The sequence below is a fragment of the Ornithorhynchus anatinus genome, chromosome 2, assembly GCF_004115215.2.
Source record: "Ornithorhynchus anatinus isolate Pmale09 chromosome 2, mOrnAna1.pri.v4, whole genome shotgun sequence".
Classification (NCBI taxonomy): Eukaryota; Metazoa; Chordata; class Mammalia; order Monotremata; family Ornithorhynchidae; genus Ornithorhynchus; species Ornithorhynchus anatinus.
In genome coordinates, this window is record NC_041729.1 from 91,099,991 (window position 1) to 91,172,079 (window position 72,089).

The window sequence follows — 72,089 nt, forward strand, 5'->3', positions numbered from 1 at the left end:
GGTTAAAGGAGTGAAATGTGGGGATTGGGTTGTAATAGGAGATTAGCAAGGTAAAGTAGGAGAGGGAGAAATGATTGAGTTCCTTAAAGTTGATGCATAAGTCCATTGGAGGTTTTTGAGACATGGAGAAAGATGGATTGAAAGTTTTTCAGAAAAATGATCTGGGGACCAGTCAGTTTTGAACATTAAGGACACATCTGTAAACTCATTATGGGCAGGGAATGTGTTCTCTAATTCTCTTCTATTGTACTCTCCCAAGTGCTTAGTACAAAGCTCTGCATATAGTAAGCATTCAATAAATATCACTGATTGATTGATACGGACAAAGTCCAGAGAATGTATATACTCATCAGTGCACATCTATGCTTGCGTTCACTTTGACCCAGCTTGCCTGCTCCTTTGTCACATTTTGTGTCCCAGCGGGATCTCAGCTTCCAGTATTCACAGAATGGGCACAGCACTGTTAAAACCACTAACACCATATTTCATTTCTTTAGGTACATTCTGGATCTTGAAGTTATAGTTTTTGAAGAATTCTGGCCTAAACACACACTAAATGATATGCTTCAGTTTATCAGTGTCACAAATGCACTAGGTTTCTCACTGCCTCACTCCCGCTTTTTGGAGCCCCTAGGTTTGACATTTTGCTACCTGCAATAAGACAGGATTTTATTACTTCACCAAGTCTGCAAATCTGAGAAGCTGCATCAGCAAAAAAAAAATTCAGGGTGCTACTTCACAGAGAAGCAGAGTGATTTAGTGGACAGAGCACGGGCTTGGGAGTCAAAAGTCATGGGTTCTAATCCCTGCTCTGACACTTGTCAGCTGTGTGACTTTCAGCAAGTCACTTAACTTCTCTTTGCCTCAGCTCATCTGTAAAGTGGGGATTAAGACTGTGAGTCCCACATGGGACAACCTGATAACCTTTTATCTATCCCAGTGCTTAGAACAGTGCTTGGCACATAGTAAGCGCTTAACAAATACCATCATTATTCCAGTGCTTAGAACAGTGCTTGGCACATAGTAAGGACTTAACAAATACCATCATTATTCTAGCGCTTAGAACAGTGCTTGACACACAGTAAGTGCTTAACAAATAACATCATTATTGTTATTACTTCAAAACTAGGACGTTTTATCCTTCACATTTTCTATTTTGAACCTGAGAAGACAGACCTGGAAATTGAATATTCTGAGGGTCCACAAGTCCCCTGCGTTTCCACAAGGTGTCAAATATGCCATCCCATCTCCTATCACCTGCCAGTCCAGGCCATCCTGGACCACTCACATGCAAAGCAGAGTCTCTCCAGCACTTACATTTGATGCTGTAAGGCTATTTTAAGGCAATGCCTTTATGAATAGAACAGCAAATTGCTTTGCTCCTAGAGCCCTTTCTGAAGTGGTGCTGAGTTGCTGAATCCCAGGGCACAGTCCAAGTCCTTGCCAGAGCTTTAGACACTCAGCACTAACCTTACTACAGAGACAGTAAAAAATAAGGAGGCCTATCTATCCCGACAAGTTCAAGCAAATATGCATAGCCTCACGTCTTTCTGCAGCTCAGTACGAGTCCCACGTGGAACAGATTTGTCTTTTTCACCTCTGAAATATTCCCTGGCAAATCTTTCTTGAGTTTTCTATATCACCATTTAATAATCTCCAGGACTCCAGTGACATAAAGTAATTTTGTCATTGTGGGAAGTGGAAGATGCTGGCAAAGACTAACTCTTCCTTCCTGCCACTGTGACTGGAAAGATGAAGCAAAACTGCTCTCGTTCAGAGTTTTGCCTCATCCTCAATCATGCACTGCCTCAGCTGAGGATCAGCATGTCACATGTCTCCAGGAACCAAATTAGCAATGGTTGAACTTTCAACGTTATGGTTCATTAGTTCAGATGGCAAACCTCCAACAAAATGACAGGAAGCCATTTTAACAATCCAAAACCTTTATATTCAGCTTTCCCATAAGATGTTGTTAGGTTACTGGGGGCTCTCAGCCCTAAATCCAGGCAAAAACAAAACCCCACTGTTCTAAGCACTGGGGAGGATAAAAGGTGATTAGATTGTCCCACGTGGGGCTCACAGTCTTACTCCCCATTTTACAGATGGAGTAACTGAGGCACAGAGAAGCTAAGTGACTTGCCCAAAGTCACACAGGGGACAAGTGGCAGAGCTGGAATTTGAACCCATGACCTCTGACTCCCAAGCCCGTGCTCTTTCCACTGAGTCACTCCTTCCACCTCCCAAGGCTCCCGAGTTCCATGTGTCTCCCACCACCTGGTGTTCTTTCTCCATCCCCTACCACGGGCAGACACCAAGGCCTAAGATCTCAACAATACTTAATGGTTTCTTAACTTTGTATCATAGAAAACAATTAGGGTTGAAAGACCTTCCCATGGATCTGATGCTTTCCTTCAGAACCTTCTGTAGTTCTCCAGAGGCAACCTGGATCTCAGTTTCCTCTGACCCTTCCCTCTCTTCTCTTGGGATCACCCAAGTTCTAGTCATTCATTAATTCAATCATATTTATTGAGCACTTACTGTATGCAGAGCACTGTACTAAGCGCTTGGAAAGCCCTTTGGAGGCAGGGTCTCAGCATCCTTTCTCCTATCTTCTTGCCCACATCCTTCCTCTGTCCTGGAATGCCCTCCTTCCTCATATCCAACAGACAATTACTCTCCCCTGCCTTCATAGACTTACTGAAGGCACATCTCCTCCAAGAGGTTTTCCCTAAGACCTTCTTTCCTCTCCTCCCACTCCCTTCTTCATCTTCCTGACTAGATTTCTTTACTCAAGCCCCCATCCCATCCCAGACCCACGGCACTTGTGTCCATATTTGTAATTTATTGATAGTAATAGTATTATATTAGTAATAGTAATATATAACAGTGCCAGGCACTGTACTAAGCATGGGATGGATACAAGCAGATTGAGTTGGGCACAGTCTCTGTCCCATGTGGGGATCACAGTCTTAATCCCCATTTTATAGCTGAGGTAAGTGAGGCACAGAGAAGTGAAGTGACTTGCCTAAGGTCACATTGCAGGCATGCGGCAGAGCTGGACTTAGAACTCATTGCCTTCTGACTCCCAGGTCCGTGCTCTACTCTACCCACTAAGCAATATTAATTGTCTGTCTTCCCCTCTAGATTGTTAACTTGATATGGGCTGGGAATGTTTTTGTTACATTGTTATATTGTACTCTCCCAAGCACTTAGTACAGTGCTCTGCACACAGTAAGCACTCAATAAATACAATTGACCGACTGACCGAATAGAAACCTCACTCCTCTGGAGTTCTTAGGTCCCCTAACCCTCACCCAGGATCCTCTCCGATATCTCTCTGAGACCTGTGTCTGTCTAGAGTCCCAGCACTAGCTCTCCCTGTACCCTTGTTCTCCCAAGATCACAGTCTGCAAGCCCCTCACCTTCACTATTGCAGAAAGTCTTCTTCTCTAACTACCTGAACCTCCTGCTCCTTCACAACTAATCCTTCTTTCTGATTGGGTCAGCTAAGTATTTTCACTTCCCTCAGGGAGGAGCACCAAAGAGAGACTCTCCTGGCCCACTGTGCCCCCTCCTTGGTGCCAGAAATTTGGATTCACTAGGTGCTTTGGGTAAAACGATGTTGAGGAATTAAGTATTATTGTTCCAATTGCACATGTCCCTCTGAGTAGAACAACAAAATGGTGATGTCAGAAGGAACTGTTGTGCACATAACTCGGCACTGTTCAATACAGACATAATACAGCAAAAGTTTTAACGACTTTTTTCAGAAATTGAACACGCATTCAGTAGGAGAATTGAATGTTCTTTGCAAAACCTCAATAGGAATTCCAGTGGGTTAAGGTGAGCCCATTTTTTGTATGGCATTTGTTAAGCACTTACTACATGGCAGGCACTCTACTAAGCACTAAGGCAGATACAAAACAATCAGGCTGGGCACAGTCCCTGACTCACGTGGGCCTCACATTCTCACTCTGCATTTTATAAATGAGTTAACTGAGGCACAGAGAAGTTAAATGACCTGCCTAAAGTCACATGATGGACAAGTTCTGGAGCCAGAATTAGAACTCAGGTCCCCCTGACTTCCAAGCCTGTGCTCTACCCACTAAACCATGCTGCTTCTCCCTAGTTAACCCCAAACTCAGGCCTCCTCACTGGTGGCCAATAAGAAGACAGACAAGCACCAACTCTATGAGGCCTAAAGAGGTTTAGACATGTTCCCTGCCCAAAATGAGCTTACAGCCTAGAGGGAGAGACAGACATTAATAAAAATAAATAATTGGTAATGTGGCTACATTGAGCTTGTCTTGCTACATTACAGTTAACAGTTCCACTGTGGTCTGAAAGAGTTATGACCCCTCCCAAAGGTACAATTTTTCTCTGAAGGACTAACCTTAGGCCTGGGCAAATTTATTGACTAGACTGAGACTAGATCAATTAGTTGATAAAAATGGCTACACATAGCTTTTCACCTAGATCTGTGACTGCCAGAACTGTCAAACTAAAGGAAGCAGTTCACAGGTGCTAACTTGTCCTGGTGAAAAGCCTTCTGGGAGCCTGCTTTAGGGCTAGTTCAACTGAGCCAGATTAGCAGGCATATCTGGTTTGTTTGGACAGAGCTAGTGAGAAATCCTCTTAAAACAATTTCTACTTAAACATCCAGATTACCAGTGAATCGGTCTGAATACAACTGACTGAATTTCCTCTGATGAGGCATTTAGAAGTCAATACTCTCAACGGACCTAAAGATTTTATTCCATTTCTAGAACTCTTTGAGGTTTGAAATTCCTTAGTACTGGCCAGAATATGCTTATTGTTATTATGATGGCATTTATTAAGATTTACTGCTTCCAGTCACAAACAAAAATAAGACCCATCCTTTCAAATGCTGTTAGTTGTTTTAAAGTAGTCTATCATTTTTTATGAGATTTGTTAAGCATTTACTCTGTGTCAAACACTGTTCTAAGGGCTGGTGTAAGAGCAGGTTAATTCGGTTGGAAAAAGTCCCTGTCCTGCATGGGACTCACAGACTAAGTAAAAGGGAGAACAGGTATCCCCATTTTACAATTGAGAAAACTGAGGTACAGAGAAGTTAAGTGACTTGCTCAAGGTCACAACATATGTTCCCTCCCCTCAAGGAACTTGCCAACTATTGGAAGAGAGACAGACAGGTATATATACATATGTGTGTGTGTGTGTGTGTGTGTGTGTGTGTATACATATATTTTTACAAATAGTGAAAGCAGGTAGATAAGAACAAGATAGTGCAGATAACAGAACAAATAATCATAAAAAAATTAACAAATACTTTTTCTCCTAAATCCACAACCTCAGACACAAAGTGTAGTACTCATCTGTTGGAATTCATCTGTTAAAATGTTTCTTACATTTCCACACAAGCATGCATGCAAGCAGTTTCTTTAAATGGCATGCCCAAACAAGTTTCCTTTAGCATATCATTCCCCAGTAGCATTCTAGCCAAAATGTGTAATGTATGCACATGCTATGGCAGAACCGAATTTACATATATATATATTTGCTGAAAATGGATATAAACATATATGTGCTAAGCGTGACTGTTGAAATGAGTATCTAAAAGTACCCTCATAAATGGTACTGAGTGCTTACTAGGTGCAGAACACTGCAGAATACAAGAGTTGTCAGACATGTTACCTGCCCACAGTGAGCTTACAAGCTAGAGTGGGAGACAGACATTAATATATAACTAAATAATTCATACTATATATTTAAAGATATGTACATAAATGCTGTGGGATAGAGGGTGGGGCAAATATTAACTTCCCAAAGATCATAGAAACAAGTGTATAGACGACACGGAAGAGAGAGGGAGCCGGGGGGAAAGAGATCTTAATTGGGGAAGGCTTCTTGGGGAAGATGTGACCTTAATAATGTTTTGAATCAATGAATGGTGTTTATTGAGTGCTTACTATGTGCAGAGAACTGTACTGAGCACCTGGGGGAGCACAGTACAATAGAGTTAGCAGACAAGCTCATTGCCCAAAATGAGCTTACAGTCTAGAATCTGGGAAAGAGTTCCGGACTAGGGAGGGAATGTGGAAAAGGGGTTGAGGAGAGGTGGAGGAAATAGGGGCACAGTGAGTAAACTAGTGCTAGAAGAGTGAAGTGTGAGAGCTGGTTTGTAGTAGAAGATCAGCAAGATGAGATACCTTGGTGTCATCCTTGACTCTACTCTCTCATTCACTCCACACATCTGATCCGTCACCAAAGCCTGCCAGTCTCACCTCACAACATCACCAAGATCTGCCATTTCCTCACCATCCAAACCGCTACCGTGTTAGTGCAATCACTCATCCTACCCCCATTGGAATTCTGCAATTCCTCCTTTCTGACCTCCCAACCTCCTGTCTCTCTCCACTGCAGTCCATATTTCACTCTACTGCCTGGATTATCCTTCCACAGAAACGCTCTGGGCATGTCAACCCCCCTTCTCAAAAATCTCCAGTGGTTGCCTATCAACCTCCATATCAAACAAAAACTCCTCTCTACTGGCTTCAAAGCACTCCATCACTTTTCCCCTTCCTACTTCACCTCCCTTCTCTCCTCTACATCCAAGCCCACACACTCCACTCCTCTGGTTCTAACCTTCTCACTGTGCCTCGTTCTCGCCTGTCTCACCGTCGACCCCTGGCCCAAGTCCTACCTCTGGCCTGGAATGTCCTCTCTCCTCACATCCACCAAACTAGCACACTTCCCCCTTCAAAACCCTACTAAAGGCACACCTCCTCCAAGAGGTCTTCCCAGAATAACCCACCCTTTTCCTCAGCTCCCCCTCCCTTCTGTGTTAACTCAACTCACTCCCTTTGCTCAACCTGCCTTTCCCTGCCCCACAGCACTTTTGTGTCTATGTACATACCTATAATTCCATTTATTTATATTAATGCCTGTTTACTTGTTTTGATGTCTGTCTCTCCCTTCCTAGACTGTAAACCCGGTGTGGGCAGGGATTGTCTCTATTGCTGAATTCTACTTTCCAAGCGCTTAGTACAGTGCTCTGCACACAGTAAGCACTCAATAAGTATGATTGAATGAATGAATGAGGAGGAGAAGATGATTGAAACTCCTTGATGCAGAGACGGATGGACAGCCACTGCAGGTTTTGAAGAGTGGAGAGACATGGACTGATCCTTTTTTTGAGAAATGATCCATGCAGCAGAATGAAGTATAGACTGGAGTTGGGAGAGACAGGAGGCAGGGAGGTCAGTGAAGAGGCAGATGCAGTAGTCAAAGTAGGATAGAATAAGTGCTTGGATCAGCATAGTAGCAGTTTGGATGGAGAGGAAAGAATAGATTTTAGAGGTGTTATGAAGATAGAACTGACCAGATTTGGTGACAGATTGAATAAGTGGCTTAACTAAGAGAGATGAAATGAGGACAATGCCAAGGTTTCAGGCTCATAAAATAGGTAGGATAGCAGTATAGCCTACAGTGATAGGGTAAGGGTTTGGGTGGGAACAGGTGGGGGACAGGGTTTGAGTGGGAAGATCAGGGATTCTGTTTTGGACATGTAAAATTTGAAATGTCAGTGATACATCCAGGTAGAGATGTCCTGAAGGCAGGAGGAAATGGCAACTGCAGAGAAGGAGCGAGATCAAGAAGATATAGATTTGGGAATCACCTGCATAGAGATGGAAATTGGAGCCATGGAAGTGAATGAGTTCTCCAAAGGCATGGGTGTAGATGGAGAATAAAAGGGAACCCTGAATTGAGCCTTGAGGGACCTCCACTGTCAGAAGGTGGAAGGCAGAGGAGGAGCCTGCAAAAGAGACTGAGAAGAAGCAGTCAGAGAAGTAGGAGGAGAACCAAGAGAAGACAATGTCAGTGAAACTGAGTTTACATAAAGTTTCAAGGACAAGGGGATGGTCTACAGTGTCAAAGGAAGCTGAGAGGTATAGGAGGATAAGGATAGAGGTGGTCAGATTTGGTGAGAAGAAGGTCATTTGTTACTTTAGAGAGGAATGTTTCCGTGGAGTAAAGGGGGCAGAAGCCAGATTGGAGAGGTGCAAGGAGAGAATTGGAGGAGAGGACATAGAGACAGCATGTGCAAACAACTCTCTCAAGAAGTCTGGAGAAGAATAGTAGGAGGGAGATGGGGCACTAACTGGAGGCATCTGTGGAGTTAGTGGAAGGTTGTTTTTTTTTTAGGATGGGGATAAGAATGTTTGAAAGCAGGGAGAAAGAAGTCATTGGAAAGTGCACATTTGAAGATGGCAATCAAGGATGGAAGAAGAGAAGGGGCAGAGTGTTTTAACAAGGTAAGAAGGAATAGGGTCATAAACATAGGTGAAGGGGAAATATTTAGAAAGGAGGTGAGAGATCGCTTCTCGAGTCACTGCAGGGAATATAGGGAGAATCGAAGAGAGCAGAGAAGAAAGTGGGGAGCAGAGAAGATTTTAAGGAGATCACATCTGATGGTTTCAATTTTGTTGATGAAGTATGGGGCTAGGTCATCAGGGGAAAGAGATGGTAAGGATGGGGGGAAAGGATGTTTGAGGAAGGAGTTCAATGTCTGGAACAGCTGGGGGAACATTGGGTGTGGGAGTGAATTAGGAAGAAAAAGTATTGTTGTCAGGCAGTGGAAAGGACCAAATTGAAACAGATAAGAATGAACTTAAAGTGCACAAGGTCAGAAAGATATCTGGATTTCTGCCAGCAGCTTTTCACAGCTTCAACATAGAAGCGGCTGGAGCATACTGGAGAGGCGATCCGGGATCTTTGCCTAGCGGTACAAAATCAGCAGAGTACCAGCAAAGGAATTGAGTTTGGTGGAGAGGTGGTGCTAAGAGTATAAATTTGTGTGTCAGAAGAAAGTAATTTGGATATGAAGATCAAATGGGCAAGATGGAGGAGGAAGTCAAAAGAACAGAGGTCTCTGTGGTGCAGCAGGACAGATTTTCAGGGTGTAGGTGTAGTAAGCATCATTATCGCACCATCATCAGTCTTACTATATAGTTAGTACTTAGTAAGTGCAGTAAGTAACTGGCTGCTTGGAGCATCAAACACTCTATCAATCTGTAGGATTACAGATAGAAATGACGAGTATATAAATACAAAGACCCATGGACATCTTCCTTTCCTTGCCCTTCCCTGACCCCCAGCTGTGCACTTAGAGAAGCAACTTGGTGTAGTGTATACAGCACAGTCCCAGGAGTCAGAAGGTCATGGGTTCTAATCCTTACTCCACCACTTGTCTGCTGGGTGACCTTGGGAAAGTCACTTCACTTTTCTGTTCCTCCATTCCCTCATCTGTAGAATGGGGGTTGAGACTGTGAGCCCCATGTAGGACAAGGGAATGTGTCCAACCCAATTTGCTTGTATCCACCTCAGTGCTTAGTATAGTGCCTGGCACATAGTAAGCACTTAACAAATGCCATTATTATGAGAAGTAGCATGGCATAGTGGATAGAAGACAGGTCTGGGAGTCAGAGGTTCATAGTGTCTAATCCCAGTTCTGCCACTTCTATGCTGTGTGACCTGGGGCAAGTAACTTCATTTCTCTAGACTTCAGATACCTCATCTGTAAAATGGGGATTGAGACTGTGAGCACCACATAGGACAGAGACTGTGAACAACCAGATTTGCTTGTATCTACCCCTGCATTTAATACAGTGCCTGGCACATAGTAAGTGCTTAATACCATTATTATTATTACTTAGCAAATTAAGGTCAGTTAACCCCGGTAATAATTTTTTTCATTTGATATTAACTAGATAAGGCCGGAGAAATTTATGAAAACACGTGCTGTCTCCTCTGCTTCCTGGTGAAAATGGGCCAATAATATTTCCCATTTATTTGGAGTGATTAAACATTGCAGGAAAAGCTAACACAGTTGCAGGTGTTGCTTTTGCATGTCAAAGCACTTAGGAATGTAATATATGTGAAATATGGGTTCACAACCAAACCAGGGACTATATTATTTAGAAAACAATGAATAAATAATTGGATCCTGGAAAACGTTTGGGGAACCCTTTCTGACTGGGCTCCGGCGGGTTCTTTAAAATCAAATGAAGTTCCTCTTTGGACAGAAATGATTCAGAAGCTAATGTCCACAGGGTTTTTCCACTGGGATACTGTGGCTGTGTCACCCACGGCAAATGCACCAGGAATGAGTGACCTCTGGAAGCTCAGAATTCCGGTAATAAGAAGGAAATCCCTATGAAGAGGGGAGAGGCAGATATTGTTATCCCCATATTAGTAGCATACCTGAGGCTAGAACCCACATGTCTAAATTCCCAAACATGAGGAAGAAATTCCTGTTTGAAAAAATTGGTGATATACAGAAATGGATTAGTTACTTATAGTATTTATCATTAGCCAGTTACTCTTTGAATTGACGCCTTACTGTGGCAAGAGAGTTTGCATACGCTGATGAAGCTTAGAGCCATATAGGAGTCCCATAATGGAAAGGTCTAAGCTGAAGCATCAGACACAGTCAATTCACCTATGATGGGCAGCAGCGGCATGGAAAAGAATCAAAGGTGGATGATCAAGTGATCAAAACATTGATCAGAGACAACAGCAGAGCCTCAAGTTTTTCCTGAGAGGCAGAAGGCAGCGGTAAACCACTTCCGTATCTTTACCAAGAAAACTCTATGGATGCACATACCCAAACACCTTTATGACAGAAGATGGGACGTTCTGGAGAGTGTGTGTCCATGGAGTCGCTATGGGTGGGAAACGACTCATTGGCACTTGAAGAAGTTGGTACTTACTGCATTTATCAAGCACTTACTATGTGGTAAGCAAGATGATGGTATTCATGGCATTTTGTTAATCGCTGGTTTAGGCACAAATATCCAGCGCTTAGTGATCCAAGCACTAAGCTCTTTGGGACTAGGGAACATGTCTACCAACTCTTACATTGTAGTCTCCCAAGCGCTTAGTACAGCATTCTGCACTCAGTAAGTGCTCTGTAAATATGATTAATTGATTATCCTATCTGCCTCCTTGCTTACCTCCCTGCCCCCTGTCTCTCTGCACTCCAGTCTAAACTTTACTCTGCCGTTTGGATTATCTGTCTAAAAATAATGTTCACCCCATGTTTCCCCACTACTCAAGAACCTCCAGTGGTTGCCCATCCACTTCTGCATCAAACAGAAACCCCTTATCATAGGCTTTAAAACACTCAGCTTGCCCTACCCTACTTTACTTCACTGATTTCCTGCTAAAGTCAAGCCCACACACTTCGCTCCTCTAGCACCAGTTTGCTCACTGTGCCCTGATCTCATCTATCTTGACACCAACCCCTTCCCACATCCTCCCCCTGGCCTGATATTCCCCTCAACCTCAGCCCCACAGCACTCATGCACATATCTGTAACATTAATTTATATTAATGTCTTTCTCCCCCTCTAGACTGTAAGCTCGCTGTGGGCAGGGGACGTGTCTGCTAACTCTACTGGCCTCTCCCAAGTGCTTAGTACAGGCTCTGCACACAGTAAGCATTCAATAAATACCATTCATTGATTAATTGATACAACACATCAGGCAGTCCATTTTACATGAAGCCCCCAGTCTAGATACCCTGGTTCTTCATTCTGTAATTCTGTTCCAAAGATGGGCACTGCAGAAAAACACCTCATAAATTGAGGAGGGGAGAGGGCAGGGTATTCAAACTGTGTTTAGAGACACCTCAGCCTTTTATCACTGGGTCTACTTGGAGAACTAATGTTAATTTGTCTGTGAGGAGCTTGGATTTCTCTCTCTGTTTTTTCAGAATTAGCCAATGAGAAGAAGAAGAATGGAGCCCAAATCCTCAGGCTCCAACCAAAGTGAACAGTCTTTCTTGGCTTGTTTCAGTGAGATAGGGTGGAAGCCCTACCCTTTACCCTCCAAACAGAGCTGCACTCTTTGGAATCCAGGATTTCAATCAGTAACCTCTTCCACAGGGAGGCAGACCTTCAGGGTCAGCAGCTGAAGGACACCTTATCAGCAATTTTATGGGCCTGACCAGAGCCCTTTGAGCTATTGTTCCTAGCAGAATGAGCACTCTGAAGGGGAAACGTTTCCGACCCAGTCTCCCCTTATATAAGACCGTCCCAGTGGTGGCTTCCAAAACAAAGTCCTGTTCTCCATATCATGGGACTGATGGTCTGGTAAACCAAGTGGAGTAAGTGATTCTTAAGAAAGGAACAGTTCAATCATGGAGATGAACTAGCTCCTTCAAGGGGTTAAGGAAATCAATCAATCAATGATATTTATTGAGTGCTTACTATATGCAGACCACTGTACTAAGCGCTTGAGAGAGTATCATAAAACAGAGTTGGTAACCCTTTCCCTATTCACTCTACATAAGAGCTGTGGGGCTGAGGGTGGGGCAAATAGCAACACCCAAAGGCCACAGACCTAAATGTGTACACAACAAAGAAAGAAGAGGGGACCTGGGAAAAATAGGGCTTAATAGGGGAAGGTCTCTTGGAACAGATATGACCTCAATAAGGCTTTGAAGGTAGGGAAAGTGGAAGTCTGGTTTATAAAGAGGGGGAGGGAGTTCCAGGCTGGAGAGAGGAGATGGGATAGGGCTTGGCTGCAAAATAGATGAGATTGGGGTACAGTGAACAAATTGAAGCTAAAGGACAAAGTGTACAGGCTGGGCTGTAGTAAGCCATCAGGGAGTTAAGGTAGGAGGGGATGAGATGAACACTTTAAAGTGGATGGGAAGGAGGGTTTTTTTGGTGCAGAGGGTAACATTTAAAATCCCAGAAAGGGAAACTTACTCCAGGGTCTCTGATGCCCTGGAATGGTTGAGTCACTGCATATGGGGAGGGCTTAATTTCCAGCTCACAGTGTGCTCATCCTGAGTCACCACAGGATTATTTTCATCATCCTAGGCCTATGGCCCCTACCCATGAGAGCAAATCAAAGGGAGAGAAAAACAGAAAAGATGTTTATCTGCCTCAACATTTTTTTTAATCTCTGGGAAGAACTAGCTATAGGACTAGTTAATGCATCCTAAACTCTCTGAAGGAGGAACACTAGCTATACCACTGCAAAGTAATCTAAAAATGGCAAAGACCTTATGAGAAGGACTTCTGGCCACCCATCTCAGGCTGACCATAGAGCTCCCCTGGAACCAGAGAAGCAACGTGACTTGGTGAAAAGAGCACAGGCCTGGGAGTCAGAAGATCTGTGTTCTAATTCCAGCCCTACCACTTGTTAGCTATGTGACCTTGGCAAGTCACTTAAATTTCATCATCTGTAAAAATGAGGATTAAAAGTGTGAACCCCAGGTGGGACATCGACTGTGTCCAACTTTATTATCTTGCATCTATCCCAGTGCTTAGTACAGTCCTTCCACATAGTAAGCACTTAACAAATACCATTTCAGAAAAATCAAAACACCATTTTTTACTACCAGTATCCCTTGTATTTATTACGTCTTAGTCTTTGTGGCTTAAGGGAGGAGGATGAGCAGGAGACACAGTTCTCACTTCCACATGGTTGTCAGTGTCTCAGGATCAATTGGGTTAAATAGGGTTGCTTGGAGAAGCTGGAGCAACCCAGCCAGATTTGGGGGCTGGGCATAGTCATGAATTTGAGGAAGGAAGCATCATGGTCTAGAGGAACGAGCACAGACTTGGGAGGCAGAGGCCCTGGGTTCTAATCTTAGCCCTGCTACTTGCCTGCTGTGTGACTTGGGAAAGTACTTTACTTCTGTATGCCTCATTTCCCTCATCTGACAATTATGGATTCAGTAGCTATGCTCCTTCCTACTTAGACTGGGAGGCCCATGTATCTTGTATCTTGTTCATGTATCTTGTATCTTGTTAAGCACAGTGCTTAAACAGTGCTTGACACATAGTAAGTGTTTTACAAATATAGAGAAGCAGCGTGGCTTAATGGAAAGAGCACAGGCTTGGGAGTCAGAGGTCTTGGGTTTTAATCCCCGCTCTGCCATTTGTCAGCTGTGTAATTTTGGGCAAATCACTTAACTACTCTGTGCCTCAGTTGCCTCATCTGTAAAATGGGGATTAAGACTATAAGCCCCACGTGGGACAACGTGATTACCTTGTATCTGCTCCAGCGCTTAGAACAGTGCTTGGCTCATAGTAAGCGCTCAACAAATACCATTATTATTATTTAATACCACAATTATCATTATTATTCTCAAAAGAGGACAGAGGAGGGAGGAGAAAGGAGGGAAGACTGCTCTGTAGCTGCTCTGGGGCACACATTTCCTGATAAGCAACTGCCTAGTAGATAGAACTCTAGCCTGGAAGCCAGAAAGACCTCGGTTCTAATGCTAGGTTTGACAACTTTTTCTTTTTTTTTAAATCATATTTGTTAAGCACTTACTATGTGCCAGGCACTGTAATAAGCTCTAGGGTCTATACAAGCTAATCATATTGGACACAGTCCATGTCCCACATGGGGCTCACAGTCTTAATCCCCATTTTACAGATGTGGTAACTGAGGCACAGAGAAGTTAAATGACTTGCTCAAGTTCACACAGCAGACAAGTAATGGAGATGGGATGAGAACGCAGGTCCCCTAACTCCCCAGGTCCTCTGACTGTTCTTTCCAGTTCTTTCCACTAGGTCACACAGCAGACACACATTTAATTGCTCTGTGACCTTAGGCAAATCACTGCACTTTATGTGCCTCAGTTTCCTCCACTCTAAATTAGGAATTAAGACTTTGAGCCCCAGGTGGGACATGGACTTTATCCAACCTGATTAGGTTGTACCTATCCCAGCACTTAGGATAGTGCCTGGTGCATAGAAAGCACTTGACAAATACTGTAAAAAAAAAATGAAAAAGAAAAAAGAACCCAAGCAGCTGATAATGCCGTGCAACAGCTGGAAAATCTGGTTTATATCAGTTTCACCTCACAAGGTCTAGCTGGAGAGTTTCATTTGGACAACAGCTCTACTCAAACAAGAGCATTCAAGGATTCAGGGGGCTCTCTCCTCTCACACCACTTTCTTAGTTGGATGAGGCAGCATTTTCTTAAGCATTACAAGCTGAGGATTTTCACAGTGGGGAGGAGGCCGACTTCTTATGGATTTGAATCTCTCAAAAACAAAGCATTATAATCTTCTCCAAAGTGTGGATAGAAGCAAACAACAACACCGAGAGGCCGATGCTGAGGCAGGGAAAGGGCTCATTTCGCCCCTCCTAAGCACAGATGCAAGGTTGCCACACAGACGCCCCCATGCCCGAATGTAACCTCAGCAACACGCCCAAAGAAGGAGCAGGGCCAGCCAAGGCATGTTGGGAGTGGGGTTGGAATATGAGTCCATGCAGGGTTTTTGGAAAGGGTGGCATGGGGGACAGCGAGAGAGGGAAGAAGTCTAGCAGGAGGCTAGAGCTGGAATGAGATTATTATTATTATTATAAGCAATAATAGTAACAATTATAGATGTAGTACTTGTCAAGAGCTGTACTTGCTAGGCGCTGTACTAAGCACTGGGGTAGTTACAAGATAATCAAGTTGGACACAGTCCCTGTCCCACATAGGAATCACAGTCTTATTTCTCATTTTACAGATGAGGTAGCTGAGGCAGAAAGAAGTTAAGTAACTTGTTTTAACTCCACCCTCCCAAGAGGGTTGATAGCTTCCCATATTAAGGTCCAGGTGATTCTAGGCACCTGAAACCAATTTTTTTCAGAGCATTTTTTTAATGATATTTGTTAAGTGCTTATTATGTGCCAGGCACTGAACTAAGCACTGCGTAGATAGAAGTTAATCAAGTTGACCACAGTCCACATCTGTGTGCATTTTAGAGATGAGGTAACTGAGGCACAGAGAAGTAAGTGTCCTGCCCAAGGTCACACAGCAGACAAGTGGCTGAGTCAGGTAGAACCCAGGTCCTTCTTCCACCCAAGCCCATGCTCTATCCCACTAGGCCACGCTGCTTTTCTTTCCTTCCTATAACATAATTCCTTAGGAATCCTGTCAACATTCCTCAGAGGCTGGTTAATATAAAATGTGATGATTCCTGAGGAGGGGTTCAGCCAGTGAACTGAGATGTATCCATTAGTTCCCTGGGGTTCCACTGTTTCCAGGGGAAACCCCCCAAAATCCCCAACTTATTCAGTAATAGCACAAGCTCCCTTTACTTCTTTAAACGTTCAAACAGAGTGCATAAAGCCTAAGAGTATCGAGAAGGCAATTCTTCATAATAATAATAGGAATAACTGTGGTATTTGTTAAATGCCTACTATGTGTCAAGCACCGGACTAGGCACTGTGGTACTTGTAAATTAATTAGGTCCCACAAGTGGCTCCCACATTAAATAGGAAGGAGAACCAGTACTGAATCCCCACTTTGCAGATGAGGGAACTGAGGGATAGAGAAGTTAGGTGACTTTATTCATTCAATCATATTTATTGAGCACTTAATTAGTTCAGAGCACTCTACTAAGCACTTGAAAGAGTATAATATAACAGTAAACAGAAACATTCCCTTCCCACTACCCAAGGTCACTCAACAGACTAGTGGTAGGGCCATAGCATGCTGTTTCTCTTTCTGAGCCCCAACATGCTAGTTAGTGGAAGAGAAATTTCACTCTTTCTGTAAGAATGGCCATCTCTTCACAAACAGTGGATTATACATTATGTTACATAAGCCACCTACCTCAAATAACATGACATATATAATAAAAATGTGTGATAATGGCACTACTAAAGAAGTCTTTTGAGGAAATTTGCAGTGTTTGGATGATGACTGAGTATGCCAGGTGGACCTCTGACCCACATTCAATTCTCCACAGATGTAAAACCCCCACTAATGTTGATATTTTTGTTAAGCGCTTACTATGTGCCGAGCACTGTTCTAAGCGCTGGGGTAGACATAGGGGAATCAGGTTGTCCCACGTGGGGCTCACAGTCTTAATCCCCATTTTACAGATGAGGGAACTGAGGCACGGAGAAGTTAAGTGACTTGCCCACTACTCAGGGCACCGGGAAAAGGGGTGCCATTTCTGAATTGTGGGACTCAGTGGCAGAGACTGAGGCAAAGGGAGGCTGAACATTTAAAATTACTGGATTTAGAGGTGTCTGGTGCCATAGCACAGGGCAGAAAACAGGAGATAAAGCCACATCAAGGGTCCCCCTACTTCAGTGCTTCCCAATATCTAGATTAGTTGACTCATGCTTTCTGAGCCTGTGGCATAAACCTTCCCAGACTCAACTGAGAGGGGGAGGTGCCAAGTTTTTAATTCAATGATTTACCTGCACATCTAACTTCTCTGTGCCTCAGTTACTTCATCTGTAAAATGGAGATTAACTGTGAGCCTCACGTGGGAGAACCTGTGAGTGTGAACCTTTATCTATCCCAGTGCTTAGAACAGTGCTCTGCACATAGTAAGCACTTAATAAATACCAACATTAGTAATGGCATAACAATACCCCAAAGGCCTATACAATATGCAGTGGGGAGAAGTCCTGTGTCCCCACCTATCCCTGGTTCAGAACTTCCCTGTGATTTGTTCTCTGAGAACTGGGCTGGGCCACCTGGGGGCTGGGAGAGCGACCCACCCAATCAATCAATCAGTCATATTTATTGAGCGCTTACTATTTGCTAAACACTCACCTCCTTCCCACCCGAAGAAATTTCTAATCTAAAAGGGGAGGCAAACAAAATAATTTGCAGAAAGAAAGAAAAAGAGAATGGAAAGATAAACATGTTATAAAAAGTACTTCTATAGAAGGGCTCATAAATCATTAGGTGCAAAGGGGCACATAGATGGTTATGAGTTTATTATGTGCTGAGGTGGGATTTGAGAGAGTGCGATCTGGGAGAAGGAAGGTGAATTGGGACAGTCTCCTTGGGAGAAAGTGAGCTTTGGAGATGAGAGAAGCTGTGGAATTGAAGTGGGAGAGGGTTCCCATCAAGAGAAAAAAACATTATCGTGGTATTTGTTAAATACTTAGTGTGAGCATGGGGCTGGGGAGCAGAGATTGAGGCACACTGAGAAGGTGCTTGGATGGGACAAAGAATACAAGCTGGGGTTTAATAACTATAATGGAGGTACCTGTTGTGTTCACTATATCCCCACACCATACTAGGCCCTGGGATAGCCTCAAGATAATCAGTTCCTTCATGAGGCTCACAGTTTAAGAAGGAGGGAAAACAGGTATTGAATCCCTATTTTTCAGATGAAGGAACTGAGGGACAGAAAGTTAAGTGATTTGCCCAAGGTCCCTTAGCAGGTAAGTGGTGGGGTCAGGAATAGAAACCAGATCCTCTGACTCCCAAACCCATGCTCTTTCCACTAGGTCACACCAAGTAGTGGGAGAAGAGAGTTGACAAGTAAAATGGAGAGAGCTGATGAGTTCTTTTAAAGCCAAACGTCAAGAGTTTCAGAAATCCCCCTATAATACTGGATCATTTAGAAAGTTATGGCAGTGTTTCTCCTAGTACTTTTTGCTAGGGACTGTGAATTGCTTGAGAACTGGATAGGAAGGGAGTGCTTCATTTTTGCTTTTATAACTGCTCTAACGATTTATTTGATCCATTTTGCATTGCCATCTTTGATGCTTTTTTTCCTGACTCCCCTGTGGGCCAGCCCCTCATGTTCCCTCCTTTAAATTATGGCATTTTGATAATAATAATAATAATAATTGAGGTACTTGTTAAGCACTTACTATGTGCCAGTCACTGTACTAAGTGCTGGGGTGGACACAAGCAAATTGGGTTGGACACAATTCCTGTCCAGCATGGGGCTCACAGTCTTAATCCCCATTTTACAGATGAGGTGACAGGTCCAGGGAAGTGAAATGACTTGCCCAAGGACACGCAGCAAACAAGTGGCAGAGCCGGGATTAGAAGCCATGACCTTCTGACTCCCAGGTTCGTGCTTGATTCATTCAATTGTAACCACTACACCTTGCTGCTTTCCTGGGAGGCACCTGTGGACCAGAGAATCTAGGTCCGAGAAGGAGCCCCAGTCCCCTTAAACAGTATTCCACATATGGCAAGGACTCTTAATGCTTTCACAATTGCCATGACAGATTAGCTGTTACTGTTATGTGTCAGGGAGCTTTAGTGTTCATGTGTTCAGCAGTGCAAATGTGTTCCAAAAACCTTCAGACCACAAAAAGTTTTAATAGCCTACCAACATTTTCACCAGGCCTTCCTGTTCAGAAGATAAAGTAGCCAATATGCGTGAGCATGAACAGCCTAAAGAAATACAAGACTGAGGCTATGAATGAAATTTTCCATTCTCTATTTTTTTAAATGATTTTCCAGAGGCACACATCTGCTGGTCTGGCCCTAGCTCTCATGACTGCTAAAGTGTCTACACAGATGTATACATTTCACCATCAGCTGCCACATATCCATATCCAAACCCAAATCTGTGCCCATGACATGGAAGCTAAGAATCATTTATACGCAAAGAATCCCACTTCCTTCTCCCACCCTTGAAATTTAACAAGTCACCTCCTCCACAGTGAGTCATGACAGCTGTCTGACAGTTCATCATGCAAAGTCCCACCTACCCATTTGAAATTGCTACAGAGGATCTTAGGTTAGAAAAATATTATGGCCAAAAATCTTAATTTCAAGCAACTTTTTTTCCCTTGAGTTTGATCCCACAATATTTGCATGTGCTCAGATCCCTCTGAAGTTAATACAAGTCAGAATATAATGGCCTTAAACAGTATTCACATTGGTACTCTGTATGACAAGAGAGCAGTCAGTGATAGGGTCAGAAACCATTTATGTCCAATTTTGATTTAGCATTATTGTACAATCCTGGCATTCCAGAAACTCAGTCACTAGGAAATGTAGGGTTAACAGGAAAAAATGACAACAATCTCCCTTCTACTTACTACCTGTTCTGCCTCCTACTTAGACTGTGAGCCTCATGTGAGATACGGGCTGTGTCCAACTTAATTACCTTCCCCAGCAGTTAGTACAGTGTTTGACATATAGTAAGTACTTAAATACCATAAAAAGGGGGGGAAAAGGATAATTAGGATTGTGCAGCAGGGCAAAATAATTGCTTCACATGATTCTTAAATTTTTGCACATCTCCCCACGCCTCACAATGCTCCAATCAAACATATTTATTGAGCATTTACTGTGTGCAAAGCACTGAACTAAATGCTTGGGGGAGTGCAATGCAACAGATCTGGTAAACTTGTTCCCTGCCCACAACAAACTTACAGTCTAGAGGGGGAAACAGATATTTATATAAATAAATTACCGATATGTACGTAAATGCTGTGGGACTGAAGGAGGGATGAATAAAGGGTACTAATCTAAGTGCAAGGGCAGAATAGAAGGGAGTGGGAGAAGAAAGAGGACATGAGGGCTTAGTCAGGGAAGGCCACTAATGGTTACTCATTCCTCTCCTCACTATTGGTTTTAAGTCACTAGTTAACTCCTCTACCACTACAACCAACCAACCAATCTTTGGTATTTGTTGAATGTTTATTGTGTGCCAAGCCCTGCACTAAATGCTTGGGAGAGTACAATACAACAGAGTTAGTAGACCTGTTTCCTGCCCACCAGAGCTTACAGTCTAGAGGGAGAGATAAACTAAAATAAATTCTAGATATATACAAAAGTTCTGTGGGGCTGAGGGTGAGGTGACTATCAAGTGCTTTAAAGGTATGGAGCCAAGTACTAGTCAGTGCAGAAGGGAGAAGGAGTAGGGGAAATGAGCACTTAATGGAGAAAGGCCTCTACGAGGAATGTGATTTTAGAAAGGTTTTGACAGGGTAGGCTGTTGGTCTGTCATATATAAAAGAGGAGGGAGTTCCAGGCCAGAGAGAGGAAGTGGGCAAGGGGTTGGTGGTGAGATAGATGAGAGCAAGTAAATTGGTGTTAGATGAGTGAAGAATTAGGGCTGGGCTGTAGTAGGAAATCAGCAAAATCAGGTAGGAGGGGCAAGCAGATTAAATGCTTTCAAGTCAATGATAGGAGTTTCTGGTTAAGGTGGAAGTGGATGGACAACCACTGGAGGTTCTTAAGGAGTGGGGAGACATGGACTGAATATTTTCTTAGAAAAGAGACCCAGGCAGCAGAGTGAAGTAAGTACTAGAATGGGGAGAGGCAGGAAGCAGGGAGGTCAGTGAGAAGGCTGATGCAGTAGAACGACCCAGCCCTCACAATTTGCTTTTCTAATACCAACCTACTCAAAGTGTGCCACTCTCAATTTTCTCCACTGACTCTTTGCTCATACCCTCCCTACTGCCTGGTACTCTTTCCCCTTCCAATGTTTCAGATAACTGTTCTTCCCGTCTTCAAAACCTTCCTGAATTACATCTTCTCCTGAAGACCTTCCTTGACTAATTTCTCATCTCTCCTCCCTACTTCCTCACTTACTTATTTTTTATGGTATTTGTTGAGCATCTACTATGTGACAGGCACTGTATTAAGCAGTAGTGTAGATACAAGATAATCAGATTGGACACAATCCATGTCCCTCATGGGGCTCACAGTTTTAATTCTTATTTTACAGATAAGGTGACTGAGGCACAGAGAAATTAAATGACTTGCCAAAGGCCACAAAGCAGATAGGTTGCAGAGCTGGGATTAGAACCCAGGTCCTCTGACTCCCAGGCTTGTGCTTGTCCCACTAGGCAACACTGCTTCTCCACTTATTGCCATTTAGCCACTTCCATATCACCTATGCTCTTAAAACCACAGCCCCTCAGCACTTAAATACTCACCCCGCCACGCCCCCTCACAGCACTTATATGTACACACTGGAAAATTCTGTCGTTTCTCCTTACCAATAATTTATTTGTGGGTCTGTAACCCCTGCTAGATCATAAGCTCTTTGAGGTTAGGGATCGTGTCTACTTTAGTGTACTCTCCCAACTGCTTAGTACAGGGCTCTAAATGGAGTAAGCACTTGGATTTACATGGATTGAATGATTTTAAGCATCCTCATGTTAAAGGGGAAGAAGTAGATGCAGGTTTCACAGTATGTCAAAATGCAAATTAGAAGGCGAGTTGTCTGTCTTGCCTCAATAGATCCTGAAATGTACTTCAGTGTCCATACATACATGAGAGAGATTATCTTTCTCTATTAGGGAGGGGCTTCCATAACGGAAACTTGTGAACTCCTCCCCAAAGAAAATAATAGGTACAATTTTTCATCAGCAAGCTTCTCTCTGTGTGGCACAGGGTAGCACATAAATATTTAAATAAGGCAAAGGGAAATGTGATATTGTCAGTCTCTAGAATCTATGTGGTGATCTAATTTGTTTGTCAAACAAGGTCACTGAACTGTGATGCCTAGAGACTGGCTCATAAAATGATTAATGGGTCCATTAATTCATTCTACTCATTTAATTTCAAGCACAAATTGGAAATATTCTCAATGAATCGATCGGGATGCCATCTGGTTTCGTTTGGATTTAATAGTACCATGGTACATCAGGGCAACTCATTGCTGAGATAAAAAGCAGCGAAGGAAGAAATTACAGTATTTTTGTTTGCTTTCTTTGCTTATGCCTTTGTTTTTCTTCAGTATACTCTGTATACTCACTAACCTGGAAACCCAAGCTCGAGTTCGACTGAATCCTCCAAGGCACAAGTCAGGTGGGCTTTTCCTAACTTGGAAGAGTATCAGGCTGAAAAACAGCAAAAGTGTCCCAGCAGGCAGGAAGGTTATTAATCTTTGGGTTTAGAAGACCAATTGGATCCTGATAGAATAATGGCAATCCCCATTTTTACCAGTCTCTACATATAGCCCAGCTTGGATATCGCTCAAGACTTAAAAATAAATGTGTAGGTATCAAAAGGAAAATGGAAAGTGCAGTCACACATGCAGTGAAGCTCTGTTGACCTACATTTTTCAAAAGAAAATTTCCTGCATAAGGCATGACTGGTGATAGGAAAACCTGAGAGAAAATATAATGAAAGGGGAATAATCAACAGAGAAATGTATTTTAGAAATGTATAGCTCTGAGATCCCTGGACTCACTCCACTAAAAAATAAATTTACTCTGGGTGCTGACGAGGATTAGTCTGAAATGAAATAGCCCCAAGAAATTAGAGTAAGGGAATTTGATACAGCTCTTGGCACCACCCTCTATGTCAGTATGGTTCATGTTAGTGATACTTCTCGATCATTCTCTAACTCCTTTCGTCAAAGGTCCCCAGAGAACTTGATGGTCATAAGTTAATTAAACCTTGCAACACCCGTGGGAGAGGAATGTCCACTCTTCTTAATTTAAGATGAAGAAAATATGCACAGTGACATGAGGGAGAAACACAAAATGCCTGGGGAATTTGGATGGAGAGGCAACTTTAGATCCATGAATCCTAACCAGGTTTCCCCATCTATACGCTGAACACCCACTCAATCCCTGGATCTGACAAAGGCTAAGTTCTTCCCAATTAGAGGTATCTAACTTTCTCTGGAAATTCTGTTGGCTCTCCGTTTCTCATCTGAGCTTTTCTAATAATAACAATAATAATAACTTGTATCTACCCCAGCGGTTAGAACAGTGTTTGGCACAAAGTAACTGCTTAACAAATACCATAATTAATCATCTGCTAAGCACATAATAACACTGTTGTAATTGCTGGTGTAGATAATAAATGTAATAAGTGCCAACCAATGTACTAATCACTGAGGTAGCTACGATATAATCAGGTAGGATACAGTCCCTATCCCCTATGAGGCTCAGAATACAAGTAGGAGGGAGAACGAGTATGGAATCCCCATTTTCCAGCTGAGTAAACTCCTTCCCCTCCCCTCTCTCCACCCCTTCCCTAGCATCCCACTTTATCAGTGCCAACCCTCATCCTCCTCCCCTTGCGCTGTTCCCCACCAAACCCCTTCCTTCCAACCCCTTCCTTCCTCCCCGCCCATGTCCCATCCCAGTTCTCCTGTCTCATCACCATCCCTCACCCCCCCCCCCAGGGTCCCCACCATCTCATTTCCATCCAAACCCTCCCCACCCCCGCTCCCTTCCCCTCTCTCCCCTCCCTTCACAGCTGCTACCAAGTGTGGCTTATGGAACCCCCGCTCCATTATAGGTAAACTCCCTTTCATTCTTGACCTGTTCCTTTCCCCCTCTCTCCTCCTCACTCTTACAGAGACCTTGCTCACCCCAAAGGACACAGTCTCTTCTGCTGCTCTCTCCAGCAGAGGCCTCTCTTTCTCCCACTCCCCCAGACTCGCCGGGATAGGAGGTGGTATTGGTGTCCTTCTTGCACCCCAATGCCACTTTCACACTATCCCCCCTTTCCCTTCCCTCTCCTTCCCCTCCTTTGAAGCCCATATTATTTGCCTCTACCACCCCCTCCAGATTCTTGTAGCCGTCATCCACCTCCAACTTCTTTAACCATCTTGACCCCTTTCTCACCTTCCTTGTCTCTTTTTCCTTGCCCACTCTGATCCTCAGAGACTTCAACATCCACATGGATGTACCTGGTGACTCCTCTGCCGCCCACCTTCTATCACTCCTTGAATCTGCCAACTTCCTGCTCCACCATACCTCCCCCACTCACTAACTTGGTCACACTTTCGATATCATCATCTCTCACCGCTGCACTATCTCCACCCTCACCAACTCTGAAATCCATCTCTCTGACCATAACCTTCTCACCTGCCTCCTCTCTCACACTCTGGCCCCATAAATCTGTATTACTCCTCCACAGAGACCTCCACTCTCTTGACCCCATCCATCTCTCTCAAAGCATCACACCCCACTTTGCCTTCCTATCCTCTCTACCTATTCTTGATCATCAGATTACTGCTCTTAACTCCACCTTCTCTACTCAACTCGACTCGCTCACTCCCCTTTCCCTCCGTCGCTCTCGCTCCGCTAACCCACAGTCCTGGATCACTACCACTGTCTGCCTCCTTCGCTCTTATGCTTGAGCTGTTGAATGCTGCTGGAGAAAGCCTAAACACCAAGCCAACCTTGTTCACTTCAAATTTATCCTTTCCTGCCTTAACTCTGCCCTCTCCTCTGCCAGGCAAAACTATTTTACTTCCCTCATTGACACCCATGCCCATCACCTCCGCCAATTGTTCCAGACATTTGACTCTCTCCTCAGGCCCCCTGTTTCTCCCGCTCCTCCATGCCTCTCCCCCAAAGATCTGGCCACCTACTTCATTATGAAAATTAACACCATCAGGTCTGAGCTCCCCAAAGTCACCCCTCCCCCTTCTCCATCCCCCCCCCAGCTCTCAACTCTCTCCCCTACTTTTCCATCCTTCCCAGTAGTATCATCAGAGGAGATCTCTTCCCTCCTCGCAAGTGCCACTCCCTCCACCTGTGCTTCGAAACCCATTCCCACTCATCTTATAAAAACTATCTCCCCTTCCCTCCTCCCCTCCTTAACTTCCATCTTTAACCACTCACTCTCCAGTAGCTTCTTCCCCTCTGCCTTCAAACATGCCCATGTCTCCCCCATCCTAAAAAAACCCTCTCTTGACTCCCCTTCCCCTTCCAGTTATTGTCCTGTCTCCCTCCCTCCTCTTCTTTCTAAACTCCTAGAAAGAGTCATCTACACTTGCTGCCTTGAATTCCTCAACTCCAACTCTATCCTGGACTCCCTCCCATCTGGCTTCCGTCCTCTCCATTCCATCAAAACTGCCCTCTCAAAGGTCAGCAGTGAACTCCTTCTTGCCAAATCCAATGGCTCTTACTCTATCGTAATCCTCCTTGACCTCTCCGCTGCCTTTGACACTGTCGACCATCCCCTTCTCCTCAACACTTTATCCAATCTTGGCTTCACAGACTCCATCCTTTCTTGGTTCTCCTCTTATCTCTCTGACCATTCTTTCTTGATCTCCTTCACAGGCTCCTCCTCCCCCTCCGATCCACTAACTGTAGGGGTTCCTCAAGGGTCAGTTATTGGCCCCCTTTTGTTCTCCATCTATACTCACTCCCTTGGTGAACTGATTGGCTCCCACCACTTCAACTATCATCTCTACACAGATGACACCCAAATCTACATCTCCTCCCCTTTTCTCTCCCCCTCCCTCCAGGCTCATATCTCCTCCTGCCTTCAGGACATCTTCACCTGGATGTCTGCCCACCATCTAAAACTCAACATGTCCAAGACTAAGCTCCTTATCTTCTCTGTCCAAACCCTGTCCTCTCCCTGACTTCCCTGTCACTGTGGATGACACTACCATCCTTCCCGTCTCACAGGCCCACAACCTCAGTGTCACAGGCACACAACCTTGGTGTCATCCTTGATTCTGCTTTTTCATTCACCCCACACATCCAATCCGTCACCAAAACCTGCCAGTCTCACCTTCACAATACTGCCAAGATCCACCCTTTCCTCTCCATCCAGACTGCTAGCTGGCTGGTACAAGCTCTCATAATACTGAGGCAGGATTATTCCATCAGTCTCCTCTCTGATCCTCCTGTCTCTTCCTGCTCCAGTCTACTCTAGATTCCGCTGCCCAGATTATCTTTCTTCAGAAACACTCTGGGCATGTCACTCCCCTCCTCAAAAACCTCCAGTGGTTACCAATCAAGCTTTGCATCAAACAAAAACTCCTCACTCTTGGCTTCAAAGCTCTCCATCACCTGGCCCCCTCGTACCTCACCTCCCTTCTCTCCTTCTACAGCCCACCCCATACACTATGCTCTTCTGCTGCTAACCTCCTCACAGTCTCTCATTCTCACCTGTCTCTCTGTTGACCGCTGGCCCATGTCCCACCACTGACCTGGAATGCCCTCCCTCCTCACGTCCACCAAACTCTCTTCCCCTCTTCAAAGCCCTACTGAGAGCTCACCTCCTCCATGAGACCTTCCCAGACTGAGCCCTCCCTTTCCCCCTCTCCTCTGCATTCTCCCTACTTCCTCCTCTGCTCTTCCCCTTCCCCTCCCCACAGCACTTATGCACATTTGTATATATTATTTATTGCTTAGATCAAGGCTTGGCACATAGTAAGCACTTAAATACCATCATCATTATTATTATGCTATTTATTTTATTAATGATGTGTATATATCTATTATTCCGTTTATCTTGATGGATTGACGCCTGACTACTTATTTTGTTGTGTGACTATCCCGTTTATACTGTGAGCCCATTGTTGGGCAGGGTTGCTGAAGTGTACATTCCAAGTGCTTAGTACAGTGCTCTGCACATAGTAAACACTCAATAAATACAATTGAACAAATGAATAAAATGAATGAAGTTTAAATGATTTGCCCAGGTTCACAGCAGGCAAGTGGCAGAGCTGGGGTTAAAACTCAAGGACTCCGGCTCCCAAGTCCGTGATCCTTACACAAGGCCAAGCTGCTTCTCGTGGAATCGGGAACATATTGTAAAGTGATCCTTTGAGAATAGGGTGAGAGATACTTTTTCAAGAAATAGAAGGTACTTCTGTGAGAAATCACTTTGAGGAGAGCCCATTCTGATGCTTCCAACTGATCTACCCTTTGCTGAAGCTGAGTTTCTGTAATTATGACAAATCATTGCCTTGTGGAAAATATTTTCTTAGAACAATGAATCTGTATCAGACTTGGTTTCATTGTTATTTGGAAGAGAGCATTCCATGTAAAGGAGAATGAAGGACACTAGTTCAGTTGCGAATGAGCTGTTGACAACCCTACCTCCTGTGTCTCCCCATTCCAGTCCTTACTCATTTCACTCTACTGTCCAGCTTGTTTTCTGAAATACCATTCAGTCCATGTCTTCCCACTCTGCAAGAACCTCAGTGGTTGCCTACTCACCTCCGCAACAAACAGGAACTCTTTACCATCAGCTTTAAAGTGGTAAATCAGCTCGCCCCCTCCTGTCTTACCTCAATGATTTCCTACTTACAACCCAGTTCACATGCTTCACTCCTCCGATGCCGACCTACTCACTGTGACTCTGTCTATCTTGCTGCCAATCCCATGCCCACTTCCTCCCCCTATCCTGGAATTCCCTCCTCCTTCATATATGGCAGACCACTACTTCTCCACTTCAAAGTCTCATTAAAATCACATCCCCTCCAAGAGGCCTTCCTTAAACCTTCATTTTCCCTATTCCTTCTCCCTTCCATGTTGCCTATGCATTTGGATCTGTAGCTTTTAAGCACTCCATATTCACCCCACCCTCAGCCCCACAACACTTATGTACACAACCATAATTTAATTCAATGTCTGTCTCCCCCAAGAGCTTAGTACAGTGCTTTGCACACAGTAAGTGCTTAATAAATACCATTGATTGATTGATTGAAATGGGTGAGGAGCTAAACCAGGAAAAATGTTAGCAAGTGAACACATACCTTGTATTCTCCCATAGCTGCACGGGTTACTGCTCTCTTTTCCTAGAGACATCTCAAATAATCTAAAGAGTGAAGACATCAATTTCCCTCAAACTGAATGGATCATATTTTACCTCACAGATTACATGATTTAGTTGATTGGTTGTGGACAGTGAATAAAAAGGTTTGGGTTTTAATTCTGATTCAACCACTGCCATCATCTCATCATCATTTGCATTTATTGTCAATCAGTGGCATTTCTTGAGCACTTACTGCATGGAGACCAGTTTTCTGCTGTGTGACCTTGGGCAAACCACAACTTCTCTGTGCCTCTGTTACCTCATCTTTAAAGTGGGGCTTACGACTGTGAGTCCAGTGTGGGATAACCTGATTATCTTGTATCTACCACAGCACTTGGGGTGAAGTGAAGTTTAGGCTGAAGTGGGGAAAAAAGGGAGGTTGGGAAATCAGAAAGGATGCTGATGCAGTAATCCATTTGGGAAAGGGTGAATGACTGTACTAACGTGGTAGCAGTTTGGATGGAGAGGAAAGGCGGATCTTGGAAATTTTGTCAAGGTGAGACTGACAGGTTTTGGTGACGGTTTGGATATATGAGGTGAACTAGAGCGTGGAATCAAGGATGGCACCAAGGTTGCGGGCTTGTGAGACAAGAAGAATGGCAGTGTTGTCCACGGTGATGGGAAAGTCAGGGAGAGAACAGGGTTTGGGAGGGAAGATAAGGAGCTCAGCCTTGGACATGTTGAATTTTAGGTGGCAGGAGGGCATCCAGTTAGAGACGTCCTGAAGGCAAGAGGAAATACGAGCCTGGAGATACGAGAACAGTGCTTGGCACATAGTAAGCGCTTAACAAATATTATTATTATTATTATTGTAAATAAATTATACATTGGTAAACACAATCCATGCCCACAGTGAGGAATTCATTTGCATCTTCAGGGTGCAGAACACAAGACTAGTCATTAATATTCTGTCATTTAAACCTGCTCCTATGACCGTTTCCTCTCCTTTAAAATGAAGATGATGGAGTACCCCATCAGGAACGATGGACAAGGCCCGCTTCTGAGGCTTCAGGACTGAAAGGCTGTGCAAAGAAATTTTTCAGAATGATAATGGTTCATGCAGCCCCTCTCACACTCTCTCATCCTTGCCAGCCATGTTCTTTCCGGAGCACTGCACGCAGTGGGCTATTAGGCAGGCAGTGGTGCAATATACTGTGAAGAACAGTAAACTTCCTCTAGACTCTAAACTCATTTTGTGCAGGAATGTATCTACCAAGAAGTTGCAGTATAGTGTATCAACAACAAGCCTGGGAATCAAAGGCTTAGGTTTTAAATCCAGTTCCACCACTAACCTGCTCTGTGACCCTGGGCAAGTCATAACTTCTCAGTGCCTCGGTTTCCTCAGTTATAAAACGGGAACTCAATACCTATTCTCCCTCCTACTTAAACTGTGATCCCTGTGTGGGACCAGAACTATGTTTGACTCGACTGATTTTTATCTACTCCAGTGCTTAGAATAATGCTTAACCCATAGAAAGTGCTTAACAAATATCATAAAACACTCTGTTGCACTGTACTCTTCCAAGAGCTGAGTACAGAGCTCAATAAATACCAGTAAGCACCCAATAAATACCATTGATTATTTTATCACTGGATCCATTTTCAGCCAAAGGGACTTCAGGATAGCACCAATCAGGTGTCTTAATCAAGTAGGTGGTGGTCTTAGTAGCCACTTTGGTCCTTGCCACCTACATTTTCACGACTCCCACAGGACCTGTCCTCCCCATGGGACCATTCAGGGGTCCTTCAGAAACCTTCAGCTCTGGGGCCTAGCCCCAGCAAGCAGAATCAAGTCTAGAATCTATGTCTTCTGATTTTCCCCAGCGCTTCATTCTTTCCACAGAGATAATAGTGGTTTTGACACATTAATGCAGAAAGTCGCTGTGCCGATCAGTTTAACCTCACCAATAAGGTGCATTTAACTTTACAGTTGAAAGCAGTGTGGTCTAGTGAATAGAACACAAGCCTGGGAGTCAGAAGGACCTGGGATCCAATTCTTCTCTGCCATTTCTCTGCTTTGAGACCTTGGGCAGGTCACTTTACTTCTCTGTACCTCAGTTACCTCATCTGTAAAATAAGTATTAAGACTGTGAGCCCAGTTTGGGACAGGGACAATGTTCAACCTGATTAGCTTGTATCTACCCCAGTGCTTAATACAGTGCCTGGAGCATAGTAAGCATTTAACAAATATATTTTTTAAAAAAGGAATCTCTATATAAAGATATTGAGTCATCTAATTATAACTGCTGAAAAGTAAACATAATGTCTTACTTCTTGTTGTGCTAGCAATTCCCTTATCAAAAGAGAAAAGCAAGGAGTTAGGAGAAAAGTAGGTTAGCCAAGCACCGTCTAGTTTACCCTTTAAAGAAGAAATGCAGTATGTTCTAGTCCCCCTGACTTTGTTCGAGTTAATGACAGTGGCACAGCCAACAAGACATTGGCTGAGGAACCTTATAAATATAATCTTTTTGCCTTGTGGCTTTGGCTCATCTCTGAAATAGAATTAGGCTTTTTGTGAGTCAAATTTAAGGAATACCAGAGGAAACAATGCATTGAGCCCCTACTGAGTGCAGAACACTGTGCTAAATGCTTGGGAGAATTAGTAGATGTAGCCTCTACCTTCCAGGAGCATCAACCTCTGAATACTGTAGTAAGTGCTTGGAGGAGTGCAAGGCAATTAGTAGACATGGTTCTTATCCTTTAGGGGTTTCACAACACGTAGGCGGATTTTGTTCTATGAAATGTTAATCACTTGAAATCCTTCCAGATGATCCCATGAAGCAGAGCTTTATAAAGTCTCCTGTGTCACCCTGCAAACTCTAAATTATGAAGTCAATGGTCAGTCAGTCAGTTGTATTTATTGAGCACTTATTGTGTGCAGAGCACTGTACTAAGTGCTTGGGAGAGCACAGTATCATGTTCCTGCCACAAAGAGCTTAGAGTCTAAATTGGTCTTTTGGAACAGGGAGCAGGATCAGGGAGGAGAGAGGAGGGACTTCTCTCTTCAGGAAGCTGAGGAGGAAGGAACCCCTAGCTGACCATGGGGGCACTCGCAGTTCCTCCCAAAACTGAAGTTCATTCAATCACATTTATTGAGCACTTACTTTGTGCAAAGCACTGTGCTAAGTGTGTTGGATTTGGGTGGGGAATGTATCTGTTTATTGTTGTATTGTACTCTCCCAAGCACTTTGTACGGTGATCTGCACATAGTAAGTGCTCAGTAAATGTGATTGAATGAATGGGAGAATACAATATAACAATAAACACACACATTCCCTGCCCGGAGTGATCTTACAGACTAAGTGTGTTTGGATGAACCTGGAGCTGGCCCCCACGACAGGGGGAGGAGGGGACCTCAGTCTGGGCCGCCATACCCAGGGCTCTCCCAGCTCCTCCAGAGAGTCTGTGCTGCCCGAAGTCCAGTTCTCCACTTTTCAGCAGTGGACAGCCCTTTGGAAGAGGAGGGAGCCAAATTCGCAGACAGCTACCGATGCTACCATTGCAACCAGGCTGTGGGGGTGAAGAGAGTTGCATAGGCACTTAGGAGTGGCCTTTTGCCCTCCCATCAGAGCATGAAGGTGATACAAACTGAAGTGACTTTGTACTAGTTCCTCAGAAGAGTTTTTGCCCCTCGAGGTCCAGGATTCTTGCTGGAGCTTTCCAGCTTCCTCTGCTCCACACTGACTGGTTGGGGAGAGAGGCCTTGTGCAGCTTGAACCCTCCTGAGGAGCTGGGATGGTGACCCTTAGGTTTGGGCTGTCTTCCTGCTTCGAGGAGAGAAAAAGGATCCTCCTCCCGCCCTGTGTATATACACATCTCCCTTCACCCAAAACTCCTGCAGAAGTGGGTGATAGCACAAGAATGCATACATTCATTCAGTAGTATTTACTGAGCACTTATGTGCAAAGTACTTTACTAAGCGCTTGGGAGAGTACAATATAATAACAGACACATTCCTGCCCACAACAAGCTCACAACTTAGAGGGGAAACAGATAGTAATATACATAATAAATAAATGACAGAGTTATATACAGATATATACATATGAGCTGTGGGGATGAGAGGGAGGATGAAAGAAAGAACAAGTAAAAGCGGCACAGAAGAAGGTGGGAGAAGGGGAGAGGAGGGTTTAGTCAAGGAAGGCTTCTAGGAGGAGATGTGCCTTCAATAAGGTTTTGAAATGGGTGAGAGCAATTATCTAATATGAGGAGAGAGGGTGTTCCGGGCCAGAGATAGGATGTGGGCTACCAGAGGGATGACTTGCGAGGGTTGGGCACCAGGCTGGGGTCAGAGTGCATCATATGATTGTGAAGGGGAGGGGATGCCAATTTGGATAGTAGTCCAACCTCTTCACCTTGGGTTTGGTAGAATTGATAAGATGCCCAGAAAACTTTGTTAAGCCAACCAAACACCTCTTATGTAAATGGCACCACTGAAGTAGACTCCCTCCAGAAGCCTCTAATCCTGATGAGCAGTTTGGGAATGCTGAAGACCTACATGTCTTCAGTGCCCACTGAATCAATGTCAAACAGTCCTCCTCACTTTCCAAACGTTTCTCTGGATAATTCCTGCTGGACTCCATTTTTTAATTTTTATAAAGGAGGTAGAAAGATCGCTGGCCCCAAGAAAAGATCCCCAGGGAAGAAATACCTAGAAAGATCACTGGTCCCTAGAAAAGACCTCCAGGGAAGACGTGTCTTGGTAAAATATAGGGTGAACGTTTGAAAGGTACTTCAAAGCAGTGAAAGAGAGAGGCCACATTCTGACAGATTGTCTGACCTGATTGGAGAAGATGAGAATAACTTGTTAGATCACAAGTCATTTCAGGGCAACAGGGATGTGTGTTCTTTACATTTTCACCTCCAGTAAGAGAATATTAAAAGCTTCATTCCTTATCGCTTGCTAGGGAATAATGAATGTCTCCCTACCCTTAGGGAGTGGATTTTGAATATGTTTCTCCTGTATGCTTGGGCAGGGTGGGGTGGGGGGGAATGTCAAACACTCTGCAGATAGAACAGCTTTGATTCCTGATCAAGACAGTAGAGTTCCGGAATGAAACCCCACTTACTGAATCTCAGCTGCAGCTTCCTAGGTAGAAGTTCTTTAATCTAGGAGCCATGCATTATTTTATTCCATTTTTGCTCATTACCATATGACTCAACAGTTAATTATTTATGAAAAGCTCCCTGAAGGGATTTGGTTATGTTCAGTTATGCTATGGTGGGAAACATTTCAGTGAGGATCCCAGAGTGAAGTCTTCAGTGAAAGGTTAGTTTGGAGATGTTCCAACTCCATATGAAAATGAAGAGGACACAAAAGCGTGATTGCTCAAACTACCTTGGGTGTAACTGAGGAGGTGGAGGGTGTTTCCTGGGCGGGGAGGGAACTGTGGTTAGAGAGCTTCCCGATGCATTCACAGCACTTACTGTGAACACATTTTATTTGCACATCTGGATTAGACAGAGGAAAGAAGCCCCCCGAAACAATATTCCAAATGATCAGTACTAATTGGAATCCCAAGCAAATACGAGAGTTTCGGGATCCCCCAAGAAATTCTCCTGCCTCAATCAGTCCATGGTATGTATTGAGTGCTTACTGCGCACATGACACTGCACTAAGCACTTGTTTGAGTACAACAGAGTTGGTTGGCACCATCCCTAAGCACAAGAAGCTCACAGTGTAGAGGGGCACTGTGAACATTCACTTTTATTCATTCATTCAGTAGCATTTATTGAGCACTAACTGTGCCAGAGCCCTTGGGAAAGTACACCATTTCTTCAAGGATTGCATTCAGGCAAAAACCTTTCGTTAAAGAAAACTCACCCTGTAGAACTCACCCACCCACCCTGCATGTGCACAATAACGTGGCATGCTAAGCTCCAACAGGTTCACACTTGAGCAGATATCCCCTAATTTCCCTAATCACATTCTATCTCAAAGCACTTTTTGAGAACACAGTTTGTGCTGGAATGGAGTGTGCAATAAGAGTAAAAGACACCATCCTTGCCCCGCTTTGCCCTCTATACCTCTGAAACATTTTGGAACAATAAAAAAAAAAAATGAAGAGGGGCTCGGAGAGGCTTGGATTTAGGTTTCATTTTCAGCCTGAGGTAGCCAATTGGGTTGGACACAGTCCCAGTCCCACATGATGCTCAGAGTCTCTATCTCCATTTTACAGATGAGATATCTGGGCACAGAGAAATAAAGTGACTTGCCCAAGGTCTCAGATCAGACAAATGATGGAGCTTCTTACCAAGAGAGTTATTCCTCTTGACAATGAGGAAGTTGATCCATTCACTATCGACTCAAGCCTTATGTTCCAATCATTCCAGCATTTGTCAACAGACGATCAACAGTGATGCAGATTGTACTGATGAAATCGAGAAATTGATTAAGATCAACGTGGGCAACCTTCTATTTTCTCCCCCTCTAGACTGTAAGCTCGCTGTGAGCAGGGACCATGTTTACCAACTCTGTTATAGCATACTCTCCCAAGCCTTAAACAAGTATACAAATGCTGTGAGGCTGAGGATGGGTTGAATATCAAGGCCCCAAAGGGTATGGATCAATCAGTCAATCCTATTTAATGAGTGCTTAGTGTGTGCAGAGTCCTGCATTAAGCATTTGGGAGAATACAGTATATCAATATAGCAGGATTGGTAGACACATTCCCTACTCATGAGCAAATGCTCAATAATTACCTTTGACTGGTTGATTGATCGATTGATTGAATCTTTCAGTTAACTTATTATGAACAGGAGTCCAACCAGGCACTGAGATGGAAAGGATCCCATTACCTGAATCGGCCCTGTGTTGTGCTCTAGGGGAATCTCCTTGTCTAATAACCATGATTCACTATGGAAATTTTTGTATTTGGATCCAACTCTCATAGAACATTTAAGGTGTCTTATATGCTAAGAGCCACAGAGGGTAAATAGTATTATGTAACCTCATACTTGTCTCTCAGTAGCTGCTCCTGCAAACCAACCTGTCTGACTTCCCTGCATGTGAAACGGACGATTAGCTGACTCCCAAGTAAAGGAAATCTATAAAGAAAACTTCCAGGATGACAAAAACAGTACACTGCCACATTGCAACAAATCATAAAGTGATTTACCTTATGCCACCTTCAATACTACCAGGTAACCTTGGCCAACACGGTTTTCGGCAACGCAGGTTTGATCGTGCAGGTGAAAACAGATGTGACCAAAATGTTCTATCTCAAACCAACTGAATAACACAAGGTTCTGGTGTCAAACGCAAAGGAACGAGAAATACGTACCCTGTGCCAAAATGCCGGGGCTACTCAAGATTGCCTATTACTGTGCCTCAGTGAAGTCATTGTGTGGTTGGTTTGTTCAGTCAACATTGGGAGAGTACAGCACCTGTGAATCTCCCTATAGCCTTCTTAGCACTCATGAATCTAAGTATACTCAATTATTTTTAGGTTTGTCTCCCCAGTTAGAGGGTAAGCTCCTTGCAGGCAGGAAATGTGTAACATCTTTATGGTGTCTTTCCCAAGTGCTTAGCACAGTGCTCTGCACCAAGTGCTGCTGCGATTACTACTACTAATACAGCTTTGTAAGTTTATACATTTTTTAAACATCAACACCAGTTCACGTTTTTCTGGTTTAGTGCTGAATATTATTTGACTTCTCAAAAACTACAACTTGCATTGGACAAGACCTTACTGAACCTCAGGTCTTCAAACTTCTGAAAGGAAATACAATTATAGAAAGAAAATACCATGTTTGGTAGCTCTGCAATTAAGGCTATTTTTTAATGGTATTTGTTGGGTGCCCACTCTGTGCCAGGCACTGTACTAAGCCCGGGGATAGATAGCAGATGATGAGGTTGGACACAGTCCCTGTCCCACATGGAGTTCACAGTCTTAATCCCCATTTAACAGATGAAGTAACTGAGGCTCAGAGAAGAGAAGTGGTTTGCCCAAGGTCACACAGCAGACAAGCAGAGGACCTGGGATTAGAACTCAGATCCTCTGACTCCGAGGTCCACGGTCTTTCCACTAAGCCAGGCTGCTTCTCTCATTAAACCTAAGGAGAATAATCACTAAAAGTGGCTTTGACGGTTGTTTATTGCCCCATATTTCACTCACTTTTTCCTGCAAAGTAACGATAATAGTTCCAAGTTTCTGGCAGAGCAAGTCCTAAAACTGGGGACCTAACACTGTGGGCCCCATGAGGGACTGGGAATGGGTCCAACCTGATTAACTTGGGTCTACACCAGCACTTGGAAAATAGTAAGCGCTTAATAAACACCACAGTCATTATTATTGTCTACATTTCAAAAAATTGATGATAAAGTGTTTTGAAAACATCAAACCTTCAGCGTCCTAATGTTTTGCAGCATATGTTCAAATATCACTGTATGATATTGTTTAAACCTACTATTTGAATATTGGATCCCAATTCTTCCTCTTCTGCAGGGAATGTGGGCTGCTGTGAAAGCTAACTGCAAGTAGGCTGAAATTAAGGGTCCTTTCCTTTAGCCCTTCAGAAGAACTTCCATCCACACCAGCATGAAAGCCGCAGACATAAGTCTTCAGTCGGCAAATATTTAGGCTGTGAACTATAAAATAGGAGACCTGCAGACCTTTCTACCTTTCTCAGCCAGCACCCTCCATTCAATTACTATGGTTCTTGTTAAGCACGTAACATGTGCAGAACACTATACTGAGAGTTGGGGGAGAAAAAAGATAATCAAATCAGATATAGTCCTGTCTTACATGGGGCTCACAGGCTAAACAGGAGGGACCAGGATTTGATCCCCGTTTTACAGAAAAGGAAACTGAGACACAAAGCAGGTAAGTGAGTTGCCCAAGATCACAGAGTAGAAGTGGCAGAGCTGGAATTAGAATGCAGGACATCTGACTCCCAGGCCCAAGGTTTTTCCACTGCGTAACATTGCTTTTCCATTTTCATTAGATTAGAAGCTGCACTTGGCTCTTTCCTAGTAACTCTCAATAGCTACTAACCATGGGTGGTACTGACACAGGCTACTGACTGACTGACGTCTAGACTCAAAGGTGAGACCTATGCCTCTTAAGTGTTTAATCACCTAAGGAATTAGAAAAATGGATAAAATTTTTCCTTGAGAGAATGATCTTGAATAGACATAAACTCTCCCTCTTGGATTTATCAAAATCTAAGTCATTTCTTTAAGCACCTTTCAGTTCTCGTTGAAGTATTGCTTTTTCTTTCTAGAGCAGCAGTTCTGTGAAAAAGATAAAGGCTACTTTACAATGTGACTCATATCCTGGGAATGCTGAAATCTTGGCTTTGTCATTTCAAGCTATCGTTTCCAGTTGCGATAGAATTGAAGAGAATCACTGCCTTTCTGGGCAAACGCTTCTTCACTCTAGTTCCTTCCAGCCTCTCAAAGCTTGGTTTTTTCTTTTGACTTCTTATTTTTCTGTAGCTGGAAGAAGGTGGCCAGATGATTTGATGATTTCACAGGTAATTGTATTGCCAAAACAAAGGGAGGGTAATATGGATTATTTTTACAACATATCCCCAATGCAAGAGATTCCCCATTAGAAAGGAAAAGACACATTTTGCCCCTGTTCCCTACTGGACTTAGAAAAAAACAGTTGTATTGTGATTTTATTTCTCCAAAATACCAACTACCCGATAGCTGTCCTTTAGGATTCAGAGAAGCTATTAAAAGTGCGGTATTACACACGTGTGCAGATGAGGAAAAAAGCTCTTTGTTGACTAATGAGAAGACACAGTCCATGTTCCACATGGGGCTCACAATCTTAATCCCCATTTTATAGATGTGGTAACTGAGGCCCAGAGAATTTAAGTGACTTGCCAAGGTCACAGAACAGACAAGGGGTGGAGCCGGGATTATAGCCTCGGTCCTCTGATTCCTAGGTTATGCTCTTTTCTCTAGACCACACCGCTCTCTACCCCATCACTTAGTTCAGCGCTTGGTAGATAGGAAGCAGTTTCAAATACCATTAAAAATTGAGTTGCAGCTCTGCTTCCTAAACTAAAGGAATTATCTCCAAATAATTCTTATGAATCAACATCTTACTGGGGCAGGAGAATTTACGTACGTCAATGAAGCTTAGAGCTACGCCATTGAGAGATACCAGGGTTACCCATAATGGAAAGGTCTAAGCCGAAGCATCAGACAAAGTTGAGTCACCTATGCTGGGCAGCAGTGGCTTGGGAAAGAGTCAGAGGTGGATAAAATGTTGAACAAAGACAATGGCAAAGACTTAAGTCTTTACTGTGTGAAAGAAGATAATGGAAAACCACTTCCCTATATTTCACCAAGAAAACTCTATGGATAAAATCACTATGGATCGGACATGATTCGATGGCATTTGATGATGATGATGAATTCCTAAATATTGGTTCTGGGGTCCCATTAATATTCATATGCTTTGGTGGGAACATTAAATGCTATACCTCTAACACTGACAGAGTTTTGCCTTTACTACTACTGAACTTGTGCAGGCTCCAATCGAGTAAAGAGAAAAACAAAGAAGAGTGTAGAGGGAAGAAAATCCCAGTTGTGCAGCAAAGATAAGATGTGAACTTCAGAATGGTCAAGGGAGTCAAAGAAATGGTTCAGAGTCGGAGGGATGAGAATTATCAGGAAAAAAATGTCAAATAGGGAAAGAAAGCCTTTGTGAATTTCATCTAGTTATATATGAAAAAGTTTGAGGGCCTCTTTCCAGGGACACTTTACTCTTGCGAACTTTTCAGAGTAATACAGTTGTGTTTTGCAGTTAGACAGCGCTCCCAAAGAGACGTCATGGAGAAGATTTCATTTGTGGGGCCCATTCTTCCCAAGTACTAAGAAGGAAACTGAAGTAAAGGGAAGAAAGGAATTAGTTCAGAGTTTGGCAATGTTGGCAGCTACACAGTTAGGAATCACACTTATCTCTCAGTATCCTCTTAACTACATATTCCAGTGCAGAGTAGCTCTATTTAAAAACTGCCTCCTATGGCATGAATGACTATAATAATACTAATAATGGTATTTGTTAAGCACTTACTATGTGTCATCCACTCCTCCAAGTGCTGGGGTAAATACAAGCTAATCAAGTTGGACACAGTCCATGTTCCACATGGGACTCACAGTCTTCATCCCCATTTTGCAGATGAGGTAACTGAGCCCCAGAGAAGTTAAATGACTTGCCCAAGGTCACGCAGCAGACAAGTGGCAGAGCCGGAATTAGAACCCAGGCCCTTCTGACACCCAGGCCTTTGCTCCCTCCACTAGGCTATGCTGCTTCACCTATGATGCACTTATATTTGATAATGCTAGAGTACCCTTGGTTAATAACCCAGAAGATAGTATCTAATTCGGAGACCAGCCTTGCACGGTAAGAAGCTCAGATTCCCAGAGCTACCATGAGAGCCAGGAAAAGTAGAGGCTATGTGCTATCCTTAGAGAACTAAGGCACATCCCTTAGCCTACAATTAACTAGACCACTAAATGGACTTGTGTCCTTTGGTTGAAAGTTGGGAGGCAGCCGTGCCCTTAAGGAGCTCTACAGAATAAATTCTCAGCGTTCCAGCAATTACAAAAAGGCCTTTCTCCTGCTGGAAAATGGACACTAGATTAATACCGTAAATGGAAATGCAATTAAATTGAACGAGATAATTTAAAGCTTACATTAATAAGAATTCTGTGAGTCAAATTGCACACATTTTCATTCTGAAGCTGAAGTTTCTATTCCATTAAATTACTTTTCCCCAGTGCTTTAAATAGAGGTCTTTATACTGTACTCTCCCAAGAATTTAGTACACTGCCCGGCAAACAGTAGGTGTTCAGTAAATATGATTGATTTATTGAGTTTCTGTTACACTGGATTACACTCATGTATACAGTTTTCTTGGTGAGACTGTAGGTATAAAATGAAAATGTGGTCATTGTGTTGGTACTGACCTGGTCCAGGGATGCCAACTAAATGGAAAGAAATAGTGTTCATGAATGCAGTTTAGGCAAAGACATCTACAATTGGGAGCATGTGTATTACATATTGATGTTTTTTGGTTTATGGTATTTAAGTGCTTACTATGAGCCAGGATAGACGGAGTCTCTATGTACATAGGGTGCACAGTATTAATCTCTATTTTACTGGTGAGATAACTGAGGCACAGAGAAGTGAAGGTCACACAGCAAACAAATGGTGGGTATTTCTGACACTGAACCGGTATCTTATCCAATAGACCACACTACACTGTAAAAGCTCAGTGTATGTGTGTGTGCATATGCACATATATCTCCAAAGAGGCAGTTGAAAAGTAATTATAAGCTGTTGGACTCACTTTGAGTCTTCAGCCACTGAAATTCTCATCAGATTCCTTTGTTTCCATCTCCCACCAACTGCTGAAGACAGTGGTCTAATTCACAAAGCACTCATTATTTCTAAGTGAAGTGAAAGACACAGGTGAATAGGTAGCAAGACTTCATCATATTGCCCTTTGATGACTCGGGGGGCGTCCAATAAACCCACCCGATGAAACCTGTTGGTGGCAGCTCTCTGCGGCATCCATGGATCTCAAAACTCGCACCAGCTGATCAATCATGGTTACTCTCCGGAAAATTATTTGCCAGAGTCATTCACAGCACTACCTAAAGGATAGAGCACGAGCCTCGGAGTCATCGGACCTGGGTTCTAATCTCAACTCTGCCACTTGTCTGCTGTATTACCTGGAATAAGTCATTTAACTTCGGTTCCTCATTTACCTCATCTGTAAAATGGGGATTAAGACTGTGAGCCTTTGGGGGACATAGACTGTGTCCAACCTGATTAACTTGTACCTACCCCAATGCTTAATACAATGTCTGACACACAGTAAGCACTTAACAAATTCCATTAAAAAGAAAAATAAGTGGGACTCAGAGAAAATTCCCATCTCCAAGTCTCATGTGGTTATTTGAAGAGATAATTCCAGGCACCTAATCAGCAGAAGATGTATTCTTCTTTCCCACAGTGCTAAAAATCAATTCAATCCATCCAAGAATGAAGTTTAGATGAAACAATCATTGCCAATTTCCTTAATCACTCCTCTTGTTGGATTTTATGAGGGTACAGAAGGAAATTCCACTGAACTTTGATTTTATGGCACTATTTTATAGAGAAACTGGTAACGGTGCTGCTGAAAATACTTTGGGCCATCATAACTCAATTCACTTCCTTCCTGAACATTGTCTATCAGTAGGTTGAGCACCATGAAAACACACGTTTGGGAATCGCAACGACATTCATCGGCTGTGAAGACTAGCCGGCTCTTTGGTCCGGGCTTTGGACTATGGGTCCTCAACTCTTCCTGCTTGAAATTACCACCAGCTGCATCAACTATTCTTGCCCAATTCATCTCCTCAGTCCCAAAAACATCTAATTGAGGAAACTTAGTGAGAGCAGAAGGGTACTTGCATACTTCAAAAGTCAAAATGTTGGTTTTGGAAAATCATGAAGGATTTGGACCTAATGACAATTCTCATAGACTAGTAGAGAAAACTGAAGACTCTATACCAAGTTTATTAAACTACAGCAAAGCTGAAATATGCGGTAACAATTGTCAAATGATTAGGAACTGAATATACTATTGGTATTAAACAGAACAAAAATTAATTATGAAATGGAACTATCTCTATGGAACTACCTGTTCTCCCTTCTACTTCAACTGTGAGCCCCATGTGGGACAGGGACTGTGCACAACCTGATTACTTTGTATCTGTTCAAGGTCACACAGCAGGCATCAGTGGAGCTGGGCCCAGGATCTGATTCCCCTGATCCCAATCCTGAGTCCCTTCCACTAGGTCATGCTGTCCCACCAAACTATTTGAAAAAATGTTGGCTTACATGGTCTCAGTATCTTCGAAGGTCTGCTGTGGCCCAACACTGGCACTAGACTGTTCTAAGAGAAATAGTGTGGCCTCATGAAAAAGGTGTGGGCCTGCGATTCAGAGGACCAAGATTCTAATCCTGTTTTCCTCACGTTTATTCTACGTAACTTTGGGCAAGCCACTTAACTTCTCTGTGCTTCAGTTTTTTCATCTGTAAAATGGGGATTAAATATCTGTCTATCCTGTACACTGTATACTCCATATGAGACAGGAACCAGATCTGACCTGATTACTATGTATCTACCCCAGTGTAAACACAGTGTTTGCCGCTTAATACCACAATTACTATGCTGTGGTCCCTTTGGTTGTGCATGGGTCTCCCATATAAAATAATAATAATAATAATGTTGGTATTTGTTAAGCGCTTACTATGTGCAGAGCATTGTTCTAAGCGCTGGGGGAGATACAGGGTAATCAGGTTGTCCCACGTGAGGCTCACAGTTAATCCCCATTTTACAGATGAGGTAACTGAGGCACAGAGAAGTGAAGTGACTTGCCCACGGTCACACAGCTGACAAGTGGCAGAGCTGGGAGTCGAACCCATGATCTCTGACTCCGAAGCCCAGGCTCTTTCCACTGCGCCACGCTGCTTTGCGTGTACTTCAAAACGTGCTCATATCTTTCTGCCTGCTCATGGCACCTCTGCCCCCAGCAGGAATACCACTGGTAGGGTCAAGAAAGCACTAGAGATGCTGCCATCAAACTATTATCATTATTACTACTATTATTATCATCACTAATGCCAAGCACTGTTCTCAGAACTGAAGTAGATATAAGATAACCAGGTTAGACAAAATCTCTGTCTTACATGGGTCTCACAGTCTAAGTAAAAGGGAGAACAGATAAACCCCAATTTACAGTTGAGAAAATTGAGGCCCAGAAAACTTCGGTGACTTCTACAAGCTCACACAGCAAACACTTGGCACAGCCAGGACTAACGTCAGTGCCATTATCACAATAATTAAATTTTCTCCGGTCCACACTTCACTCTGCTGCCTGGATCATTTTTCTATAAAATCTTCTAGGCCATGTTTCCCCACTCCTCAAGAACCTCCAGGAGTTGCCCATCCACCCCCGCATCAAAAAGAAAATCCTCATAATTGGCTTTAAAAAACTCAATCACTTTGCTCCCTCCTACCGCACCTCACTACTCTCCTACTACAACCCAGCCTGCACACTTCACTCCTCTAATGCTAACCTTGTCTGTGCCTCGATTTTGTCTATCTCACCTCCGACTCTTGCCCAAGTCCTGCCTCTGGTCTCCCTCCTCAAATCTGACAGACAATTACTGTCCTACTCTTCAAAGTCTTATTGAAGGCACATCCCCTCTAAGAGGCCTTCCCTGACTAAACCCTCCTTTCCGCTTATCCCTCTCCCTCCTGCATCACCCTGACTTGCCCAAGATAGACCTGGGGGTTATGCAATGGCCACTTCTACAGCTTCTTAGACTGAACTCACAGTTGACAGGATGACCACCTTTGGTGACTTCAGCCAGGAAACAGCCTGCATGTCCATCCTTGAAGATGTTTCTTTTCCTGCTCTCCTTCCACTTCTCCCAATTGAGAAAGTTAGGTGACAACTAAAGGGAATGTTGACCTGGTCCCCAAGCTTGAAGACCTGGAAACATCTTTGCCTTCTCTCTCCTATTCTGCCATCCATATTACATTCAACCAATCAGTCGGTCAATCTTACTTATTGAGCTCCGTGTGCAGAGCGCTGTACTAAGCACTTGGAAGAGTACAATATAATGATGTAACAGACACATTCCCTGTTCACAGTGAGCTTACAGTCTACACTCCCCACCAGAAGCTGGTCATTCTTTCTCAGTGATCTGCTGTGGCTTCTCCCCTTCTTCAGAAGTTTTCAGTGCCTCTCTATTAACTCTTTCCTCTACTTAAAACTTCTTGACAGCAAACTTGGAGTCTTTTTCCTCATCCTCAAGTAACCTTTCTTCTGCTACACTTCACAATCAGAGACAGACTACTGGTTCGGATGGATCACTGAGCTGACCAACAATGGCCTGAGTTTGCTCTTAGGTTCCCATGCCTTCTCCATCTGCTCAAGCAAACCTGGCCCCTGTCACCCTCTACATTCTTCTCCTTTCAGCCTTTGCTCATGCCTCTCCTCTGCCTGGAATGCTCTCCCCACTCCTCTTCACCAAACCACACCCTTCCCCTCCCTCAAAGCTCTTCTGTAAACCCACCTCTTCAATGGGCTTTTTGCAAATTACTACCCCACCCTCAAAGCTGGTCAACCCACACATACCAGCTACCCACACACACTCCTGTTATATAAGTTCTGTTTTATTCCCTAAGCACTTGTGTATTTTATGTAATTGCATATTCTTTTTGAGACCCTGTCCTCTCTTCCCAGCTCTGCCACTTGTCAGCTGTGTGATTGTGGGCAAGTCGCTTAACTTCTCTGTGCCTCAGTTCCCTCATCTGTAAAAAAATGGGGATTAACTGTGAGCCTCACGTGGGACAACCTGATTACCCTGTATCTACCCCAGCGCTTAGAACAGTGCTCTGCACATAGTAAGCGCTTAACAAATACCAATATTTTTCCTCATTAGTTTATCAGCTCCTCGAGGAGGGAACCATGTTTCCTCCTCCCTTAGGAACTCCTCTAGGAATTAGTCCCGGGTTCTGCACACATTAGACATACCATCAATACTGCCAATGGTGACCATATGGCAGTAGCACACGCAGTTGGAAATGGCAGTCTCTGGCCAACCTGGGCTCTCTCAGCAGGGCAGTGATGGTCCTTCTATGGTCTAGGGCAACCAAACCTGCTTGACCTGAGGTAGAGGGAGGGTGGGTGAAAGGAATAGAACCGGAGGGAATGTTTTGAAGAGAAGGTGTGGCCATTCTTTATGGGAGGGAGAGAAACCCAGTGAGCATGCTGGGGATCAGGAGATAATAATAATAATAATGGTATTTGTTAAGCACTTACTATGTACCAAACACTGTACTAACTGCTGAAGGAGTCTTTGGGATTTGGAATATTTTATTGATTGTTAAAGGCAGTCTTTGGAAGAAAAAAAAAAAGAATTGATTTAATACATCTTTATAGCCCCCCCCCCCCCCCGTAGAAACTAACTCATTCCGCAGATTCAGGTTATGGAACAAGTTAGGTAAGGCTCAATAGAAAATAGGCTCTAGAAATCACTCAGAGGCATTTATTGATCACCAACTGTGTGATCACTGTACTGAGCATGTATTGATCACCAACAGAGCACTGTACTTAATACTTGGAAGAGTACAGTAGTCACCATCTCGACCCTCAAAGAATTGACAGTCTAGCCAAGAAGGATGGACACTTAAGTAAACCATAGTTTGGAAGAAGTAATAAGGTAAGATTACTGAACAAAATGCCCCTCTGAACAAGTATTTTTTTCACACTACTAATGCATTATTATCAGCAAAATAATAATAATTATTATTATTATTATTATTACAATATTTGCTAAGCGCTTACTATGTTCCAGGCACTGTACTAAGCACTGGAGTGGATACAAGCAAATCTGGTTGGACACAGTCCCTGTCCCATATAGGGCTCACAATCTCAATCCCCATGTTACAGATGAGGTAACTGAGGCACAGAGAAGTAAAGTTACTTTCCTGAAGTCACACAGCAGACAATTCCAGAGCTGGGATTAGGATCCATGACCTTTCATTCATTCATTCATATTTATTGAGCACTTACTGTGTGCAGAGCACTGTACTAAGCGCTTGGAAAGTACAATTCAGCAATAAAGAGAGACAATCGCTGCCCACACAAGGCTTTCAGTCTAGAATGGGGGAGACAGACATCCAAACAAGTAAATGGGAATCATTATAAATGAATAGAATTATAAATCTATACACATCATAACAAGTAAATAGGCATTAATATAAATTAATGGAATTATAGATATGTACATATATACACAAGTGCTGTGGGGCAGGGAGAGGGGGCTAGAGCAAAGGGTGATGCAGAGGGGAGGGGGAGCTAAGGAAAAGAAGGACCTTCTGACTCCCAGGTCCATGCTTTATCCATTGCACATGGGAAAGATTTGTAAATCAGTTAAAACAAAAAGTTGCAGGTTGCAGATGTTGGCAATACCTTCAAAATAGTTTATCTCATATATATTAAATGAGTATTACTCTACAACTCCATTTTGGCATTAAAAAACAAAAAGGTTTAAAAGAATAGTAATCCAATTGCACTCAACCACTCTCCAGCTATTGTATTGTACTTTTCCAAGTGTTTACTTCAGGGCTCTGCACACAGTAAGAATTCAATAAATATCACTGATTGATTGATAGATTTCAACCCTTTCTCTTCCATCTTCCCTCTCCTCCTTAAGAGCAGGGATAGATGGAACAGGGATAGGACCACCAGAAGCAGAGAAGGGGTGGAGGAAAAGGCAACATGAGGTCATACTCTTTTCTCTGCTTCTTTCTCACATTCTTTCTCAATTTTCCTTTTTCATTATGTGTGTGTGTGTGTTAGCCTGCACATGTCAGCATCATCTCTTAGTGCCTCCCCAAACCATCTGCCTCTTGCTATTTTTTTTATGGCACATGTTGAGTGTTTATTATGCGCCAAGCACTGTACTAAGCTCTGGGGTAGATCCAAACTAATCAGGTTGGACACTGCCCATATCTCATATGGGGCTCACAGTATTAATTCCCATTCTACAGATGAGGTCCCTGAGGCACAGAGAAGTGAAGTGATTTACCCATGGTCACACAGATGACAAGTGAAGGAGCTGGGATTAGAACCCAGATCTTTGGACTCCCAGGCCCAAGCTCCTTCCACTAGACCAATCTACTGCAAATGAGCATGAATCTCAAAATGTTCAGTGAGAACCCACAGAGTGATTTAACAGAAATAGAGGAAAGATAATAGACAAACTGACTTGGGGAAAGCTGACTGAAGGGTTTAATTATTTTTCCATTTAGAGGCACAGGATTTTATGGGGGTCATCTTAAAACCAAGTTTGAGATGACTTTGGAGAGAAATAGTATCTGCCCTCCACAGATGGCAGAACAGAGACACAAAAAAATTAAATGACAGGAATGAGTTGATGACGCTTGCCCAATTAAGCTCTAACCAAATCAGAAGAGAAATTCAGGTCTTCTGAATCCTTCACCAATGTTTTCCTTCCACAGTAACAGACTGCTTTTACTCTTCCACTGTATCCTGCTTCACCACAAGTTGGTGTCTGGTTTTATAACACATAGCACAGGAGATAACATCTCTAGTAAATCTTTGGCTTCTACCATTACCTGGTGCCCTACACACACTGTGGTTGTAAGAGGCAAATTGTTGGATGTTGACAAATCATTCTGACTGAAGGCAAGCATAAATTGGAGGCACTTCACCAGCTGCCTGAACAAAAAGAGCCTGGCAAGGAGTCTTTTGCATTATTTTATTGGATACAGTACAAGCAATCTCTGCATGTCCATGCTGGGCACTTGGAAAGTTTGGTCTGCCCTAGAGCAATGCAACTTGTACCTTAACTTTTCTTCCCCCCTCCCCTTTCCTTTGTTCTCTTCCTATCTTCGGCACCTCATCTACTAGGGAGAACAGAGGTCCATGGATGTCTCAAAACACAAAAGCTCACAACACAAATCCAAATTGGCATATATTGAGCACTTACTGTGTGCAGAGCACTGTGTTAAGTGTTCATTCATCCTACTCCCCCCAATCACTGACTACAGAATATTACTTTCCAGGAACCTCCACCTTTTTTTAAGGTTGTTGTTAAGTGTTTACTATGTGCCAGGGACTGTACTAAGCGCTCGGGTAGATACAAGTGAATCAGGTTGGACACAGTCACTTTGTTCCCACATCCTCCACTTTTCCTCCTGCAGAAATAGCCATTTAGAAAGGCAGGCCCCCTTGGGCAGCTGCCCCTGCCACCCTGACCTGCCCTGGAAACAAAGCTGGTAGCACCAGCCTCTCTGTGGCATATGGGCCCCTATTGCACTAATGGCTCATGGCATCAATCATAACAGCGAGAAGTCTCCACTAACCAAAATGGTACGGTTGGGGTGAGCATCCATTTCCTGCCTTGGCAGCCACTGGATCCCTCTAGACTGTAAGCTCACTGTGGGCAGGAAATGTGTCTTATTATCTCTTACGCTCTCAACCACTTAGTACAGTACTCTGCACACAATAAGTGCTCAATAACTATGACCGACTGACTGGATTTTGTGCTATTAGAATAAAGATTGAAGAAATAATAGGTTGTGCAAAATGGTGATGGAGTAGGTGACACATCCACCAAAAGTTACTGGAGGGAGAAGGTGGCTTCTGGTCAGGGGTCTCCCAGAAATATCATTTTCCATACTTCCGTGTGTCTGGCTCTGACTTGAAGGGGCACTCATTACTAATTTTTGTATTTTTAAATTAATCAATCAGTCGCATTTCTTGAGTGCTTACTGTATGCAGAAAACTATACTAAACACTTGGGTGAGTACAATATAACAGAGTTGGTAGACATGTTCTCTGCCCACAATGTTAAGCGCTTACTATGTGCTAGTTACTGTTCTAAGCACTGGGGTAGAAACAAGTTAGGCAGGTCGGACACAGTTCATGTCCCACATGAGGCTCACAATCAAACCCCATTTCAAAGATAAGGGAACCGATGCACACAGAAGTGAAGCGACTTGTCCAAGTTCACACATCAGACAAATAGTGGAGTCAGGATTAGAACTCAGGTCCTTCTGACACCCAGGTCTGTGTCCACTAGGCCGCACATGCTTCTGACACATGAGTTCTGAACAGGTTCCAAAGACCAGACCCTGCTGTGAAGGCCAGAGATTGGACAATACTGCGCCATCAGGAATCCCATTAGCCCCTTCTCCAGCCAGGAAAGGAAGAGGAAGTTCCTCCAGCATGAAGGAATTGTAAGATGTAGGTTGTAAGCTCCTTGGGGGCAGGGTATGGTATTCTCCCAAGTACTTAGTACATTGCTCCACACACACTAAGCGCTCAATAAATACCAGTGATTAATTGATTGATTCTCAATATTTAGAACATTGGAAAGGACGTGTTATGACAGTTGAAACTTCTGGGCTGAGCTAGGTGGGACCTGAAACTTTGCTCCCCTAGCTACAGAAGCTTAGGGCTCTTGGGCTTATCATTGTCCTTTTCTCTTAATTTGTTTTTGTTTGCTCTTTCCTGATGTGTCTGACACCAGTCTTCCCTCCCTCATCCTGGGGAAGCAGCATGGCATAGTGGAAAGAGCACAGGCTTGGGAGTCAGAAGGCTGTGGGTTCTAATTCCGGCTCTGCAAATGTCTGCTGCATGACCTTGGGCAAGTGACTAAAGTTCTCTGGGCCTCAGTTACCTCATCTGTAAAATGGGGATTGAGAACCTGAGCCCCACATGGGACAGGGACTGTGTCCAACCCCATTTGCTTGTATCCACCCCAGCGCTTAGTACAGTGCCTGGCACTGCTTAACAAATATCACAATTATTAGTAGTAGTAGTGAGCAATAAGGACCTGTGGATTCTGAAAGCCCACAAGGTCGCTGATCTTAAGTGCTTACTATAATATTAATAATTATGATTATGGTATTTGTTAAGCGCTTACTATGTACCAGGCACTGTTCTAAGTGCTGGGGTAGATAATAGGTAATCAGGTTGTCCCACATGGAGCTCACAGTCTTAATCCCCATTTTACAGATGAGGTAACTGAGGCACAGAGAAGTGAAGTGACTTGCCCAAGGTCACACAACAGGCAACTGGTGGAGGCAGAATTACAGCCCACATCCTCTGACTCCCAAGCCCGTGCTCTGGCCATTAGTTCCATGTACTGGGTTCGGTACAAGTTAATCACGTTGGACACAGTTCCTTTCCCACATCAGGTTCACAGTCTAAATAGGCAGGAGAACAGGTATTTAATTCCATTTTACAGCTGAGGAAACTGAATTGCAAAGAAGTTAAATGACTTGCCTTTGGTCACACAGCAGAAAATTGGCAGAACCAGGGTTAAAACCCAGGTCCTCTGAATCCCAAGCTTATGCTCTTTAGACTAGACCATGCTGCTTCTCTCAAACTGCTTCTCTCAAGCCATTTATTAATAGTTTAATAAATGCTATTACTTCTATTGTAGCCTATACAGTCTTTAAAATAGCACCAATACTGGAAAAGTGGTTCATGTATAAGATTTTTCCCTACTAAAAAGGTCTTTTTTTCTGTTCTCTAAGGGGGCTTTCAAAGGGAAAGACTTTATGAACAACTACTGTATTGTACTTTCCCAAGTGCTTAATATATACCAATGATTGATTGATTATATAGAGATTGCAAAATGAAGCCTTAAGGCCACAGCTGATGAGGATGATAATTAGCTCTGGCCTATACATTTTTGCTTTCATCTGTCATCAGAAATTATTATCAATATTAATATCAATACTAAATGTGTTATTTGTTAAGTGCTTACTATGTGCAAAGCACTCTTTTATGCACTGAGGTAGATATAAGACAATCAGGTCTCACAAGGGGCTCACAATCCAAGTAGGACGGAGAACAGGTATCGAATCCTCATTTTGCAGATGAGGGGCCTTTGCACAGAGAAGTTAAGTGACTTGCACAAAGTCACACATCAGGCAAGTGGTAGAGCCAGGATGAGAACCCAGATACTCCAACTCCCAGGCTGATACTCTTTTCATTAGGTCATTCTACTTCCTTAATTACATAAATAAATAAAATAAAATAAGGAGACTCATTGAATGTGGTATTATTTGTGCCAGCTCTTTTCTAGGACTGTTAACCAGCTATTCTGCTCCACCTACTGTGTATGAATAGCCAGCCTGAGGGAGTAATATAGCAGTGGCAAGACCCTGTGATTCATATATGATTGCACCAGGGATTTTTTTTGAGAATTAATCTTCACCCTAACATTTGCAAGATGCTGCAGAACTAAGTTCTGACTTGTTTGCTCACTGTAAGGAATGTTTTTCTTTTTCTGCCAGATGTTGCTTGGGAACAAAATTTCCTTCTTTAGAAGCAATTCTTAGAAATGGAAAACCCTGGTGGGCAAAAAAGAACCCAAGAACGGTAAATGCCACGCTGGGCCAGAACAGTAGCCCACTCAGTCTAGAACCTTCGCTCCAATAGTGGCATCCAGCTCATGGTCATGGGTGGAGTCTCTGAAAGTCCCTAACTTTTTACTCAATCAACCCATCTTAGAGCTCCCGTCCTGGAATTTAATGAAACCCCTTTTGAGCAGCGTGGCTTCGTGGCAAGAGCACGGGCTTGGGAGTCAGAGGATGTGGATTCTAATTCCGACTCCACCACTTGTCTGTTGTGAGACCTTGGGCAAGTCACTTAACCTCTCTGTGCCTCAATTACCTCATCTGTAGGATGGGGATTAAGAGTGTGATCCCAAAGTGGGACAACCTGATTACTTTGTATCTCTCCCAGCACTTAGAATAGTGCTTGGCACAAAGTAAGCACTTAATAAATACCATAATAATTAATAGTTATAACATTTTCCCCCTCAAGATATCATTATGAGAACCCACATGGCTTCCAGATGAGTTTATTCTTGTAAAGCTCCTCCATCACTTGAGCTCAGGAATCCACTGGGGGGCTGATGACCGGTATGGTCTCCTCCCTCCTTACCCGACATTACAATTGAGAGGTTTCCAGCCCTTTGCAGGAGCAGAGGGTGGACAAAAGCCACTTTTCAACAACTGAACTATTGGGAAAGTTTTCACAGTTGAGCTTAAGGATGATCCTCTAGTCAGTCCTTTTTATTGCCCTGTTCTTCTGAATGTTTGTCTTTTTCCCCCCTCAAGCAGATTGTAAACCGCTGTGTGCCAGAGTCTACTTCTCAATCAACACCCCTTTTCTCCCCAACACTTAGTGCAGTACTTCAAATCTTCTTCTTAATGGTATTTGTTAAATGCTTACCATGTGCCAAACTGGACTAGATACAAGCTAATCAGTTTGTACATAGTCCATGACCCACATGGGACTCACAGTCTTAATCCCCATCAATTGATAGTATTTATTGAACACTTACTCAGTGTAGGACAATGTACTACATTCGTGGGAGAGTAAAATATAACAGAGTTGGTAGATCGGTTCCTTGCCCACAGTGAGTTTACAATCCAGAGGATGAGCTTACAGTCCAGAGGATTGTATTGAATCCCCATTTTACAGATGAGGTAACTGAGGCCCAGAGAAGTTAAGTGACTTGCCCAAGATCCTACAACAGACAAGGGGCAGGGTTGGGATTAGAAACCAGCCTTTCCAGGCTCCCAGACCCATGCTCTTTCCATTGGGCCACACTACTTCTTCTGAATCATCTCATCTTTCACTTAAGCCACATCCAGATAGCAGATCCCATAGATGATACACCATAGGGATCACCCAGCCACTCCAGTTTGGAGTGGCCATGAAATGGCTCCCACAGCTGTTGGAAGAGTTCTTCCACATTCCCAGTAATCTGGTCCCGTCACTGGAATCAGAGTCAAAATTTAATGTGCTTCAACTTTAGATCGTAAGACTGTAAGCTCACCTCTATACTGTAAGCTCTTTGTGGGCAGGGAATGTGTCTGTTTACTGTTCTACTGTACTCGCCCAAGCACACAGTAAGCACTCAATAAATATGACTGAATGAATGAACTGAGGTTCCCAGTGATGAAGATCTGGGTGAGGATATATCCTGGCCCCACTGATGTTTTCTATAAAAAAAAAGAAAATATATAATAAATAAATGAAGCACTCTCTGTGTTCCATGCCCACAAAAAATGTTTCTTTTAGGATTAAGCCAAATAGGAAAATGACTTCATGCTTAACGTTGACCATTTTAGGTATGGTTCTGGGGAAAAAAAAAATAACATTGAGCAACTGTGGTCTACTATCTTTGTCACCACCAAAAAGTATTTCTTTGTGGCTTTTCTTTGCAAAAGTGGGCTCAGGAACCATTATCACAACCATTTCTAGAATGCCCTCTTTGTACAGTACATCTGATTGGACATTGCCCAGAAAGTAGAGAAGCAGTTTGTCTTAGTAGATATAGCACAGGCCTAGGAGTCAGAAGGACCCAGGTCCTAATCCTAGTTTTCCCACTTGTTGGCTGTGTGACCTTGGGCAAGTCACTTAATTTCTCTGGGACTCAATTACCTCATCTGTAAAATGGGGATTAAGTTCATGAGCCCCAGGTGGGACATGGACTGTATCCAACCTGATTAACTTAAATCTACCTCAGTGCTTAGTACACTGCCTGGTACTTCGTAAGTGCTTAACATATACCGTTAAAAAAAAATAATAAAGTAGAAAGCCAAGTCCCGGCTCTCAAATGGCTAGGTTGCTTCCCATCCTTGGGAAAGGGGAAAAACACAAATGACAAAAAGAATAAAAACAAGGTGGATTACAAGCATACACAAATCAACACACGCCCATATTCTTAAACACATAGTGCTGGGTGAAGCAAGTTAAATGGAACCCAACCTTGCCCTCTGGGAGCTTACAGTGATATCCGACACCACAGATGCCAGCTTTCCACTCTCAGCAAGATGGAGTTTGAAAGCAGTAACCAAAACCTTGAAGCACTAGAGGGTCGGAAAGACCAATTCAGGGGTCTTTTCAATCCTGCTGAGTAGCTTTAACCTCTTGCCAGGGACCTGTGGAAAGTGAAGATGGCCAACCAACCCAAAAAGTGGTGGCTGTCAACAATGCCCTCAGCCTCAACATTAGAAGCCTGTGGGGATGGAGAGCTCACCCTCACCCTCAGAAATGGCCCCTCTGCTCTGCATCCTAGTTCATGGGGGACGACACAGAACAAGTAGCATGAAGCAACATGGCCTAATAGAAAGGGCAGGGACCTGAAAGTCAGACGACCTGGGTTCTAATCCTACCTCTGCCACTTGTCCGCTGTGTAACCTTGGACAAGTCACTTCACTTCTCTGTGACTCAGGTACCTCATCTGTAAAATAGGGTTTGAGACTATGAGCCCCTCATGGGATAGGAACCGTGTCCAACTTAATTTGCTCATTTCCACCCCAGAGCTTAGTACAGTGCCTAGCACATAGTACGTGCTTAACAAATACCATCATTATTATTATTATTATTAAAATTGGGATTAAATCCTTCTCCCTCTAATTTAGACTGTGAACCCCATGTCCAACTGGGATTGTGTCCAACCTGATTAACAAGTACCATCAAAAAGGGAAAATTATCTTCATTTCCGCATTTAAATGGCAAAGTTAGTAGAAATAGAAATCCTGCTCCTGTTCTGATCCCATGGACTTGTTACAGGACTCCTACCCAGAGGGAAAAGGAGAAGTGCAAGCGAATGTGGGACATGGACCGTGTCCAACCTGATTAGCTTGTATCTACCCCAGTACTTAGTACAGTACGGTATAGTAAGAACTTAACAAATACCAATAAAAAAGAGAGATTGGGGTCATGAAACAGGAGGGAACTGAGGAGCCAAGTTGCCTGTCTTGGAGTTACAGGGGAGAAAATTCTGATACAATCTGAAGTTTAAGGTTTAGGGTCAGGAGTGACCATTCTCCATCTGAGAGGTAATGCCCAACACATCTAATACATGTTCAAATCACACTCATCCCTGAAACATTTATTTTTATTTGCACACACAAACACGCTGCATGGAGAGGCTCGGAGTACCCTCAGAGGTCTGTGGATATGCCAGTTTTTTTGTGTGATTTGCTAGGTGATTATGGGTGTTATAAAAGATTTGAGTGGAATGCTAGTCCTACGCTAATATTCTGTAAGGGAGATGAAATTTGAAAAGAAAATAAGAACTGACTCATGTTGAATAATTTTGATGCTCGAAAAAGATTGAGTAACCTGCATTTTCCCCGCCCTCTCCGCCACCCACACACACTTTTCCTTTTTACACACACGCGCACACACCCTTCTGTATTTCCTGGGTCTGGTCTAGACTTGAAGGTAAGATGATTGGATCCTGAGAGAAAACTTGTTATTCCTCTATTTTTCTATGGCTTCACTGGATTAGGAAAATACCTATGAGTGAATTCGAGAGCTGGCCCTCATAAAAGAGCCAGTTTTAGTTTGCACACTCCATAGGTTAGCAAAATTTAAATGATGTTCAGATAAAGAATTTAAACATTTGTAACCTCCAATCTACAAATCTCTGGAGACTATAGTGGAGAGAGGTTCTCTCAAGGAAAATAAATGTTGGGGATGATAAGATGGTGGAGTTAAAGTGTAAAAACACTAGTTCCTGGAGGGTAACAAATGACATTCCGACAAGAGGCACCTGTTCTTAGCAGTAGCTTGGACTGTCAAACAGACTTAGAAGAAAAAGGTTACCAAGGAAAGATGGAAAAGACATTCATTAAAAAAGAAAAATAATACCCTATAGTTGGGTATGAGCAACCAAGCACTCCCGGGTACTCTCAATTTTAGACACTTCAATATGCAACAGGCTCCCAGATGCAACAAAAAATGTCAATTTAATAATAAAAAATTGAGGTATTTGTTAAGTGCTTAATATATGCCAGGTAGCATAGTAAATGCTGGTGTAGATACGAGGTAATCGGATTGGACACAGCCTCTGTCCCACATAGGGCTCATGGACTTCATCCCCATTTTACAGATGAGGGAACTGAGAGGCACAGAGAAGTGAAGTAACTTGTCCAAGGTCACACAGCAGACAAGTGGCCGAGTCGGGACAAGAACACAGGTCCTGACTCCCAGGCCTGTTCTCTATTCATGAGGCCACAGTGCTTCTCCAATTTCTATTTCCAGGTATGGCCAAATGTAAGAAACGTATTTGGTTAAACTTGGAAGTTGAGATTTGTTTTCCAGCTCCAAAGTACCTGCTCCAGTCTCCCTTTGTTTTGAGGGGTTTGCGGCTTGCTGAGTGTTATGCTACATACAGGTCTTACCCCTCATTTAGAGGAACCCTCAAGATTAGACTTGTATTTGCTTTTTACTTCTGACCTGAACTTCAATCTAGTTTTCCTGAAGCAACCTATTGTTTTATCCTCACTGTGATTCCTCTCCAGCCCGACTCATGGAGGCTGAGACAATCTGCATCAATTCCAAGAAAACTGATCCGCTTTTCATAGTGTAATAATAATAATAATGGTATTTGTTAAGTGGTATTTGTTACTATGTGCCAGGCACTGTTCTAAGCCCTGGGGGAGACACAAGGTAATCAGGTTGTCCCAGGTGGGGCTCACAGTATTAATCCCCATTTTACAGATGAAGTAACTGAGGCATTGAGAAGTTAAGGGATTTGCCCAAAGTCACACAGCTGACAAGTGGCAGAGTCAGAATTAGAACTCACAACTTCTGACTCCCAAGCCCATTCTCTTTCCACTAAGCCACCCTGCTTCTCTACTAAGTTTTGCTCCAAGTACTAAACAGTGCCCTAGTGGGCAATGCTTAATTAGTTCTGGGTGGCGTTCTAAGGATCCTTCAAAGCAGAATACAACAGATGCATGGGGCATGAACCCCATCCAAAATGAGCTTGCACTTTAATGAAGACAGAGAAATATTTACAAATCGAGTGATCAAATTAGTTGACTGGAACTGATTATGCTTATATCTACAACTATCTTTGAAGAAGGGAATAAATATATATGTCAGGCTAAAAGTAGTTATTGGGTTCAAGTAGCTCAGAATGTTGGAAGTTAATAATAATGTTGGTATTTGTTAAGCACTTACTATGTGCAGAGCACTGTTCTGAGCGCCGGGGTAGATACAGGGTAATCGGGTTGTCCCATGTGAGGCTCACAGTTAATCCCCATTTTACAGATGAGGTAACGGAGGCACAGAGAAGTTAGGTGACTTGCCCACAGTCACACAGTTGACAAGTGGCAGAGCCTGGATTGGAACCCATGATCTCTGACTCCCAAGCCCGGGCTCTTTCCACTGAGCCGAAAGCTTGTTGCTGAGATGGGATTTAAGCTCCTTAGGGAACAGTGATGATGTTTACTAATTCTATCACCATTGTTCTCTCCCAAGTGCTTAGTAAAGTGGTCTGCACACAAAGTAAGTGCTCAATAAAATCATTAAATCAGTGGTATTTATTGAGTGTACCCTGTGCAGAGTATGGTACTAAATGCTGGGGAGAATACAATTCAACAGGGTTGGTAAACACTTTCCCTCTCCACAATGAGCTTACAGTGTAGAGGGGGAGAAAGACATTAACATAAACTGAGCTCCTTATCTTCCCTCCCAGACTCTGTTCTCTTCCTGACTTCCCTGTCACTGTGGACGGTACAACCATCCTTCCCTTCTCACAGGCCTGCAAACTTGGTGGCATTCTTGACTCAGCTCTCTCATTCAACCCACACATCCAATTTGTCACCAATGACTGCCAGTCTCACCTTTACAATATCGCCAAGATCCGCCCTTTCCTCTCCATCCAAACGGCTATCGTACTGGTACAAGCTCTCATAATACCCGGCTGGATTATTGTGTCAGCCTTCTCTCTGATCTCCCTTTCTCCTGTCTCTCCCCACTCCTATTCTTCATTCCACTGCCCGGAACATCTTCCTGTAGAAACGCTCTGGGCATGTCACTCCCCTCCTTAAAAACCTCCAGTGGTTGCCTATCGACCTCTGCATGAAACAAAAACTTCTCACTCTAGGCTTCAAGGCTCTCTCCATCACCTTTCCCCCTCCTACCTCTCCTCCCTTTTCTCTTGCTATGCCCACCCCGCCCGCTCCACTCCTCTGCTGCTCACCTCCTCACCGTCCCCCGTTCACGTCTATCCCGCCGTCGACCCCTGGCCCACCTCTTCCCCCTGTCCTGGAATGCCCTCCCTCCTCATCCCCGCCAAACTAACTCTCGTCCCCTCTTCAAAGTCCTACTGAGAGCAAACCACCTCCCAGAGGCCTTCCCAGACTGAGCTTCCCCTTTTCCCTCTGTTCCCTCTCTGCCCTCTGCTCCCTCCCCTTTCCCCCCTTCACCTCCCCTCAGCTAAGCTCCTTTTCCCTCTGCTCCTCCCCCCTCCCTTCCCATCCCCTCAGCACTGTGCTCATTTGTGTATATTTTTATTACCCTATTTAGTTTGTTAATGAGTTGTACATCCCCTTGATTCTATTTATCGTGATTATGTTGTCTTGTTTTTGTCCGTCTCCCCCGATTAGACTGTGAGCCCATCATTGGGCAGGGATTGTCTCTATCTGTTGCCGAATTGTACATTCCAAGTGCTTAGTACAGTGCTCTGCACATAGTAAGTGCTCAATAAATACTATTGAATGAATGTATGAATAAATATATGAATTACAGAAATGTTCATAAGTGCTGTGGGGCTGAGGGCAAATACCAAGGGCCCAAAGGTTATGGATTCAAGTGCACAGAAGATATAGAAAGGAGAGGGAGTCGGGGAAAAGAGGGCTTAATCAGGGAAGGCCTCTTGGAGGCTTTGAAGGTGGGGAGAATGGTAGCCTGATGTGTGTGTGTGTGTGTGTGTGTGTGTGTGTATATATATATATATATATATATACATGTACACGTACAGAGGGGGAGGATTTGGGAAAGGGGTTAGTGATGAGAAAGATGATATGGGTGCAGAGTGAGCAAGTTGGAGCTAGAAGAGTGAAGTGTGCAGGCTGGGCTATAGTAGATCAGTAAGGTGAAGTTGGAGGGGGCAAGCTGACTGAGTGCTTTAAAGCCGATGGTAAGGAGTTTCTGTTTGATGCAGAAGTAGATGGACAACCACTGGAAGTTCTTTAGTAGGGAGATACAGACTGAATTTTTTTTAGAAAAATGATCCTGGCAGCAGAGTGAAGTATGGACTGGAATGGGGAGAGACAGAAGGCAGGGAGATCAGTGAGGAGCCTGATAAAGTAGTCACCACAGATAGGATAAGTACTTGGATCAGCATAGTAGTAGTTTGGATGGAGGGGAAAGGGTAGATTTTAATGATGTTGTGAAGGTAGAACCAACAGGATTTGGTGACAGATTGAACATGTGGGTTGTGTGAGAGAGATGAGTTGAGGATAATGTGGTCTGAGATAATGTTGCATGAGAATTAAGAGGGGGAGGGAGTTCCAGGTTTGGGGAAACAGCAAGAGTGAGGTAATAGAGGTGGGAGAGCCAAGAGTGGAATGGCAATAAGATTCATTAAGCGCCTGCTGGGTAAAGCAAGGCCAGCCTAGCCCTGACACAAATTAAACCCTGCTTTATGGGGCAGCTGATCCTCATTCTCCAGCCTGGCCCTGTTGTGACCTGCCTGATGCATCACCCTCATCTAAATCAGACCGGGCAGTTTCTTGGCTGTGGACCGACAAACAGCTTTCCCGTAACATTTGGTAAATTCCATTTGCTCAGGCAACAATGTGCGTTAACCTGACAATTTGACAATATTGTCCACATTCTCTGAAATTTCCCTCCCAGAAGATGGAGGAGGGGATCATCCATTCATAAAGGATCACATGAAAATCCACCAGTAAATCATGATTCTTTGATGGGGACGCATCTTGTCCCTTCAGACACATGGAGGCTGGGGCCTAGTGTGAGTTGATGTCAATATAAGCTCACTGTGGGCAGGGAATGTGTCTGCTTATTGTTAAACTGTACTCTTCTAAGTGCTTAGTACAGTTCTCTGCACACAGTAAGCACTCAATAAATAAGACTTAGTGAATTGAATGAATTAGGATTTACTATACAGCAAGATGGACAGCATGAAAGGAGCCTAAATCTGATGATAAAGCTTCAACTACCCCTTCTCACTTGTCTTAATAATAATAATAATAATGTTGGTATTTGTTAAGCGCTTACTATGTGCAGAGCACTGTTCTAAGCGCTGGGGTAAATGCAGGGTAATCAGGTTGTCCCACATGAGGCTCACAGTTAATCCCCATTTTACAGATGAGGTAACTGAGGCACAGAGAAGTTAAGTGACTTGCCCACAGTCACACAGCTGATAAGTGGCAGGGGCAAGATTCAAACTCATGACCTCTGACTCCCAAGCCCAGGCTCCTTCCACTGAGCCACGGTGCTTCTCTAGCCACGCTGCTTCTCTACACCTCAGAACCCCGGAATTGGGGGTGTCATGACCACTGTCTCAGGACTAGTGCCCCACTTGAAAAACCCTTGAGTCCCAAGGCTCTTTCAGTCAGTTCTAATGGGATCAATTTGGCAAATCCCTCAGCGACCTGATTAGCAGAGTATCCATATGTCTCCCATCAACTGCCTATCTTCTTTTTTATATTTCCTAGGGTATTTGTTAAGTGCTTACTATGTGCCAGGCACTGTACTAAGCACTGGGTAAATGCAAGCTATTCAGGTTGGACATAGCCTCCCTCCCACGTGGTGCTCAAAGTCTTAATTCCTATTCTACAGTTTAGGGAACTGAGACACAGAGAAGTTAAGTGACTGGCCCAAGGTCACAGGGAAGACAGGTGAAGGAGCCTGGATTAGAACCCAGGTCCTTCTGATTCCCAGGCCCATGCTCTCTCCACTAGACAACACTGCTTATTCTGGAAAGTGAAACCTTATTAATAATAATGTTGGTATTTGTTAAGTGCTTACTATGTGCAGAGCACTGTTCTAAGCGCTGGGGTAGACACAGGGGAATCAGGTTGTCCCACGTGGGGCTCACAGTCTTAATCCCCATTTTACAGATGAGGTAACTGAGGCCCTGAGAAGTTAAGTGACTTGCCCACAGTCACACAGCTGACAAGTGGCAGAGCTGGGATTCGAACCCATGACCTCTGACTCCAAAGCCTGGGCTCTTTCCACTGAGCCACGCTGCTTCTCCCAGCAGAAGCATCCACCAGATTAGTGCATCCACCAGAAGAAAAACGGGATGAGGAAGTGATGGCAAGATCAATCATTCCCGTTTTTATCCCCCTTCCCTGATTAATAACCAGATGATGGGGCGGGAAGGAGTTCAAAATTAGGGGATAATTTTGGACTACTTTGGGCTTGTGCCCCAATAGCACAGCCAGTTGAAAATGGGCTGAGTGCACCTAGAAAATGCAAACTGTGAAAAACCAGATTATCTCCTGAGAACAGTCTAGAATTTTTTTCCACGAGTGAAAACACATTTTGTCCCAGTATACAAAACCTTGAACTCCTGCTCCTTCTATAGGCACCAGACCCTATAATTATAGCTTGACTTTAAATGCTTTAGGCAACTAGGAGGCAAGGGGCACCTTGTTTCAGGGGTCTCAGGGCTGCACCTCAGCCCAGGTAATAAATAGGAACCATGGACCATATCCATCCCAGTTGGACACTGGCTGCCTCCATTCCTGTTCTGGGAGAGAGGGAGAGGGAGAAAGAGAGAGAGAGAGAGAAGGAATCAGTGGAAGCAGCTATGGAAGATTGCCACATAGAACCCTGGATTGTCTCTAGTCAATCAGTCAGTTGTTGGGAAGCAACATGGCATATAGTGGATAGAACATGGGCCTGGGAGTCAGAAGGTCATGGGTTTTAATCCCAGCTTCGCCACATGTCTGCTGTGTCACCTTAGGCAAGTCACTTCACTTCTCTGAGCCTCAGTTACTTCATTTATAAAATGGGGATTGAGACTGTGAGCCCCACTTGGGACAGGGACTGTGTCCAATCTGATGTGCTTGTAACCGCCCCAGCTCTCAGTACAGTGCCTGGCACATAGGAAGTGCTCAACAAATATCATGATTATTATTTTTATTATTAATCAACGGGATCTACTGAAGGACTATTCTGTGCAGAGCACTGTTCTAAGTGTTTGGGAAGCAGCAATAAAATAAAGTTAGCAGATGGGATTCCTATCCACAAGGAGCTTATAGTCTAGAGAGGGAGACAGTCATTAAACTTGATTACAGAAGGGGAAATGGCAGAGCAATAAAGAGCACCAACCTCCTTAATAGGATCATGGTAAAATCACCCAACAGTAATCTTTTGTCAGGATGGAGAAAAGTCTAAAAAGTGTGAACCTTCTCCTTGATGATACACCACTTACTCCTCCACTTATATGCTGTGGAACCTTGGGCAAAGTCATTTTACTTCTCTGGGCCTTAGTGACCTCATCTGTAAAATGGGGGTTGAGACTGTGAGCCCCATGTGGGACAAGGACTGTGCCCAACTTGATTTGCTTGTGTCCACCTCAGAACTTAGTACAGTGCCTGGCACATAGTAAGCGCTTAAAACACACCATAATTTTTATTATTATTATCAAATTCCAAGATTCAAGCCCTGGTTTCAGAAGGGAATCTTTTCATTCATTCATTCATTCATTTGATCGTATTTATTGAGTGCTTACTGTGTGCAGAGCACTGTACTAAGCTCTTAGAATATACAATTCAGCAACAGATAGAGACAATCCCTACCCAACAACTGGCTCACAGTCTTTTCTCCATACTGGACTAACCCCAAACCTTCCAATGGCAAAAATCACAGTGAGAAATCCACTGACAATGCCCAGTAGACGGTTGCATTATTCTGGGATATGACCCATTTCCATAAATCTTAAGTACTGTAGAGTCAACAAGATGGAAAGGCAGTGTGGGCTAGTGGAAAGAGTCTGGGCCTAGGAGTCAGAGGACCTGTGTTCTAATCCTAGTTCTGCCACTTCTCTGCTGTGTGATCTTGGTTAAGTCACTTAACTTCTCTGTGCCTCAGTTACCTCATCTGTAAAATGGGGATTAAGACTGTGAGCCCCATGTGGGACAGGGACCATGTCCAACTGCTTATCTTGAATCTACTCCAGCACTCAATACAGTACCGGGCACATAATAAGTGCTTAACAAGAACCATGAAATTTCAAAAAAGAAACAAGCAAAAAAACTATAAAACCCATCCATCAGTTTTAGGTCTCTCCCCAGGGATTCATATGCAATAATTTCAGGCCATCATTTCCCAGCCAGCTCTTGGTATCAAAGTAGCTCTGGGTATCATTTCAGCCTGAAATGTATTGGCACTAGGTGGGACTCTGACAAGAGGGAGAAGAGATAGCATGAAAACCCAGAACAGATACTACATCTTTTTTTTTTTCTAATGGTATTTTTAAGCATTTACTGTGTGTCAGGCACTATACCAACAACTGGGGGTAGATTCAAGATAATCAGTCCATTTCCCACATGGGGCTCACAGCCTTAATCCCTAGTTTACAGCTGAGGTACCTGAGGCACAGAGAAGTTACATAACTTGTCCAAGATCACATAGCAGTTAAGTGGCTGAGCCAAGTTTAGAACCAGGTCCTCTGTTTCCCAGGTCCGTGGTTTTTCCACTGGGCCACACTGCTTCCTTGAAAACACAGTGAGATGGCCAGGATGCTGGTTGTGATCATCTACAATTGGTCGAGTTGAACACAGGGAATGACCCTATCCATCTAGTGAGAACACTTTTATTTATCTCACTTCTAGACATCTAGCATCCTTATGACCAATGTGCACTCCTCGGGGAAGAGCTACCACTCTTCAATCCTGCTTGCCCTGAACTATTCATTTATTTCTTTTCTTTGGCCTAGTATGGAAGATTCCAGAAAGCTTAAATCAAACTTCAATAGGCCTTGCTCTTGTTTAACTGATTGTGCTTAAGCTGTCCCAGGAGGTTTGCATTAAGAATGCTATGGAAATGCAAGAGATAGAAAGATACATAAATTACAGGGCAAATAGCCTAGCCAGTGGCTAAAAATGTTCATGCAAAACTTGGTTTTGATCTGAGACTTCAATAAGTCCTAAAGCACCATAATATGCAAATCCTCCACAAGGAGGAGGTTGTGGGGGTTCTTTGTTAATGGGATTTGTAGGGTAGATTTTTTAATCTCTAAGACTCACAGTGAAAATGTAGAGTGACTTGTGGCTTCTCAATAAATCCTGGTTGACTGGATGAACCAAAAAAAAAAATACAGGAAATTATCCTATAAATGGGGGTGTGTTCTTGAAGTACCTGGTATAATGGAAAAATCCATGGTGTAGTAACCACAGATTCAATAGGAATTAATGGGTTAGGAAGTAGATGGTTCAGAGATGCCACCATGACTAACATTTTTTGATACAAATTCCCCTATTAATAATAATAATGGTGGCACTTATTAAGTGTTTACTATGTGCCAAGCACATAGTAAGGGGAGATAAGAGGTTATCAGATTGTCCCAGTTGGGGCTCACAGTCTTAATCTCCATTTTACAGATGAGGTAACTGAGGCACAGAGAAGTTAAGTGACTTGCCCAAGGTCATACAGCTGACAAGTGACAGAGCCAGCATTAGGACCCACGACCACTGACTCCCAAGCCCATGCTCTTTCCACTAAACCATGCTGCTTCTCTATTGTTCTGCCCAACACAAGCAGATAAGTTTACACCCCTTGCCACTCATTATTGCATGGTAAATACTGTAAAGTTGCAAAAATACAGGGTATTTCATGGTATAGGTACAGTAAAGCTGAGGCAAAGGCTTGGAAGTGGAGCCGTAGCATGCCTTGATCCCTTGCCATTGCTTCTGATAGTTTTCTCCTACCCAAAATCTACTTGCACCAACTTTAGTTGCAAAACCACAACGCCCCCTTCCCCTCCAGGAAAAAAAACACCCAAAAACAAAGTTCTGTACTACACAGCAAGGTTAAGATAGAGGTTGGGAAGCATATCCAGGTCATGCCACACATGACCCTAACTACTCACACAACCATTTCATCAATCACATATATCAAATGCTTACTGCATGCAGAGCACCACGCTACACGTTTGGGAGAGTACATTGTAACAGAGTTGGTAGACAAGTTCTCTGCCCACAAGGAGTTTACATTCTTACACCAAAATTACTTATACCAGCTTGTCAGTTGTTTTACACCAAAATAAACATGTTGTGGAAAGACCATTCCTTAATTTTTTCCTCTGCATGCAGCCACCATAATTCACCTTTCTACTACTTCTAGTATGTGTTTTTAGTATGCAATTTGGCTATTATGCAGAGGAAAAAATTAAGGAATGGTCTTTCCATCAGCCTTACCATCAATCTGTTGATGGTATTCAGCACTTACTTTGTGCTGAGAAATTTACTAAGCACTTGGGAGAGTACAATATAACAAATTAGAAAATATGATCCATTCCCACAAGGAGCTTACAGTCTAGAGGGGGAGACAGATATTAAAATAAATTACGGATCGTGTACATAAATACTGTGGAATTGAAGGTGAACATTTCTTCTCCTCAGCAGACTTCACATGTGGCATTGGCAACTGGCCTCTTCCTAACAGGAATTTTTGGGCCATAACCTTTGGATACCCTGTGTCAGGAAAATGGGTGTGCTGGGACCTTTATGGAGCAAAGAAGTTTTGTTTTCTTGGGAAGCATGAAGTGTAACGGCAACATTGTCTTCTGCCTTTTCAAATGAGAGTGGATGCTGAGAAATCAGCAAAATGGTCGACTGAATAGCGCTTCTGACTCTAAACCTGCATTCCACTTCATAAAACCAAATATACTCTAGATGTACTCTGTTACCGATTTATACATTCCAAGCGCTTAGTACAGTGCTCTGCACATAGTAAGCACTCAATAAATACTATTGAATGCATGAATGAATGAAAAGCTTCTTGATGGCAGGAATTGTGACTTTGAATTCTGTTGTACTCTCCCAAAGTTCAGTACAGTGTTTTGTACACAGTAAGTGCTCAGTAAATTCTCCTGATGATGATTAAAGATTCCAATTTCTCAAGGAAATAGCATGTAATCTTTGTATGTGTGTTTTCTCTCCTATTATAGTTTTTTTAATCACTCTCATTGGTTAAAATAAAGCAAGCTTAAACATACCTTGCCTTTGTTCTGCATATCTCTTTTTTCTTTACCTTTACTATTAGCTATTACCAAGAGGCTGAATGTTGCTCACACCCTAAAACCATCCAGAGTCTCTTTATGAAAAAAGGACCCTCACAAACAAGAAATGCAAATCGCTTCCCTAAAACCTTCTGGGAGAGAGAGTTTTCCCTCCCTTCCCTCGTTCCCAGCCTGGCACCCCCCCTCACAAGCCAAGTATATCTGGGTGGTGTCATAGCACATTGTCATTCATCACAAAGCTGTGGAGCCTGTCAGTTATCTGGTGGGATGAGGCAGGTGGGGAGGGTAGCCTATACATTTGAAGACCGAGGGCACTTGGCTAATTATAGATACCTTGTCCTTGTTTTCAATCCCCACAGATTTTTCATTCACATTAGGGAACCAGTTTGGGGGATCAGGGAATCTCTTTTCAATACAGATGCATCTATATAGCAAAGATTATTCTCTCCTGGGCTTTGTGAGAATCTAGAGTTTAGATTTTGCTTGATTTTGGTCAGATTAGTTCATATGAACTAATCTGTGGACTGTAAACTCCTTGGGATCAGGGCTCAAGTCTACCAACTCAGTTGTAATGTACTTTCCCAAGAATTTACTACAGTGCGCTGAACACAATAAGTGTTAAATAAGATTGCTTGATTGATATGGACAAAATTTCCTCAAAATCTCCCTCTATCCCTCCCTCTGAGCCTCTGTCTTTCTTATCATCATGAAAATACTTGAACAGAACTGGATCTTCCTAATCACCATCATCACTAGCATTCACTGTGCCCCTAATTTGTTCAAAGAACTAATAATAATTATAGTGATAATGATATTTGTTAAGTGCTTACTCTGTGCCAAGCACTGTACTAAGTGCTGGGCTAGATACCAGATAATCGGGTTTTACACCATCTAAGGGGAAGAGAAAACAGGTATTAGATCTCCATTTTACAGATGAGGAAATGGAGGCACAGAGAAGTTAAGTGACTTACCCAAGGTTTCAGAGCAAGGAAGTGGTGAAATCAGGATTAGAACCTGGGTGTCTCTTGACACCCAGACCAATTTCTTTCCTCTAGGCCAAGCTGCTTCAAGAACCAGGATTGCCAAAATTTCTCAAAGAACACCTAAGTTAATGGATGGAATGTGCAAAAGAAGTCATAGGCAGCCAGGACCCCAAAACACAAGATTGGGAAATGTGTAATTTGATTTAGGAATAAAAAATATATGTTTTTGAAGCACCGTGAGCATGAAGAAGAGGTCAATAGGGATGGAAAATTTTAGATGAGAGTTTTACAGTCCTCTACACTGTAAACTGCTCCTCTAGAGTATAGGCTCCTTATGGGCAACGAATGTGTCTACCAACTCTGTAATAGTGTACTCTTCCAAATGCTTAGTACAGTGCTCTGCACAGAGTTAGCACTCAATAAATATGATCAATTGATTGAGAAGAAGGCTGGCGAAGGAAGGTGAAGAATTAAGGTTTTGCCATGCTGATGGGGCTGGCAGTAAATTTTAAGCAAAACTTTTCAACACAGAAAATGCTGAGTCCTTCAGCCTCTCAGCTATTCCACCACTCATTGAGCTGCAGGACTGCTTCAGCTTCCACTGAGGAAAAGTACCAACAGCTTGCATATGAATAGGACTCACCCCTTTTCTACATTCACTAAAGCATCAGTCAGGATTCTGAGAATTACAGACTTATTCAAGGGAGGGCAATTAGTTATATTGGTGTCTGCTAGACTCAGGAAGAGGAAATAGTTGCCATATATCTCCAGAGCCCAGCACATGCAGCCCAGCTGGACTTATAGCTGTCCAAGATTTGAAAAGAGTCTGTTACAGGCATCTACTAAGAGAGTTATTTTTACAAGGGACTGTCGCTAGCAAAATACTGTAGCAGCTTCTGGCTTCTACTTCAAAGAAAGGATGCCAGTAAAAGCTCATCTTATACTTGTCCTATGGGTAAGAGAAAGGGTAACAAGTCAACACAGGCAAACAGAGGATTTCAACCAACCCTCCCTTCCTCTGATTCCAAATGCCTAGTGGGACCGGAGGTTGCTTTGCATTGGCAGAGGCAGGAGAAGTCAGAAATAGGGTTTTCTCCCCAGACTTAATCCCATAATTTAGTGGATTCCACAGTCACCGCCTTTCCAAAGCAATCCCTCACAAACACCACACTTAGAGATCTCAACAGCACTGCCACCTGAAGCCCTAAAGTCAAAATCAAGAGGAAATCATGTTGTATCTGCAATGGGTTGCCAGAGAACACCCGCTCTGCTTTTTGGTTTTTGCTCTTTGAATTTGTAATTATTTGTTGGCTCTACTACGGTTCTCTATCCAGAATAAAGAATGGCCGTTTGTTACTTTTGGAAAGACTGTGTGGTGCTTCTGGAAGGTAAGGTCTCCTGTTATGCACCAAATGCTGACCGATCTCTGCCAAACTTGCCCGCCATGCCAATATGCCCTCTACATATCTCATAGGATCACAGGGAAATAAGCCACCATTTGCTGCTTGAGTCATTCAGCTGGCAGATTTATCACAGAATTATTGTAACAATTATGATTCTTAAGAATAATGACACAAGCAAGTTTTAGAGCTTTGTTGTTCTTTTTTGAGTGACAAATAGCCATCATTTACTAGTTCAACAAAGCAAATGAGACATTTATTTCTAGAAAGATTAAATGAGTCCACTTGCCCAAATAAATTCATGCCCAGATGCTTTATCCTAATTATCCCAGTTGCTTTAACCCACGTCTCACTCTGAGTTTGAATTGGTCCAGCATATCCAGCAAACCTCAGTGAGCTCGAGTAACCTCTCGTTTTTTTCTGAGAAGATTCTACTACTCCAACTTTGTAAACATTTGTTCCTGAGGCTAAATTCGCCATCTATATTAACTCAGCAAGGATGTTGTTGCGCCTGTGAATGTGTCAGGAATTTCTTTCCAATCAACCTCCATCCTGCTGCTCTTCACAAGTAGTGACTGAAGTTAAGTGACTCAGGGGAGCTTCAGGATGGAAGGGTGAGCGGGCTGGCTTTCCCTGTGAACCTCCATAGCTGGGGTCCTCATTTTTTTTATGGTACTTGTTAAGTACTTGCTATGTGCTAAGCACTGTAGTTAGTGCTGGGATAGATAAAAGATGATCAGATTGGTTACAGTCTCTTTCCCATGTAGAGCTCACAATCTTAATCCCTATTTTACAGGTCAGGTAACAAACACAGACAAGTTAAATGACTTGCCCAAGGTCACACAACAGGCAAGTGGAAGAACCAATATTAGAATCCAGGTCCTCTGACTCCCAGGCCCATGGTCTTTCCATTACCCTCCTCCCTCAAGCTCCCATGGACCAGAATTCTGATGACCTCTCCTACCAGACCAATTCCCGCAACGTCCCCATCCACCTTTCTTCTTGCACCATCACTACCCTGTGTCATTTGAAAGAGTTTTCTATCCACTATGCCCATGGTCTGGATTCCCTCTAGTACTATCCAGATAGCAATCCAAGAACCGGGGAGACTGACGCCATTTCTTATTGTAGCTAATGGAAAGTTTGTAAGCTCTCTCAAGATCTAGGCTCAAAGCACCAGTAAGTTCCTTAGATCACCTATAGCTAGAGTTACAAAAGTGTAGATGGGAAAACACAGGACAAACGCAGCCAGCCACAGTACTACAGAGTCAGTCTCTGAAAAGGACAAAATCAACCAATCGAAAACAAAAATGTCTCCATTGGATACATCCTCTTCAAGGAGAGTCTGACAAATGGAGATTCCATGACTTTCCCCAAATATTCACTTGGAACCTGCATTTTTACTGCCTACCACAGTCCCCACAAAATGCTTTCACAAGTCATTTGGGTAGCCAGTTCAGTGGGAATATGTTTGGTCCCTGCAGCTTATCTGCCAGAAATTTTTTTAAAAGGTAAATCAGACAGAAGGGATTCTGGGACAGTTTTGGAGACAGCCAGGAAGATCCAGAGCAGGCAGGAATAAAATTGTGAGATTCCAGGAGTGTGAATATACTTGAAATGATTCAGTGGTCACGATCATGGGGGAGGGACCTCTGCTCTTCATGTAGTCTTTGCATTGAATTTCAAGCCCAGCTGACTCCTGCTTCATTGATTTTTATTACTGGCTGAGTTGCTTTTGCCTGTTTGCTGGAAGCTCTTTTGTTTACTTTTGATTCATCATCCTAAACCCAATCGTCTGAGATTGACTGAATGTGAGACTGTTGTGTTTGTCCTGCCGGCTCTCCCTTCTGTAGAATTGGGTTCTTTCTATTTCACCCAACTCCCTTCCAAATTGTTTGATTGCTGACACGAGAACTGACTCTACAGCAAAAGCATCTCTCATACCAGTGTATGTAATTTATTTCTTAATATTAATGTCTATATCCCTCTATAGACTGTAAGCTCATTGTGAGCAGGGAAAGCATCTGTTTATTTCTATGAATTGTCCAGAGGCATAAGGTCAAATGTGATGAGGAGTGGAAGAATCAGGAGACAGAGAAAGCAAGAAACTGATGAGTTGAAGCACGTTATTCTAGATGACTCTGCACTAAGTGCTCAATAAATACCATCAATTAATTGACTGACCTGGCAGCTGCTGGCTAGGGGGGCTTTGAGCTGTAGGTGAGGAATTTTGTCTGGAGGCTGAAGGAAAGGGACACACTGCCAGGTCTCTGTGGATAAATAAAGTGGAATCTTAACTGCTGGGGAGAAAGGATGTCAGAATGTATTTCAGGGGAACAGGAAACTTAGGGGAGGGGATCACCTATGTAATCAAGAAATGATCAAGGCCAGAACAAGGGATTTAGTTTGGGAGTTGGAGAGGAAGGACTGGATTCAAGTGGGATTAAGGAGTAGGAAGCAACTGAATTTGACTATGTTAAGTATGATGCAATCAGAGTAATTGGATAATCGGCTTGTCTTTTTGCATCTTGGGTGTGCCCTGATTATTAGAATATTTTTGCCTCTGCAGTGTCATAACTTCCCTTTATGGATGTTGGAATATAATATGACAGTTCAATGAATGCCAGTTCACCCTCTCCTTAAGACCGTGAGCCCCAAGTGGGACAGGGCCTGTGTCCAACCTAATTCATTTTAATTTGCTCCAGTGCTTGGCACATAGTATGAGCTTAACAAATACAATAATAGTAATAATAGTAATAATAAGAATGAGCACCATCAGATAAGGAAAATTAAGCAAAACAAAAAGCATAGGTCTGCCCCTTTAAGAAACTGCATTCAGTCCTAGTTCTCTGTTTTAGACAGAGCACTACAGATCTGGCGAATGTACTGATAAAGGGAACCAAAATATTCAGAAAGTTGAATCAGTCCCCTTGTAAGGACAGGCTGAAATGATCAGAACTCTTCAGCCCAAACACATGAAGGCTGGAGATACATGATTGAAGTTCACAAAATTTCAGTGAGTGTAGTGAACCAAGAATTGTCACAGTCTTATAAGAAAGCACCCACCCACTGAAGTCTAAAATCAGGGGGCTCCAAAAAAACAAAAGGAAACAATTCCTGACACTGCTGGTGGTAAACATGAGGAATTGATTACCACAGGAAGCTGTGCCTGCTGAAAATAATAATTCAAGAAGAGGCCTGTATTAAGTTATTAGAGAAAAAAGTCAGGTTGCCTATCAAACAGAGAAGCCCCCTACCTTCCAATCACACTGTTTTATTAAGCGTCTGTGGGTGTGATTGTCAATTAAGCAATGGTATTTACTGAGCACTTCCAGTTTGCAGAGTTTTGTATGAAGCGCTTGTCAGTAACAAAATACTGGGTTGCTTGGGCTATTTGTCAAACCCGATGATGGTAATGTTGGTCTTCTAATGCACTTAATATAGGGAAATTGTCTAGGACTCTGGCATGCTGATGAAGGGTGATTCTGGTTAATTCTGGGGAGGTGAATTTTGAGAGGTAGGACTGTACCTCTTAAGAACATTAGCAACTTCATTGCTGGATCAAATCAATGGTCTATCGAACCAAGGATCCTGCTTCCAATAGTAGCAGCAGAATGCTTCATCTTGGAATTGTTGTCCTTCTTAATACCCCATCTAATGTTTGGGGTTGAACTATAAAATATTCCTCATTTTCCCTCTCTACATCCCCATTGGCATTTCGCCATCACCATTTATCCATTCATTTACATATACCCCTCTTGAACTCGATTGATATTTTCTGCTCGAATCACTACCTGTGGTAAACTCCATACACTTCCCATTGGCTGTGTGAAAAAGTATTT